This window comes from Chenopodium album, chromosome 2 (assembly GCF_948465745.1).
Source record: "Chenopodium album chromosome 2, dcCheAlbu1.1, whole genome shotgun sequence".
Lineage (NCBI taxonomy): Eukaryota > Viridiplantae > Streptophyta > Magnoliopsida > Caryophyllales > Amaranthaceae > Chenopodium > Chenopodium album.
Genome location: NC_137835.1, coordinates 37,827,825 through 37,899,913, shown reverse-complemented (window position 1 = coordinate 37,899,913; position 72,089 = coordinate 37,827,825). Strand labels below are relative to the sequence as shown.

At 39.1% G+C, this 72,089-nt stretch overlaps 1 pseudogene across 2 annotated transcripts; it reads right to left on the bottom strand.

Moving 5' to 3' along the window:
* Positions 1-33,287: 33,287 nt before the first annotated feature.
* On the bottom strand, positions 33,288-35,510 carry LOC145598237 (transcription factor AS1 pseudogene; annotated as a pseudogene). Of its 2 annotated transcripts, none has more exons than XR_014103520.1 (2): positions 35,317-35,510; positions 33,288-34,645 (listed from the first exon to the last, which is right to left on the bottom strand). The product of XR_014103520.1 is annotated as a transcription factor AS1 pseudogene, transcript variant X2 (transcript). The 2 variants fall into 2 exon arrangements; XR_014103519.1 differs by having other exon boundaries at positions 33,288-34,687; positions 35,317-35,509.
* Positions 35,511-72,089: the final 36,579 nt, after the last annotated feature.

Here is a 72,089-nt window from a genome sequence, read left to right as displayed (position 1 = left end):
CTCTTATTTCTATTATTTTTCTAAAGATTTTATATTGTTTGAATTATTGTTAAATTGCTTCCAATATTAATGTTTATTCTATGATCACCATATTGCATGTTAAAAGAAATATGTAATTGAAAATCACACCTAATAAGATAATTAGGACAACCGGTTTAGGTTCCTTTTTAATCTTGTTATTAAATCAAGTGATCACAATATTATAGAATTATGTGTTGCATTAATATTCAACCAATTTAGCTAAATAATAGTTTGGAGCAAATTGAATCTCTGTTTGTATGCCTTTGAGATCGCAGGGATGTTTTTCACAATAAGAATCGAGTAGAGGCCAATACGGGCAAATGTGACTCCATTACTCACTTCGTACCATCATCCCCGATCCTCCTTTCGTGGTTACAAACCATATGGAATTAATAATCTCATGGATTATGAATAGGGTGCAACCTTCACGGGTAAATCGTTGTTGCCTATCGTTTGAAAACTTGTTGGCGGCTCCCTACTTTATTTGTCCCTAATCGTATTGTGAAAATTCCCACTTCTTATGAGTGCCAAGCATATTCACAACATGCTTTTACGTAGGCGCACTTCGAACGACGCTACAATTTGGCGACTCCACAGGGGAGGTTTTTTGGTTATTTATCGATTTGAGTAATCGGTATTTAATTAAGATGAGTGGATGAGACTTGAAAGATTTTGAAAAATATTCCTGTGATTAATTTGGCATTTTTTGCATATGCATAGACGTTTTAACGTCGCATTTAGGTTTGTCCCGTAGGAGAAATTGAATAACTTGATTGCGTACGAAGGAAAATTGGGCACCAGTCATATTTTCTCACTGCCGTGCCACGGCAGAGTCTGCCGTGTCACGGTACAGCGCACCGTCTGACGGTGTGCAGTACCGTGGCACGGGAATTTTTGTCGTGTCACGGCAGTCCTAAAATCAGTCCGGTGGCTTATTTTCTCTTCTCACAGTCAACTTCCTTCAATTTTTCTGAAAAAACGTGTGTGTTCTACATACGTCTTAGCCCCGGGGGATTTAAGCTCTATCAACCCAAAAACGCTGATGGCAATAAGGGTTTATCCGAGTTAATAAATCCACCCAAACCATGGAGTCAAGTTCGATTTCATCACGAACTCGCGGAGCCGCCTGTTGGCATACACCCTCAAGGGAGGCTGCCTTGCTAACGCGTCCAAACTCTTAACCATGGTACCCTTTTGACACCCAAAGCTTGACCAATAGTTGAACATAGATCTTGACTCTAGGTTGCGAACTTTTTTTTACATCATCGTGACTAAATGCTACATGATTGTTTGATGCTAACCTTCATGTGTTTACTCTTTTGTTTAACCCATGACCGAGGGTTTTTATTTCCACATAGTAATTAGTACGGACCTAAAATCGATTAAAATCTGGAAAAATCACAAAACAGACCTAGAACTGCGCACCGTGTCACGACATGTTCTGCCGCGCCACGGTGAACAGTGCCGTGACACGGCGCATTATACCGTTTGACGGTAGACTGCACCGTGACAGGGTGCCCAGGAAAAGTGTCCCGTTAGTCTTTTTTCGGTTTTTGTGCGAACGTATGTAGTTTATATGTCCAGTTTGGTGTCATGTCTAGCTGTACGGTCAAAACACGCGTCCATAACCTCACTTAATCACTCACATATCGTGTTCACACACTTTTTTCTTTAGTCGTGCACCACTTTTTGACCGTTTTTTAGGGTAGTCTTTTTTTTGTGTCGTTTTTTTTTTCGGAGTAAGTCGGATAGTATCCTCCCATGTTTTTATTTTTTTTAAAATAAAAAAAAAATAAATAAATAGAATTTCAAAGTTATAGATTTATAAAAATTCAATTTTATTTTATTTATTTATTTTTCCGGATGGGTTAAGGTTAAGTTCAGTCATTAAAGGTGTGTTTGTTTCGGTGTCACAGCACTTGGTCAAGAAGTAGGGGTAGATTATTACGGTTCGAGTCAATACCTCAACAACCTCTTATACCAAAGAGGCGTACAAGGAAACCACCACAATCATCTCCACAAGATCCATCTCCAGTCTACTTTCAACCAATGGCTACTAAGGAAGACATCAAGAACATCAACAAGACAATTGAAATGTTGTCTAACATGATGCAAACACTCACCACTAAGGTCAACACGGTAGAGCAAGACAATCAAAACAATGTCACTACCGCTGCAATGGACAAGATTAAGGAACAGATGAGTAAGATTTCTGAAGAATTCACTTATGTGGAACAACCTGTCACCTCTTCGTCCATAAGGGACAAGCTTCCTGAGAAGTTTTCCACTGCTGACATTCCCAAGTTCAAGCCTACTATTAATCCGCTTTTCCATTTGAAGGCTTTTTCTGCAATCATGGCTCTTAAGGGAGTAGATGTGACACTCTTCCCTATAGTGTTCCCTCTTTCCTTGGAGCATGCCTGTCAACAGTGGTTCTACTCTTTGAAATCCAAACATGTCGCGACCTGGGAGGATGTGGCTAAAAGCTTTATGAATCGTTACAAGTGTAACATCTAGGCCAAGACTTCTGAACGTGAACCTTCCATTCTCAAACAGAAAGAGAATGAAGGCTTCACCACTTACTTAAGCAGGTGGAGGGAAACAGCTGCGCTCTTGGTGAATCCCCCCAAGGAAAAAGAGATGGTTCACTTGTTCATTGCCAATCTGACTCATAAGTACAAGCAACACTTGAAGTTTCTGCCTCTGAGTACCTTTGAAGCTTTATACGATATTGGAATCAATATCGAGGACGAACTAATGAAGACTAGCAACAATAATAACAGCACTTGGAAACACAAGAAGAACAACACTCCTTCTTCTTCGTCTTCCAAGCCCAACAATGCTACCAACAATATCAATATCAATGATGTGCTGGCCCTTAATGCTCCTCCTCAAAGATTCCAAAGGCAAAGGAGGGTTTACACGCCTTTGGGAATGACTTATGATGCTGCTTTTGACCGTTTGCATGGTCAAGGACTGATTATGCCAATTGGACCATTTCCAGAACCTCGACCAGAAAATAGGACCGCTAGCTATGACCCCAATGCTTATTTCAAGTTTCATCAAGGCAAGGGTCATAATACTGAGAAGTGTTGGAGGTTTAAGGATGCAATCCAAGACCTAATTGATGCTAATCAACTTCCTGTCCCTCCAGGGGGAAAGAAGCCTAACATTCAAACAGGTCCTCTTTCCGATGCTTTGGCTATCATGGGAGATGAAGTCTCCTTTGATCTGTCAATACTCATTCAACCTGTGAATGAACCTCTGCCGGAATTTGTATTTGTCTCGAGTTCTGAAGAAGTGAATGGAATTTGGAATAGTGATGATGAAGACGTCTATCTCAAGGATATAGCCTGTTCATCTCTTGGCACAAGTGAAGATGTTTGGGGAGATCTTGAGGTCAAGGTTCTTACCAGAATTGGACGGTTACAACAACCTAGTCCACCTCCACCTACACCACAATCACATCCGATAGTTGATCCCATCGACCCTGTGAACAACGATGTGGTCAAACAATTGCAAAAGACCAAGGTGGAGATGAATGTATGGAAGCTTTTGGCCACCTCTCACGAGCATCGAAAGGCTGTGATGAATGCTCTGGTGAAAATAGGAATTGATGATGATATGACTCCTCAAGGACTGGTCAACTTTCTCACTACTGAATTGCCAAGTACTAAGCAATCTAATTTCGTTTTGAGACAAGGATCTGCCCCCGGAAGGGGATCAACATAATAAGGCCTTACACCTCACTGTGGTGTGTAGGAAGATGAATGTTCCCATGAGCCTGGTTGATAATCGCTCTGCAATCAATGTACGCCCACTCCGCACTGCAAAGAAGTTAGGCATAAAGAATGAAGAACTGACTCCCTCTACTCAAGGGATTCGAGCTTATGATAATACTCGCCGTTAAGCCGTGGGTACTATCATACTCAACATAGCTATTGGGGCCATTGAACATCGCACCAAATTTTAGGTGGTGGACATTAAGGCCTCTTTCAATTTGTTGTTAGGACGCCCTTGGCTTCATGAGCTAAAGGCGATTCTATCATCGTTGCACCAGAAGGTGAAAGCCATAGTCGGTGGGGTTCTAATTACCATTGACGCCTCTCCTATGCGCATTCAAGTTATCGACACTCCTATCGTCCATGTCGAACATGACGAAGAAGACGAAGATCTTTGGGGGTTTTCACTCGATGATGTTCTCGTGATCGAAGAAGAGAAAAAGTGTCATCTCGACTTCGATCCCTATTCAAACACCAATATTAATGCCATTTTGAAGAAGCAAGGGCATTTCCCTGGAATGACCCTCGGACTCAAAAAGAAAATGGCTGAACTTTGGGGCCATCCTGGTGCACTCAAGAAGGTTACTTTTGGCTTGGGATTCAAGCCGACAAAAGAAGATGTGAGACAAGCCCTCTTGAAGATGAAGGCTCGCAATAACGCTCGAATCACAAAGACAAAAATGGCCATGGATCCATATCCATTCACCCTCAATGGCCAGTACATCAAAGAAGGGGAAGACTTCCCATGCTACAAATTCCCTGAGCCATTCGTCCACGATGGGAAATGTGAACAAGGATATGAGATGTTCCTCGATTGTGACTTTGTTGATGAAGACGAAGAGCTCTTCACAGCTGAGAAACCAGCTAGCCCAAGCTCTGATGATCTAGGCATCAACCTTCTTTTTGGAATGGAGAAGAATGAATCTAAGCCCGTCTGTAATGATAATTCCAAGCTCGTTCAAGCTGTTATAGCAAACAAGGATTTTGACCCCTCCAAGTTAATCGTCTAAGCTGATAATATTTCAAAGGGATGGCGCAAGACATTAAGGATCACTACGCCAAGCGGAGAGAAGTTGGAAATAACCGCTGGCGAAGGTCCTATGTTTGATGAGTCTGAGTCGTCTCGGTCCAAGTCCGAGTCCGAGTCTGAGTCTAAGTCTGTAGACGAGTCCTTAGAGTCTGAGGCCAACCCTCTTTCTGCTATAGAGTCCAATCCTGAGTCTCTTGTTGAATCTTCTCTTTCCGGTGAGGTCGCAGCTGACCTTGCCCCTCTTGATGTATTAGCCGATGAATTCAATAAAATGAGTACCTTTGCTTACGATGCGTGTCGTTCCCCTAGCCCTGATCAATATTGCTTTGCTAATGATAAAAATGACAAAGAAATAATAAAAGCAATGGAAGAACATGAAAATAAAATGGCAGTTATCGAACATAGAGAAACAGTTAATATTTTCAATGATACGACTGTTAAAGAAGTAAAAATTGGATTAACACTAAGTCAAGATGAACGCAAAGAGCTAATTAACTTGCTTAGTGAATTTATTGATGTATTTGCTTGGTCATACCAAGATATGCTAGGAATTGACAGGGATATAGCTCAGCATACGATACCACTGATTCCAGGTATGAAGCCTGTCAAACAAAAGCTGCGTCGTATGAAACCAGATGTGGCTCTCAAAATCAAAGAAGAAATCAGAAAGCAGTTGGCCGCAGGTTTCATCAAAGTATCCAAGTATCCAGAATTGATAGCAAATGTGGTTCCAGTTCCAAAGAAGGATGGAAGGGTCAGAATGTGTGTTGATTACAGGGACCTCAATAAAGCAAGCCCGAAAGATGGGTTTTCCACTACCTCACATTGACATTCTGGTCGATAACACAGCAAACCATGCACTCCTATCATTCATGGACGGCTACGCCGGATATAATCAAGTATTGATGGCTGAAGAAGATATGGAGAAAACCACATTCATCACACAATGGGGTACATATTGCTATACAGTAATGCCATTCGGGTTGAAAAACGCGGGTGCCACCTACCAAAGAGCAGCTACAGCATTGTTACATGATATGATGCACAAAGAGGTGGAGGTGTATGTCGATGATATGATCGTTAAGTCTAAAGATCGCCCAGGACATATCATTGCACTTCGTAAGTTCTTTGAAAGACTCCGCAAGTACAACATGAGATTAAATCCAGCAAAGTGTGCATTCGGAGTCACGTCAGGCAAATTACTTGGATATGTGATCAGCTCTCGAGGGATTGAAATAGATCCCACAAAAGTAAAAGCGATCATGGCCATGCCACCGCCCAAGAATGAGAAGGAGATTCGAGGTTTCATTGGAAGGATGCAGTATATAAGTAGGTTCATATCAAAACTCACAGCAATATGTGAACCTATATTCTAGAAGCTTAAGAAAAATGTCCCAATCACATGGGATGACGATTTCCAAAAAGATTTCGACAAAATCAAAGAGTACCTAGCAAATCCACCCGTGCTAGCGCCAGCAATACCTGACTTTCCTCTTCGACTCTACTTTACGGTCACAAGAGAAACGATGGGGGCAATGCTAGCACAAGAGATTCAAAGCAAGGAAAATGCAATCTACTAATTGAGTAAGAAGCTTCAAGGATATGAGACACGATACACACCACTTGAAAAGTTATATCTAGCACTTGTGTGGGCCGCACAGAAACTAAGACATTACATGCTCACTCATACAGTGCATGTCGTGTCCAAAATGGATCCTCTCAAATACTTGTTCGAAAAAGCAACACTCAATGGCAGATTATCAAGGTGAATAGTCAATCTTGCTCAGTTGGACTTGAAATTTGTAGCATAAAAAGCCATCAAAGGTTCTGCGGTTTCTGACTTCTTATCAGACTTTCCGCTAGAAGAAGTTGAGAAAGAAGAAGATGAGTACGATTTCCCTAACGAAGATTTACTCATGACCGAAGATGATAGTTGGATGCTCTATTTCGATGGAGCTTCAAACCAAAAAGTTTGTGGTGTAGGAGTCTTGCTTGTATCACCCAATGAAGAGCACATCCCAATTTCCATGAAGCTCGACTTTGATGTCACCAACAATGTTGCGGAATATAAAGCATGTATTTTGGGGTTAGAAACAGCTATCGCCTTGGGAATTAAGAAGCTCATAATCTACGGTGATTCTACACTAATCATTAACCAAATCTCCAAGAGATGGAAGGTGAGAAGTGAAAGTCTCGCTACGTATCAAGCTCATTTAGAAACTCTCACGGAGCAACAAGATGAAGTGGAATATATGTATTTGCCGAGAGAAGAAAACCAATTCGCCGACGCACTAGCTAAATTAGCATCAATGGTGCGCATTCCAAGGATTACAATCAGAATGTCGTTGACCATAAAAAGAAGATATGAACCGGCTTATGTTCACGCACTCGACGATGAACAAGAATCACAAGAAGAAGATGAAGAGCCATGGTATACATATATCCTTAATTATGTGACAAGAGGAGAATACCCTCCTAATACTGATAAAGGGCACACCGTGCTTTGAGGCTCCTGGCCTCACAGTATGTGCTCATCAGGGAAGAACTCCACAAGAGAACTGCAACGGGGAGAAATCTCTTATGCATAGCCAAGAAAGAAGCACACAGAACCATGGAAAATATTAATGCCGGTATATGTGGAACGCACATGAATGCGAAGATGTTAGTCCAAAAGATTCAACGACAAGGTTATTATTGGACTACTATGGAGAGAGATTGCCACGAATACGTCAAGAAATGTATGAAGTGTCAAGTCTACGCAAATTTACAACATGTTCAACCTTCGCTTCTCTACACATATACTTCTCCATGGCCTTTCTCCACTTGGGGCATCGACATCATTGGAAAAATAACGCCACCAGAACAAGGGGGGCATGAATTCATCCTCGTAGCGATCGACTATTTCACCAAATGGGTCAAAGCTACCTCATATGCTAAGCTGACGGCGAAACACGTAGCTCAATTCATTAAGAAAAATATCATATGCCGCTATGGGGTACCTCATGAGATGATCAGCGATAATGGAACACATTTATAAGCCGAATGCACGAAATTATTACAAAAATATCATATCAAGCATCACAGATCATCACCTTACCGACCATAAACAAATGGTGCGGTCGAATCGGCCAACAAAAATGTGAAAACTATCATCGAAAAGATGACAGAAAATTACAAGGATTGGCCAAGTAAGCTACATTTCGCCCTTTGGGGTAATCGAACCTCTGTTCGTACATCAACGGGGGCTACCCCTTTTTCTTAGGTCTATGGAGTTGAAGCTGTACAACCAATAGAACTCGAAATCCCTTCTCTTCGAATCGCGTTGGAAAGCCAACTAGATGAAGTCGACTGGATTAGAGCAAGATATGATGAACTACTCTTACTTGATGAAAAACGCTTGGCTGCTTTGCATCATGTCCAAACCTACCAACAGCGTATGGCGCGACATTTTAATAAAAGGTCAAGACTAGGAACATCAAAGAAGGTGACCTGGTGCTTAAGGCACTCCGCAAAAATGTGTTGGATCCAAGAGGAAAATTCATACCAAATTGGTAAGGTCCGTACATTGTTAAAGCCATCTTGTCTGGCGGAGCAGCACAGTTGGTCGACTTGGAAGGTAATGGTTTCCACAATTTAACCAACTTGGATCAACTCAAGAAATTCTATGCCTAGTTGCATGGGTTCATGACCCAATAGAGCTACGTTTGGCCTGATTCCTTTTTAAGGATACGTAGGCAACCCCTCAAGGGGGTCCGGCCACTTTAAAAAATTAAATCCTCCCTCCGTCGATCAAGTATACGCGTCAGTTCAGCATTGCGTCACGACAAAAAAAAAAAAAAAAAAAAAAAAAAAAAAAAAAAAAAAGGAGTTTATGCCGCGACACGGGACTTTCCACCGTGTCACGGCACAGTCCACCGTGGCACGGTGGACCTGAGCAAAAAAAAAATAAAAATAAAAAAGGGGGAGATTTACCGCGACACGGGATTTTCCACCGTGTCACGGCACAGTCTTTACGAATTCATTATCTGTTCGATGTTTTTTATTTTTATTTTCATTGCGTCCGACACCTTGACTCGGATATTAAAAAAAAATCATTGTAATTTTTTATTTAAGGCAAAAATAAATATGCTATTATTATTGAAATAAATGTGACTACAATTATTGGCATCATATGCCTTATTTTAAAAAATTATAAATCATAAAAGCAAAGCAATACTGATCTAATCCCTTTTCACTTTAGGAACCTCATTCTCTTTTTCAACTAGGTCAGCCTTCACCATTAATGTGTCTTTTGTAGCCCGAACCATCACACCCCTAGTCGAACTTTCACCCCTTTCACCTTTCTTAAAATTCTTCGGTTGTTTTTCTCTATAGAGCATCTTCTCTTTACCCTTCCCTTTCACATAATTCTTCCTTTTCGGCATTATAATAGTCTTAAACTCAATCCCTTGTGTTCTTGGACCTAGACGATCTTTAGGAGGTGCTTTCTTATTTCCAAGACGGCTCTTCACATCATATTTGTGTGATCCAACTCGTTCCCTCCTACTTCTAGGATTCAACCATGCCTTGTATGCACTAAATAAGGGAGGAGGAGCTTGGTTACTTGCAGAAACGGTCCACAAAGGTCTTCCAATCCAATAAGTCTCGTATTTATGAACGTTACTTTCATGCAACGGTTCTTCACGAGGACTATCGTTATAGTGTGGAACTACTTGTTCAAGTCCATACTGTCGCATCAGTCGAGAGGGACAATAAAAAATCAGTCTTGAGATACTAGGAACACGGCAATACGGAGTATCATTCGTACCAACCATCCTAGTAAGCCTCCACCAAGGCACCACCCAACGAATGGAAAATTCTCTCTTTGCAAAGAAATTTTTCCAGTCTTCATACAACATGTTCACAGGGTAATTCTTCTTCCTGCGGACTAGATCGTTAGGGCCATATTTTTCAATATCGTCGGGGGCTTTAAATAGTTCTAAACGCTCCATCAACCAAATCTGCGAAAAAAAAAAATCAGTCGAAAAAAAAATGCAGTTTCCACCGTGACACGGCAGAGAGCCACCGTGACACGGTGCTTGTTTTGTGTCACGGGGGTTACTCGGAGCGCATTTTTACCTGCAACAGTACTAGAGAGCCCTTCCTGGTGGCTTTCCGGTCAGCTTTTGTTTCGTCAAGGCCACGAAATGTTTCTCCAAGGCACGTAGGCATAGGAGACCTCCGAGATTCAACATGTTCAAGCACAGACGCAAGACAAGCATGTCCTACCCTACCGTTTGCAAATAAAAGCTTGCTAAACATGCAAAAAATATATGCCCTTCTACGGTATAAATGACAAGACTCAGAGATAGGGCAATTGAAATATAAATTTGCAAGTTTTTCTAAGTCTACCTCATTACCACACACAATTCTATTTAAATCATGATCTGTTAGATTCAGATGGAATTCAAAGTCTTGGTAATAATACTCCCGTAGGGTAGGCATGGCAATAAGATTTCTGGCAGGAAATCCAAAGATGACACCGAATTCCTCCGGCAGGGGACATATTTCATCGTAATCAAATTTGAAACAATGTGTTTCTGGACTGCAATAGTCTAATGCTGCCCTAAGAAAATCATGTTCAATCGCTACATGCCTCAGGGCTAGTAAACCCCTGACATGAAACAATTCTAACTCTCTTTTGTCAGCATTGGTCAAAGAATAAGACCAGTCGCGCAATGTATTATCAAAATTTTGAGACATTATTATTGAAATATGAAATTCTAATTATTTTGTGTTTCGTAATTATGCATATCACGAATATACTGGTCCTATTTTATAGCAAAAGCGCTCGAAACTACTCAGAAATTATCTTTCCATACGCGTAAACCACACCGTTGTAGAATACGCGCACCGTGACACGAGGAGTCCCACCGTGTCACGGGAATTTGTGCCGCGACACGGCAGATTTTGCTGTGACACGGTGTACAGTGCCGTGTCGCGGCACCCACGCGTTTTCTTTTTTTATCTTTTCCTATATCTATTCGGATTTTTTTTAGTATTTTATCTTCACCGTTTATTTTTCTGTTTTTCGAGAGTTTCATTTCTAATAAAATTCTCAACTTTTTTTTTTAATTCTTTTTTTTTTTTTCATTTTATTTTTATTATTTTATTTTTATTTATTTAATTTTATTTTATTCATTTTATTCCTATTTTTTCTTTATTATTTATATTTATTTATTCTATTTATTATTTTTTTTTTCTTGTCTTTTTATTTCTTTTTCTTTTGGGGAAGGTCGGTACCCTCCACTTACTCAACTTATGTTTTTTGTCGTGTCATTAATAAATACACAATCACACACAATGAGTCTCAAGCACACACTAATAAATACATAAATTGTGAATAATGTACAAAATGAGTCATAATAAATAAGCAGCGTCAAGTGTCATCACAGTATGTACAAATAAAGACCCTCGGTCAAAAATCTGCAAAACTAGAAGAGTTAGGATCAGTATCATCTCCAGCCTGTGAATATGGGAACAGTGACCCAAAGAGTCCTGCCATCATCCGAGTACGAGGAGTAGTATCCCTACTAGTCCCTCACACTCCAGCAGCAGTCAAACTCAAAGCAGGACCCGTCCAACTGGCAAACGGTGTAGACTGACTCAAAGACATGGGAATCGTCGAGGGAGGCATCGTCCCATACACTGAAACTGAAAACAAGCCCAACAGCGGTGGAGGAATCCCAGGCGATGGAGCTGAAAATAAGCCAGGATCCACAGGAGTCAAAACTGGCCTAAAATCAGGCTGTGAAGGCTGTGAAAACGACTGTCGCTCCCTCTGACCCTGACCCTGAAAGCGCTGGGAAGACTGAGGCTGCTGCCACTGAACCTCCTGAAACGGCTGAGGATCCCGCGGAGACTGAAAATGCCGATGAACCTCAAGAGATCGTCTACCACGACTAGGCTCCCCCTCGTCCGAGCCTCAATGCCTCGAGCGCGAGCGGGACCTCCGTTTCTCCTGAAAGATACAAAATCAAAAGGCGTCAACAATGCAAAATAAAACAAATGGTAGAAATGGGAAAAACTGAACATACCTCAAGAACATTGCCAGAACTGCTCCGACAACTCGCACCACGCCGAAGCTTGATGATGTAGTACTTCAGAGCGTCAACAAGCTTCATACATCCCATCATCTCCGGGCAGTTAGGCTGAGAACAAAACAAAGAAAAATCAGTAACAAGCGGTGTTAAAAGGGATGAATAATGCAGAAAAATCTTACCGGCTCAAAAACCTCAGGCAGAGACTCTTGCGCCTGTCTAAAACCATCTGGAACGTCAGCAATATGGTCCTCAGTAATACCAAGCGGCCCTGGGTAGCGGACAGATTGAGGCAGAATCTCAATCCTCCCCACGGGGCGAACAGTCGTCTGAAAATACGATCGAATAATCAAGTTATTCGACTGTTTAAACAGAGACTAGCGACAAAACCCCTCAAAAGAAATCATACCTTAGGAAGGCGGGGTGGAGGAGCCAGAGAGGGAAGCAAGTCCTGCGCATAATCACCCTCCATGCGCACAAGCTCTTGCCAAGGAAAAGTGTAGCGCTCTCCCCTGTTTATCAACTCTCTAAGCAAGCGCGAGTCCAGCATCGACTCCGGTGGAGATAAGGGCACCACAAAGCGATCACCACTGTGCTGACAAACGACACGCTCCCCAAGATACCAGACAAAGCGTCCGGTACCAACAAAAACAGTGCGGTACGCTGAAAGGTGCAAGGCCTCGGGAAGATTAGTCATCTCAGCCGAAGGACGATGCTGGTCATCAATAGCAACCTGAAAACCATAAAAAGTTGCAATGAAGCACCGAAAATAACGTCAAGAGAGAAAATAACAGGCTACAAAAGTAATTCTTACGCCAACAGAAGAACTGCCTCGGCGTAGCAGCTCGCGCAGCGCAGAGACAGACTCTACCCGTGACTCTCCTCGGTCACGCCAGCTGGCCCCGACTGGGAAGTCGTGAATCGCTCCACGACGCCGTCGAGGAGCCAATCCCGGGAAGTACTCGTAGAACCATAGCTGCAATGAAAAGTAATCTTTGAGCACATGAGTCGAACAAATTAAAATAAAACAAGAAGAGGAAAGGATCGTCACCTCTACGACTCTCCATAGACCGTAAACAGTGACAGGAGACTCGTCGTTCAGCTGCCTACAGCCATGACGTAACGACAAGAGAAGGTCGGCACATCTGAGGCTGGCCCAGCTAAAGGATCCTATCTCACTGATCCTGACTAAAGAAGGGAGGTAGCAAAGTAGTGCACGTGAACTCCTATCAGGAGAAAGAGTAATGGAAATGAGAATCAGAATGAAGATTCGCACTTGCTGCTCAGGTGATGTCTCCTCCATGTCGAAACCACTGACTAAAACCGAAGCCACTCTGATCGCTGACGAGTGGAAAACTAGGTCGTTATCTAATCTTCCCTCTGTCAAACTAAATTTATAAACACTTAACAAACCTAAATATGAGTATAGAGGCAAGTCAAGGGTCGAACCCAAAGGAACGGTAATGTTCAAGCACTTTCAATTATGCGCCTAAGCTAGGTCGAAGACGAAGGTAAGAGAGAATACTAACAACTAACAAAACAAGTAACCAAGGAAATAAAACACTAGGAATGGGGATCAACAAGTAATCATGTCAATTGCAACAACTTGGGAAGAGCATGCCAATCAAAGGTTGTGAGGACTAAATGATAAGAGCAATCAATAGGAATCAAAGAGCTATATCCTAATTGTTAAGCTAGGGTTCACTATGAATAACAAACTAAGAGAATCACAATCAAAACCAATTGATAATTGCAATTCCTAAATCAATTGTTCATGTCATTAGCAATTACAATGCAATCTAGCATAATTCTCAAGGCCTAATTGAATTACACACATGCAAACCTTCATTAATCACTTTAATCTCAACAACTAATCAACACAATTCCAAAATTAATCACAATTAATCAATCATACAAGTTTCACCCAATTCCTAGCCAACAACTACTCAAACAACATCATCATATCAACTATAGAGAACAAGAATCAACAACATATCAAGAACAATTACTCTAATCAAACATCAAATATCAAAATCAAACCAAACAAACATCAAATTAAACAAAGCAATTGAATGAGATAGATTTTAGAAATGCTCATTGATAATCAAGAAGATCTCCAACGCAATTGTCACACTTGCATCTTCAATCTCTCAATCACCATTGAAATTCCTCACTTTCTCTCTCTAAAACTACTCCTAATCTAGCCTAATCTAGAGAGAGAAGCTCTCAACCTAAGAGAGAGAAAACTATTCTAAAACTAAAGAATTACTTGAATGAAGAATAAAGGAAACCAAAAACTATATAAACAAAAGGAGAAAAGAAGCTTAAAATCGTAAAAGACCCAGAAACCCGCGCCCGCGAAGAAATCGGCCGCGCCCGCGGAGGAGAACGGACACCCCGATAGCCGCGCCCGCGGCCCAAGCCCGCGCCCTCTGGAAGCCCTCGGGACAACCGCGGGTGCTTACTGCCCAAATACGGCAGTTTTGGAGCTGCAGCAACCCCGCGCCCGCGGGTACTGTAGCCCGCGCCCGCGGCAGTTTTCCAGGGCCAACTTCAGAAGGCTGTAACTTCCGATCTAAGAATCGTATGAAGGCGTGCGACAAATCATTGGAAAGCTCTTCAAGTCAAGTTTCCAAACCAACTTGAATCACCCTAATCCGATCTGTAGAACTTGAGATATGACTAAAAAAATGCACAAAGGTCCTATTTGATACTTTGCAATCCTTCGTTTTCCTTTGTTTCAAACTCAAATTCAATTCCGAAAAGTGCATATTGATCCTAGTGGGTGATATTTTCAATTCCCGTGGATATAGACCGCGACGTACCTACAAAACAAGACAAAGAAACGGAGAAGCTAGAGAAATAGCCGAGAAATGAATAAAATGATAAGAAAGCCATTAAAAGCATGCATTTCTGTAAACAAACACAAAAACACGCGAATCGAGCATTATTCTCTAAAAACACGACATAAACGACTACAAAGGAGCATAGAAATATAAAAAAACATAGCCTAAAGGTGCCATAAATGGCACGGATCAAATTCCCCCAAGCTAAACTTTTGCTCGTCCTCGAGCAAAACAAAATCCAACCCAAGGGAAAAATGATGACATTATTCAAGCAAAGAAAGAAACGATAAAACTAGAGAAGATGGGAATATACACTAACTCACTTTCGTAGGAATCACGGTCAATTTTAGCAACTAAAGACAAGCCATTTAAACCCCTAGATCGCCCTAGAGGACGAGTGATGCTCTCGTAAGGGTATCCTAAGAATTTACCCATAACTCTCATAATAATACAAACAAGGCAAAGCATGAAAAAGAAAACAAAATACAAGAAAAGGAAACAAATGTTCATGAAAGGACTTTTGCAAATGTACAAGCACAATGAATGCAAATCTTTCTAAACAAGTAAGGGAGTGCACGCTATAAGATACCTAAGGTTGATTGAAACATAAAAATGCTAAGCATAGGAACTAGTTATCACACTCCACTTTCATCCCCAAACGGTCTTACTGCGTTCCCCCTACTAATCTCATATCTCCCCATAGTGAGCATCTCATAGATTCCGCGAAGGAACCGGAAAAGATCAAACTTTTGGGCTACTCGATATCTTGACTTCGCATCCCCTTTCCTTAGGCAATGACCCATGATTCCCTCCCCCGAATAGTGACTCAACTTTCTAGGTCGAAAGGTCTTTCCCCAAGGTTGTAACATAAGCCATAAAGGGTGAAGGTAGGCTAAAATTTAAAATTTGGAGGTTTTCCTAAAAAGTGAAGCAAAAGGGTGATCAATCCTTAACAACACGATCAAGAAATCACCAAGCAAAAGCAACACCCCCAAGCTTATTTGAAGCTATACTCACAAGAAATATATACAAAAAGCGTAAACGCTTCTCCCCCAAACTTAAATGAAGCATTGTCCTCAATGCTTAGAAGGAGAAAAGAATACATCAAAATATTTTTGAATTTTCACTTTTTTCAAATTTTTTTTTTCTTTTTTTTTTTTTTTTTTTTTTTTTTACTTAAACTTGCAATGTCCTCGCCTTTTGCTAAATTCGGACAGTTTTTTCTATAATGAAATTTATTAATCCATGCCTTTTATGACTAAGGACGGCTTTTACTCAAACACTTGCCATTATTCACAAAGAAGACTTAATCACAAACTAGCACTCATAAAAACCAAATTTCCAACTTATCCACCACAAACTCCATCATACGTGATCAATTTGCTTCACAAAAAACCAAGAATAGAAAGAAAATGAAACAAAAGGCCAAAGAACTAAAGATGTGGCTTGAAAAGAAGGTATAAGGCTCAAATGGTTGCAAGAAGGCAAATGGAAACCCAAAACCAAATATGAATCAAACTAACCTAAAAATGAAAAATACCACCCCGAAAAAGGTGCCTTTGTCCTCCCTAGATAGCTCAGTCTCGGGTTTAAGAATCATACATCAAGCTTTATAGATTAGGCTTGCAAAGTCAAGGACCCCATGCCGCTCATGCAAGAATATGATGAAAGCTTGAACAAATATAAATCTCACATGGTTGTAGCAAAAACTCACTAAGGTTGTCAAATCGAAGATAGGGAGAAACTACCAAACATGCCACAAACAAGTAGAATCCGGCTTCATGATCCCCCTAGTTCTAGACAACTACCTTAGCATGCTTTATCCTTGAATCAACAAAACGTAATCTCAAACCGTGCACACCACTACCATTTAGGAAGAAAAGCATTCAATTATACAAGTCCAAATGTTATTATGTCCAAAGCAAGAACAAAACAAAACACATTGCAAATTTGCCTTGATAGAAACAAAAATCTTTTTTGAGTTTTTCAAAATATAAGAACATGGAAAAGCATATACAAAGGTGCATAGCATATATGAATCAACATCCCATCAAACATGATAGAATACCCTCCCCCAAGCTTGAATGAGACTATACACTCAAACATAAATTAAATAATCCATGGGAGGGGAAAACAAGGAGATCAATCCAACCAACCAACATATGTCCAACATGGCATCAACCATTAGAGAAAGAGCAAGGAAGGATATTACCGGATTTTAGGTGGGTGTAAATACCCGCAAATGACCCAATTAGACCTTTCAAAGCTAAATTCTCAAGAATTGAACCTTGTTTCCATATGCTAGCAAAAATAGGTGTCAAGCTTCCTTGATTCTTGATCCAAATCAAAACACCAAAGTATATCAAGTCATGTACCTAGCAAAAGGAACACAAATATTTCCATGAGAGAAAATCTATTCTAAAAAGAAAAGAAAATGAAAGCAATAAAACACGGGTTACTTCTCAAGAAAGGCTTGCTTAAGGTCCAAGCTTGACCGCTATAGAAAATAATAATTCAACGCGCGCAAGAGCTTGTCAAATGCACTACTACACATTTCATATGATAGAAGGTAGGCAAATGACAGGATAAGAACGTGCAACAAGATCGTTGCACACAAGTGAGAAGGGAGATGCCAAAAGAAAGAAGAAGAGGGATCAAAAGGAAAAACAAGAAAATAAGAAGAAGAAGGGGGAATAAAAGAATGGAAAGAAAAAGAAAAAGGCAAATCCTCCTCACTAAAATATTTTTGGGTGGCAACATCACCCTTTTCCTCAACAATAGACGAATGAGGGACATTATGATCATCATAGACAAGGGAGTCCCCAATAGGCTTATCAACAAAGGAAAGGAGAAAAATAGGGCAATAGGGGATGTGGTCAAACCTTTGAGAAAAAGGGGTATGAGAAATAGGCAAAGGGTTCGCGACTCCCTCAACACAAGGTCTCACATCGCCAATGAGGGCATGAAAATCAATCATAGAGTCCTCAAATGAAGTCCTCTCACAATCGACATCTCCCTCAAGCTCAAAAACAACAAAGGAATCAACCTCATCCTTCTTTGCACCACAATAAACAACCTTTCCTTCCACAAACTCAAAACCCAAGTCCTCAAAACCGTGCATGAATGGATGCAAATATAGCTCAAAATCATCTCTCTCCCATGAAGCATCATCAATGAACTCACTTAGAAGGCTATGGGTTTTCATTTGACTCTCAATAAACACATTGGACATAACCTCAAACCAGTCCAAACACTCATGGATAGAAGAGTCGCATTCATACACTTGAGACTCATCATAATCAACCAAGGAAGAGGAGTTTAGATTCACACAAACATCATAATCATCATCACTCTCAACTCCTTTTCCTTCACTCCTTTGCTCAACAATAGAATCCTCACACACTCTTGGTTGTTCAAAATGATCATCATCATCATCCTCAACACACACATCAAATTGAGATTTTTCACAAACAAGCATCAAGGATGACAATTGGCTTTCTAACTCATTTTTTCTTCTCTTTCCCTCCTCAAGACGCTCCTCATTCTTTTTCATTATCTCTAATTGACCTCTCATAGATTGAAGAATCATCTCCTTACTAGTCCCAAGATCATCATTAAGCTCAATGTGCCTAATTTGAGACTCAAATATATCAACAAGAGATTCAAAATATGTAGAAGGTTGAGGCTCAACAAGAGGAGAAGAAATACAACCAAGATTGGAAGAATTAACATTAAGATCATGAGCATATTCATCCCAATGGGGAGTAGGGGCACAATCAAGGGCATGAGATTCATCATCAAGGGAACGAAGCACATCACAAGAAGGCATGGTAAATAATGAAGAATATTGAAACACACCATTAGCATCAACTTGAGCATGTACTTCATCGTCATGAACAAAAGGGGAAATGGAGTTGAAATCATGTGTTCTAGGTTCACTAATGGGATCATGTGACAAATCATGGGAAATCATGCTAACATTAGAAGAATCAAGGCATTGCACATCAATATTATGAACATGATTATCCCTATTATAAACATCCCTAGCAAACCAAACATAGAAATCCCAAGCATCATCAATTGACAATGCTCTAAATTCACCATTATGCACGCATTCAACTTCATCCCTAGTTTGCTCATTCAAACCAAAATAACAAATCTCACAAGCCTCCCAAAGACTACAACAATTATAGTCAAGAAATTCCTCTAGTCTATTAAAATATTCACAAAAAGGCTCATTGTCAAATTGAGGAAATGAGAGACATGCCATTTTTTTACAATGCAAATAAAAAGAAATAAAAGAAAAGTATACACAAAGACCTAGACTCAAGCAATCAAAAACGCTCAAACATAGACACCGTTCCCCGGCAACGGCGCCATTTTGACGAGTGGAAAACTAGGTCGTTATCTAATCTTCCCTCTATCAAACTAAATTTATAAACACTTAACAAACCTAAATACGAGTATAGAGGCAAGTCAAGGGTCGAACCCAAAGGAACGGTAATGTTCAAGCACTTTCAATTATGCGCCTAAGTTAGGTCGAAGACGAAGGTAAGAGAGAATACTAACAACTAACAAAACAAGTAACCAAGGAAATAAAACACTAGGAATGGGGATAAACAAGTAATCATGTCAATTGCAACAACTTGGGAAGAGCATGCCAATCAAAGGTTGTGAGGACTAAATGATAAGAGCAATCAATAGGAATCAAAGAGCTATCTCCTAATTGTTAAGCTAGGGTTCACTATGAATAACAAACTAAGAGAATCACAATCAAAACCAATTGATAATTGCAATTCCTAAATCAATTGTTCATGTCATTAGCAATTACAATGCAATCTAGCATAATTCTCAAGGCCTAATTGAATTACACACATGCAAACCTTCATTAATCACTTTAATCTCAACAACTAATCAACACAATTCCAAAATGAATCACAATTAATCAATCATACAAGTTTCACCCAATTCCTAGCCAACAACTACTCAAACAACATCATCATATCAACTATAGAGAACAAGAATCAACAAAATATCAAGAACAATTACTCTAATCAAACATCAAATATCAAAATCAAACCAAACAAACATCAAATTAAACAAAGCGATTGAATGAGATAGAGTTTAGAAATGCTCATTGATAATCAAGAAGATCTCCAACACAATTGTCACACTTGCATCTTCAATCTCTCAATCACCATTGAAATTCCTCACTTTCTCTCTCTAAAACTACTCCTAATCTAGCCTAATCTAGAGAGAGAAGCTCTCAACCTAAGAGAGAGAAAACTATTCTAAAACTAAAGAATTGATTGAATGAAGAATAAAGGAAACCAAAAACTATATAAACAAAAGGAGAAAAGAAGCTTAAAATCGTAAAAGACCCGAAAACCCGCGCCCGCGGAGAAATCGGCCGCGCCCGCGGCCCAAGCTCGCGCCCGCGGGGCCAAGGCCTGCGCCCTCGGGGAGCCCTCGGGACAACCGCGGGTGCTTACTGCCCAAATACGGCAGTTTTGGAGCTGCAGCAACCCCGCGCCCGCGGGTAATGTAGCCCGCGGCAGTTTTCAAGGGCCAACTTCAGAAGGCTGTAACTTCCGATCTAAGAATCGTATGAAGGCGTGCAACCTATCATTGGAAAGCTCTTCAAGTCTAGATTCCAACCCAACTTGAATCACCCTAATCCAATCTGTAGAACTTGAGATATGACTAAAAAAATGCACAAAGGTCCTATTTGATACTTTGCAATCCTTCGTTTTCCTTTGTTTCAAACTCAAATTCAATTCCGAAAAGTGCATATTGATCCTAGTGGGTGCTATTTTCAATTCCCATGGATATAGACCGCGACATACCTACAAAACAAGACAAAGAAATGGAGAAGCAAGAGAAATAGCCGAGAAATGAATAAAATGATAAGAAAGCCATTAAAAGCATGCATTTCTCTAAACAAACACAAAAACACGCGAATCGAGCATTATTCTCTAAAAACACGACATAAACGACTACAAAGGAGCATAGAAATATAAAGAAAACATAGCCTAAAGGTGCCATAAATGGCACGGATCAATCGCCCGCTCCTAGGACCCCCTCGAGACACTGGCTGGGTCCTGATATGCTAAATGATCGGACCTAACAAATCGGCTGCCTAAGCCGCTCCCCAAGAAAGATCAGACATTTGTGCTACGGCCCGGTCAGTGAAGCGTAGACCGCTAATCATGCTAAAGTCCAGAGGGGTCACTGTCATCTCCCCCCAAGCAAAGTGAAAGGTGTTGGTAGTATCCCAAAAATACTCCAACAACGCGCGAACGACTGTCGCACCACAACCCCGGGGGCTGCGAAACCCTATGACCGCCGAATAAAAGTCCACTAAACCAGATGATTCCCATAAGGCGTTCATAGCAGGATCCCTCGTGATAATCTGGTGAAGTCGAGGAATCAAATCTCCGGCTCCAAAACCGTGGTGGCGAAGCGTGCCGTCATTTATGCCGGCAAGTGGGCAATGAGAAACGCGGTTCTCACGACAGAAAACCAACTGGTCTAAAGTCCACGGAGGTGGAACCCACCTACCTCTACCCGTAGAGACCCGAGGCTCAGATTCTAAGGCTTCATCATCCATACCCTCGGGAATCGTGGGAGTGTCCTCCCTAAAATCCTGACGTCGGCCATGAGTGGAAAGATCGCAATCCCGTCGTCTAGGCATGCTATTATAAAAATTAAAATCTGAATGCTTAGCATCATTTTCTAAGACATTTAGTTATTTATATCGAGTTGCATTTTTAGTGCTTAGCATCGCTTCCTAAGTTATTTAGTTATTTATTGCATTATATGCTAAATTTTTACCTCAAGGCTAAAAATTGGCAAAATAATGGACTTATTTATAGTATTTAGTTTCTCCATGACGAACTAATACTATGTTCTCCTAATTGCATGATACTATGTTCTCCATGACAATGTAGTACATACACAATACAAAACATGTCTCAAAATTGCACAAAAGCAATAGATCGACGCATCATAGCATATTTTACAAGATCCACAACCAACATGTCATCATTTCAAGTGCAAAAGAACAACATGAACAACAAGGAACACCATTTACCACAAGTAGTAGTGATTTGCTTAATTCTTCACCAAATCATGCAATTTTTTGTCTCAAATCGCTCATAAACACACATACACACATATGCAAGTAAATTCATGGCAAGAATTTCAACATAAACCTCAAAATCAAAAAATCCCCAAATTGATTTTTAAGGGTTTTTACATGAAATTATTTGTAGCAAATTTGAGACAAAAATCAAAGGAAACTTACATAGATCCTTGTGGAGAACCAAAAATGAAGAAAGTAACAAAAATTTAGAGCCAAATTGATGAAAGTTCGAGCTCCAAAATTCGCAAAAACCCGAAAACACCAGAGCAGCCGCCGCGACACGGTCAGCTTCCACCACGACACGGTGAGCAAGTACAGTGTCACGATAATTTCTGGAGTCGCCGGAGCTCCGATAAACAGCAACAGCAGCACATCAGTGAGCAGCAACGAATAGCAGCAAGCAATAGCAAAAAAATTAAAAAAAACGGAGAAAAAAAAAACCGCAGAACCGCCGTGACACGGGAAGAAAATCCGGCTGACGGAAGAAAAAACCGAGCGCCGGTGAGCCGCCGCCGTGGCACGGGAATCCGAGCAGTTAAGGTAAAAAAATAGAGTGAAAACAGGACAAGAAAGAGAAATGGTGAGTGAGCAAAATGGGAGAAATGGCTGATATTTAAAGCCAAAAATAACCGTTGCACGACCCCGTTACTGTTCCACATTTTCCGTTATTGAGTAACGGTGTTCAGGCGCGTGGAACGAAGCGCGTGGAATTTTTTGTGCCAAAACAATTCCCATGACACGGGATTTACTCCCGTTTAACGGTAATCTAAAGCCGTGTCACGGGATTTATTCGCGTGGCATGGAGTTCAGGTTTTTGGTCCTGCACACTTTTTGAAGCTATTAGCGAATATTCCCGGCATTTTGACCAAATTTGCACGATTTTCCGCACAAATTGGACAGTTAATTTTTCGGTAAGATTACGCGGAAAATTCTAACTGACGGTCGGAGGGTACCAAAATTACTATTTTACCCCTAGAAGCATTAAAGTCAATTTTTGTCGATATTTTAAGCACCTAATATGGTTGGATAATCGACTTGAAGGTGTGAATCATCTGCGGCCCACGTTCGGGGATAATCGAACCATCATGCACTTGCAAATTTCAGCAATCATAGAAGTCGTCGGTTTTCCTCAAGCATGGAAAGCGTTATCGGTGGATTTTTCTTCAAGTATAGAAAAACGCCAAGTCGGCTTTCCTCAAGCTTGGAAAGCGTTATCGGTGGTTTTCTTCAAGTATAGAAAACCGCCAAGTCGGCTTTCCTCAAGCATGGAAAGCGTTATCGATGGATTTTTCTTCAAGTATACAAAATCGTCAAGTTGGCTTTCCTCAAGCATGGAAAGCGTTATCGGTGGATTTTTCTTCAAGCATAGAAAACCGCCAAATTCCTTTGTCGGCTTTCCTCAAGCATGGAAAGCATCATCGGTGGATTTCTTCAAGCATAGAATGACACCAAATTCATAGGTCGACTTTCCTCAGGCATGGAAAGTATCATCTGGTAGGTTTCTTTAGGCTTAGAAAACTACCAAACTCCTCAGTCGGCTTTCCTCAAGCATGGAAAGCGTTTCAACAAACGTCATCCGGTGGATTCCTTCAAGCATAGGAAGCTACCAAACTCATTTGTCACCGATACACTGGTGTCAGATACGTATTCTATCCTTTTACTCTTTTATCTGTGGAATTAACATTTTTCTGCAGGTATCGGCGTATACAGAATGATTTAGGATCGCAGAACGTCTTAAATCATTCTCCGTCCCTATCGACTACTTTGACTATTGTTTTCGAAACTGATGTTTCTACAAACTCAGTCAAAGTGGGGGCTTCTGTAGACACCTAAAAATGTCTCCCCAAAACCAAACCCGATGATGAACAACCTTTCACCGCTACTATTGGTCGGGTTCAGTATTTAATCCCGAGAGTGCTTAAAAAATCGTATATGATTAAATTCGTATTTTTGAACAGTCCATGGATTAGTCTTGATGTTTGGCAAAAGCATAGTTTTAATTTCAGCCCAAACTTATTATTTAATTTTAGCCCAAACCTTTTTTATTTTATTGTTTTATTATTTATTTTTGGCCCAGACCTTTTATTTATTTTATTTTCTTATTTTCTTATATTAGCACAAATAATAATAAATCAGAAAAAGGCCCGAAATTATCAATCGGCACTGAAAATGCTGAACGAAATTAGGGTTAAAAATGTATTTAGACGGAAAAGAGGGCTGAAAATTCTCGCGCCACGGCAGGAATCCACCGTGTCACGGGAATCATTCCCGTATGACGGTGGGATTTCCCGTGACACGGGAAACTTGTTGTGACACGGGAATTTCCGTGTCCTTTCCGCGTAAACCCTTAACGCGTTTTCTTCCCCGTTTACTAAAAATTTCCCGCGTCACTCAAAAATTACACCGTGTCACGGGAATGTTTCCCGTCTGACGGTGGGACTTCCCGTGTCACGGTACAGTTTGCCGTGTCGCGGGATACTTTTTTAGGGTTTTTATCATTTTAGGGTTCCGTGTGCTCCCTCAGCACATTTTCTCTATAAATACCCCCTCATTTCTGATGTACGGGGCATCAATGAATTCTCTAGTTTTTTTTCTCTCTTCAATGCTTCAGCCTAAAAACTAGCCTACCCTTCTTATTTCATAATTCCTTCTTCAAGTACTCCAAGGAGTCCATACTTTACTCGTGGTTCTGTCCTTAAGACAAGGCGTGAAAGGTAGAACTATTTGAGGGTTTGGCCCCAAATCAACCCTACTTTATTTAATTTAATTTAATTATTATTTTATTATTATTTCCTTGAAGTTACTAACTCGTTTATTATTTTGTAGTTGCAAACAAACAGAATCAAAGTAAGAATTATGTTCCTCTTATTTCTATTATTTTTCTAACGATTTTATATTGTTGGAATTATTGTTAAATTACTTCCAATATTAATGTTTATTCTATGATCACCATATTGCATGTTAAAGGGAATATGTAATTGAAAATCACGCCTAATAAGATAATTTGGACAACCGGTTTAGGTTCCTTTTTAATCTTGTTATTAAATCAAGTGATCACGATATTATAGAATTATGTGTTGCATTAATATTCAACCAATTTAGCCAAATAATAGTTTGGAGCAAATTGAATCTCTGTTTGTATGTCTTTGAGATCGCAGGGATGTTTTTCACTATAAGAATCGAGTAGAGGCCAATACGGGCGAATGTGACTCCATGACTCACTTCGTACCATCATCCCCGATCCTCCTTTCATGGTTCCGAACCATATGGAGTTAGTAATCTCATGGGTTATGAATGGGGTGTAACCTTCACGGGTCAATCGTTGTTGCCTGTCGTTGTCCCTTGTCGTGGTTGCCTTTTTATGATCCGTGAACGGTTTACAAGTTCCTTAAAAACTTGTTGGCGGTTCCCTACTTTATTTGTCCCTAATCGTATTGTGTACTGTCAATTCCCACTTCCTATGAGTGTCAAGCATATTCACAACATGCTTTTACATAGGCGCACTTCGAACGACGCCTACACTTACCTACTTAGCTTTAATGCTTGTGGATCAATATTTAGGGACATTTATCAACGCCCTTCTTTCTTAGTTATCACCGCCCTTAGCTTCTTCTCTAAATCCCATTATTCTATCATCTTCACCAATTTCAACAAACACACTAAGCTCGTAGGTGAAGATGTGGATAAATATCATCACATGATTTCATTGTTTATCCTCACTTAAGATGTGGATAAACAGCCACACTACGAGCACAAAATTGAAATGGTTTTCATTATTTTATCATCTTCACCAATTTCACATTCAAAAAATTTATTCCTTCATTATTATCACCGACTTCATTCTGTAACCTAATTCTGCCGCAGAGTGTCTCTTTTTCGCTCTCTTGGAATGAAGATCTGTTCAAGATCCAAAATTTTTCAAGAAAAGGTCCAGACATTTGAAAAATGGAAAGCGCAGTGTGGCTGTTGCACTCATACCAGCATGCAATAGTAGGGGTTTCAACCAATCTAAACAATTGTTGAGATTAATTGTTGAGATTAAAGTGATTAATGGAATTGTGCATGTATGTAATTCGATAGGCCTTGAGAATTATGCTAGATTGCATTGTGAGTTTACATTGATACGGACCATTGATTTGTAGCTTACAATTATCAATTAAGTTTGATTTGAGACGTTCCTAGTTAGTGTCTCTCGTAATTGGCGCTAGTTAGACCTTTAGGAGATAGCTTGTCGAGCTCTTTTAATTGCTCTTACCATTAGTCTTCGCAACCATTGATTTGCATGTTGTTCCCGAGTTGCTACAATTGTCATGATTACTTGTTGATCCTCATTCCCTAGTGCTTTATTTGTTTGGTTTTTTTGTTTGTTAGTTGTTAGTATTCCTTCTTAATCTTTGTCTTTGACCTAGCTTAGGCACATAATTGAGAGTGCTTGAACATTACCGTTCCTTTGGGTTCGACCCTTGACTTACCTCTATACTTGTATTTAGGTTGGTTAAGTGTTTATAAATTTAGTTTGACCAAGGATGATTAGTTTCAACGACCTAGTTCCACCCCTCGTCTGCAGATCCTATTTAGATTACAAAAATACGAAACGATGCGTAGATCGTATTTTAGAATCTATGGGCCTTACTAGTCTAAATATAACAATAAAAGATATCATATATTTTAGAGTGCCATATAATAAATCACTCATCATGCTTTCGTAAACTACAACATCAAATGTTCCCAATTAAGGAAACATGACTCTAAATATCTCATATTTTAATTAAATTAATGTAATTAGATAATATCATATATTATTCATTACCAATCATAAAATATCATATATTCTATCTTAGGTATGAGGTAGAATCAAACCTTATTTTAATTATGGAAGATAAATCATATTTATTTCCATTATTATCCTAACTAATTTAGGAGATTCTATCCTAATTGCCTAGTCAATCAAATAATTTTAAATCAATTATTATCCTAAAGTAATAATGGGATAATCTCATTATTTAATGAATTATTATCCATATAGAATCTTTTTCTCAATAATTATCCAAAATTAACAACATTAATTTTGATAAAGATCTTTTAAAATCAAAACTTATCCTTTTAATTTTAAAATCTAATTTTCTTAAAATAAATTATTTTTTTTTTTAAAATAGTGCGCTAGCCACCATGGTGTGGCCAGCCGAAGCTAGCCATGGTGGCCGTACACCGGCTGGTGTACGCTGCCCAGCAGCAACAACAGTGTCGCGCAACTGTTGCACGGTGCTATTGTTGTTGGCCCTGCTCTCCGACCTGAAGCCCCACCCCGCCCCTCCCTCCGGACCACCTGCAGCGCCAGCCGTCGTGGCTACGCCACCCAGCCGCGGTTGTCGCACACAAAACCTTCTTTTTTATTTAATTTAAATTAAAACAAATCTTTTGTTAAAATTAAATTAATATTAATGTAGTCCAATTATTTACAAAATTAAATCATATTCAATCTTGAAATTAAGGTTCTTCATGAAATCAATCCCTAATTCAATTAAATCTTAAATTAAATAATTTGATCATGAAAAATTCATAATTTAACATGAAATCAAATAGATTAAAATCATAAATCACATAGGATTCGAATTAAATCAAAACCAAAACACAAAATCACAATTTTGGGGTTCAGGGTTTTTGTTAAAATCGTATTAGGGTATGGGGGGTTTGAATTTTCGAATACATTAGGGCCAAAAATCGGATCTTTTTAGGCCAATTCTTCAGCAAATTAAACAACTTTTAATAATTCTATATGTTAAATTACATTTAAAATAATAATAATTGACCCATAATTAAATTATTCTCCCTCCTAATTAAATTAAAATTGTAAATTATCAAAGAATTAATATTCAATATATGTACATGCATAGGCTAACTGATACCACTGTAGGGATTTAGATACTCTAAGCGGAATTTCATGAATCATATTCATAAGCATCGATCTAATAACCAAGATCATTGCACAACACATAAAGAATAAGTTATTATACCTTTGAAGCGTGATTCTACATATGATCGAGCAAGAACAAGGGAGACAAAGAACCTTAAGTGTGATTCCTCTACTTGGTCCACGAGCACAGATTAATGCTTGTTAGTTGCAATTGAACACTTCAATTGACCTTCTACGGAGAAGAGAGAGCAACAAAGCAACCACGAACCACCACAAGCCACCACACGAACCACCACAAGGGGTGGCCATACGGACAAGGGGAGGAGAGATAGAGGGTCGTGAGTGAGAGGGAGAGAGGATTAGGGTTTTGGGACTTAGTTGCTTGAATTACAATTAACTAACTCGTCAATTATTATGTCAATCTAAGTCATGAATATTATTTATAATCACATCTCTAAATAAGAGTCCATGTTAAGCCAAAACTATAATCCTAATCAAACTACTCTAACCCAACACTCTTTATGGTTTTACATAATCTCATAAGGCTCATTAATGGGCCTCTAACTTGTTTAATCCAATACTCTTGTTGTGTTACCTCATAGGATCAATTTTAAAGGGCTTTGGACTATTTGACTAGCCCAAAGATCATGTATCATAATCTAGCAATAGACAATGCCGACCTAAAAGAACGAACTTATTATCTCCATAATTAGTGATCCTTGATATATCTAGTAATTGCACTTATCGAAGACATAATTCCTTCATAGAGGTGCTACAAGGAGGATATATTTATATAGACACTTTATTATACCATATGTAATAATTATAAAGTTCATTTAACAAGACACACATGTACATTTAGGATTGAATGGTTCACTTTCATGCTTATGATGCAATTATATGAAATAGAATAGAATTGTGTTATTATTATTGTAATTAAATTAAATTTATTTTATGTTGGAGATTATTTTATAACTACATTTTATTTAAATAAATAGAATTTTTAGATGTAGTATTTGCATACAACTTATATTACTTACACAATTACACATAGCTCTTGAAACGAATATTTGATGATATAAAAAAGAACATATGTTGTAACATATGGGGAAAAAAAATGAACGTTTGATGATTTAATACTTCTTATAATAAAAATGACTTGAGCGCAGTAATCCTTATAAATAAACTTGTTCTCAGGTTATTATTTGGGTGCCTTCCCAAAAGAGACATTACTTGTTTCTAATGTTATATACTAAGTTGCTGATTTTAATAATATTATTTTAAAAAAAAAAATTATATCTTCACATTACAACACACTAACCATAACTAGGCCTACTAAGCCACAAATGTAATATCTGACCTTAGTTGGGCCTAATAACCACAAATCAAATCAATTCATTCCATACATTTTTGGTACAAATTTTTACCTACACCCCACGACAGGGTACACTACCTGCACCCCCCACCCTCTGCGTGTGCCCCGTCCCCGCCCTTTTCCATTTAAGAATTTCCTACAAATTTGTATAACACGTTTATTTCTATGTTGGAAAATGTTCATTTATGTATCATTAGACGTTCATTTTTAATAAGGAGTATTTGTTCAAATTAATGTATTTTTTGAATTGAATTTCATGAATTTTCTATAAAAAAAATAGATCAGATTTGTTTATAAGAATTGTAGCGTTTAAATCATTTACATTATAAGTACTGCATCATCCAATGTTCATTTTTGTTTATTCGTGTTTCAACAAATGTTCTTTTTATATCATCACATGTTCATTTCTAGAGCTATGTATAAGTTTCCTAGTAAGATGGTACGTATTAGAATTCTATTCAATGTTGTTAAAAAATAATTTCCGCTATATAATGAATTTAATTTTATTACAATAATAATGCATTTCTATACAGCAATAGTATTACATGTAATTGTTTTATAAACATGAAAGTGTACCAAATGCACATATGTGTTTTGTTAATTAAATGAATATTATTTGTTATATTTGGTATAATAAAGTGTATATTTATCCTCCTTGTTGCACTTCTAATCACATACTTGTGTGTTCTCCATGAAAAATATAATTTGAGCACAATATATATATGTCGCCTTTAACTTCCTCGCTTGATTATCCTATACAATAAGAGATTTATAGAGTTTATTCAAAAGAATAATAATAACACATTCCAAATAAAAGTACGTGACATCTAAGGATTTAAAATTAAAAATTTACACTTGAATAACAATTAAGAATACAGAATTAAACACACTATAAAGATATAAAAATCTTTCAATGCGAGGATGAAAATGTATAAAATCTAAATGAACATGTATTAAATTCTAAATGAACATTTATTAATATAAAAAATAACGTATGTCAAAATCCAAATGCATATATATTAATAGTAAATGACAATTAATAATAGTTCAATATATCAAAATACAACTTTATAAGGATTGATATTACATATGGATGAATACCATAAGAATATATTATATTTTAGAATGGAATTATCAAAGGTCTATGATGAATTAATAATATATGATTTATTTTTTTAACATATTTTAGCTAGTGAATAAACAATTGAACATACATTAATATATATGTGTAAATACACAAATATACAAATGAACATCTATGTATGTATCAAATTCAAAACAACACATATCAATATTATTTTTAAAATGTATATACGTAGTATGATATTCAAATGAAGCTCATGAGCATAAATATGTATTATTATATTTTATGTTGATATCTTCAATATGATAATGAACATGTACGTATTTAAAATCAAAAACAGAACATTTGTTTAAATACCAGTAAACATTCATTAATACGTGAATGATTAGAAACAAGCTAGGGTAATTAGATCGTAGCTAATAATGTTATTGATCATGTACTAATGTCATGATAAACGTCTATCAAAATGGAAATGAACATTTACCGAAAAGTCATTTCAATATAAACTAATTTTAATCTTAGTAATTCTACAAAGATTCAAATAATCCAGAAAATTAGCACAATTATACTCTATACTCAATTTTCAATGGCCACAATTTCATAATAACTTACTCCCTCCGTCCCATAATAATTGATAATATGTTTTTTAAATTAGTAATTACAATTTGATTATTAGTCCTTCTACAAATGAGCATGAAGTTCATCAAAAATGAACATTTACGACAAATCAAATTTACTTGTTGAAAATTAACCGAATAACAAGCTAATTCACAATAAATAAGTTTCTGCAAATTGATGTTATAGTTCCTGCTATCAAATATTCAAACTTATTGCAATTAAGACTCTAGATGTTAGTTTGAATATAAAAAATAATTTTTGTACAAAAAAACACAAATTACCTGCAAATAATTAATCAATTGACTACTATAGCAACAATAACAAGATTTCTATATTAAAAAACTAAAATCAATCTTATAAACTTAATGAATCAAAATCATAAAAGCACCTAGTTGTAATAAATTGCATCAAATTCATCACAATCATCAAAGGATAATAACCAAATGCAGATAAAAAAATCCAATCGCAATATATATATATATATAAACTTTGTACTTTTTAACTTTGTACTTTTTTCTTTCAAAAAGGGAACAAATCAACTTATAATTTGATTTTACATTGTTCTTTTGGAGAAATTTCTTGTAATTGTGCGATTTCATCTCTTATATTAGAAAATTGTGCTTGATTTTTGTAGAGAATTTCAAGCTTTTTTGTGAATGTCATTTAGATTTTGGAGGTTTTGATGAGAGAGAAAATAGAGAGAGTAATATGGTTTAAGAGAGAGAAAATACTTCTAATTTTATTTTTTTGGTAGCTTAGGATGTTACTATACCCGGTTTTTTTTTTTTTTTTTTTTTTTTTTTTTAGCTTTATTGGGAAAGTGAGTAGTGGGGGTGTAGGTAGTACTACATGCACTAGGGTGTAGGTATATACAACTAAATTGTAGGTACTAAACAGCTTTTGACCAAATTTACATGTGCAAATTCTTATTGACCTTATAATATTCATATTTTCATATACTAAAGGTTTGTTCTGTTCAACTTAATTTCAGTTCAGTTCAACTCCAATCAGTTCAGTTCCTAATTTTTTTCTCTCATAAAAAATCCATTTCAATTACGTTCAGTTCATTTCAGTTTCAGTTCAGTTGTTTTTAGTAAACCGGAACAACCCTAATTTTGCTATCCAACATCAATATTACAAATTTTGAAACCATCGTGACGGTAACAGTAACTCCATTTATGTGTTCTACCATCAACTCACATCACTAATTCACCATCAATCATGTATCCACTATTTCCTTTCAAATGTTTTTAATTACTATAGTTAAAGAGACCTCATGTTCTAAAAGATTTACAACAACCAACTTATCTAAATTCACAAACTCTTTTCAAATTAAAAATCACATTTTATGCAAGCATGACTAAGAATTTCAGGAATTTTTTATTTTTTTTTACCAACAAACACCTTTTTCGTATTTATAACATTTTGTGATATTTACGTCCATACTATACCACAACTAAGAATTTGATATGAATTTTGTATATAAAACATTCTTTTTTGATACTAATATAATACAAATAATACTAAAAAAAATAATTTTTGTTACTAAAATAATACAAATGATGAATTACATAATATTTTCAAAACAATTTCAATACTACAACAATACACCTAGTTTCCGTCATGTCTTTCGCTCACTCGCTCACCCACGCCTTTTATTTCACCCTCCACTGCTTCCGATCAACGTATGGACTACATCACTCTCTGATTTCGCTGACCATCGTTTCATATTCTAAACGACATCACTCTCTGATTACGTCGACCATCAGCCCTTCCTTTCCTCTCAACCACTTTACTCACCTTAAAGCAACCGTCGTCGACCCTCGCCTTAAAGCCACCATCGTCGGCCTTCCATAGTGTCTTCTCGCAAAGCCTCCAACATCATTCACCGCCAAAAGTATAAATAAATTCAAAATTCAAAAGTTTTTGCAAATTTTTCACAGCGAAATTTTAAAACTATTCAAGTGAGCCAACTGCTTCCAGCCAATAAAAACCCTTATCTGTGTGGGTCTATGATCCCCCTCTCAGCCGCCCTATCACAGGAATGGGGAAATGAGGATCGACCCACCAACCGGGGGGACCTTCCCTCCATCTCCTATGCCCTCAAGTATTGACCTTGTACCTCTCAAACTTCAACACTTTTTGCACCTTATGATCAGAGTATACATATTTGATTAGCGAAAATTAATTTGAATTTTGACCCATCCTGAGTTAATTAAAATCAACTGAAATCAATCCAATATTAAGGTAGGCACAAAAACAACTTTAATTACTAAAATTAAAAGTCTCTCATTTCGTCTGAACTTTCTGCTATCAAATCCAATAAAAGCCCTCCAAGCAAAATACAATGAAATAGAGAGAGTATAACGACTTTTAGGCATCTATAAGCGGATATAAGAGAGACAAAACTTCTCACAATCTACTAGATCATTGTGTAATCTCTTGCAAGTACACAGGATATGGTAGTGGAAGAAACAATATTATTATTGAAAGAGATCAATGCAAACACATCATGTGCACAAATTGCAAACTAATCAGCAATGCAAAAAACAGACAATATGTAATTTAATAGTTAGTCCATTTTGCTCTGGAGAATCAACTTGGTTCAGTAACCCGAGTCCTGCAGCCCATCTGATCAAGTAACTTTGTAATCCGCGTGTGCTTAGTAACCCATTGCTCAGCAAGCTTCTGCTCCTTAGCTTCAGCGTCTCTTCGTAGCCCAGCAAGCTGCTCCCGGCACTCTGCTTCGATTCTCTCAATGCTAGCTTTCTGCTCATCCTTGAGAGCGTTTATCTTTGCCTCAATCTCCTCCATCTTTTCCCTCTTTCGATTGGCCTTCTCTGACTCTAGTTGAAGCTCCACTCTATTTAATCTCCAAGCAGCTTCCTTCTTATGAGCTGCCAGAGCATGGTGCCCCTCATCCAATTCTCTACAGCAATCCATGAGCTCTGACATGATCATCTGCTCAGGATGTGCCCCAGCACAAGATGGCAAGCAACCCAAAGTAAGAGGGTAGTTATCAATATTATGGGATCCCATTTCTTGTGGAACCCAAGTCACTGGAGTTGGGGGATGCGTAGGGACAATAGACGACGAGAGACTTAAGGTAACAGAAGGAGAAGATGGCAGCCAAACTCCATTAGAGGTAGAAAGCCATGGAGGGAGCATAGTTGTGGTAGAAGTAACCGGAGGTGGAGGGGGCACAGGGGGAGAGGGGTGATCACTATGTAAAAAAACCCCATTGGAGGTAGCCATAAGAAATGTTTGCCTTGGGGGCGTCCGTTCTTTCACTAGTTTCTCTGCAAAAGTTTCCAATATATGGTCGTACTTGCCCTCTTCAATTGGCTCCAAGCACTTGCTAGTTTCCTTTTTAGTCCTCTCCTGTTTCTCCTTGTACACTTCCCACCACTTGCCTAATCTTTTAGCAGTACGCCCAGGCACCTCTGCAGCGATTTTCTTCCATTTATTCCCGTGCTTGGCTTGGAGACGGATAACAAGGCGCTGCTCCTCCTCTGTGAGTGAACCTTTCTTAATCCCGGGTTTTAGGTAATTCTTCCACCTCTCTAAACAAGACTTGGCATCCCTATCAAGGAGTGTGTTCATTCGCTGGGAGACAAGATGCCATTCTCTTGGACCATATTGCTTAACATATGCACTTAGTAACGCGTCCTCTTCAGTGGTCCAACGCTGCCTCTCCTTCATCTCGAAGTGCAAACGTCATTGCCCATTGCCTCAAATTCCTCATCATGCGCCTATATGTAATTGCATTTCAACACATATATCCAGCAACAATTCTTACAAAAACAAAGACCAAACTAACATAAGCAAATAAAAGTCTTACTATATTAGCTAACATAGGAACTAGGAAGCAAGAAATCAAAGAATTTGATAATTACAAGATTACAAATAGCAAAGTTAAACTCCCTAACATTTTAGGTCTAACAAATTTACAAAAACTAGACTTTTCTATATTTTAAATAAGACCTAAAAAACCAATATTTCAAATACCCATTACCACATTCCAATTTATTTTATTCAATGAAAACCAGAATAATTGAGAATTTAAAGAAAAGAGTGAGTACTTTATCAACTTATCATTGTACCCCAGAATACAAAATAAAATTAAATAAATTTAAAATAAAAAAATAAGAAAAGCATTAAGCATTAAAGGGTTCTGCAACACATTAGCAACCAAATTTGGCTCAATTATTATATAAAAATCACTTAAAAATCTTCTGGCTTAAGAATATTAACAGAAATTCCAGATTGTAAAACTCTAGCAGCAAAATCGATGTATATAATCTTCATAGCTTTAATTCTAATCAATAGTTCAATCAATCTACCACAGAACAACCCTAAATTGATTATACTGATAACAAAATCGACGATAATGTGATACTTAAAAAACAAAGAAAAATGTTACCTAAGAAGCTGTTTCAAATGGAGGAGACAAAGCTGAGGAGCCGGTTCAATGAAGAACTCTGAGTACCCATTAGGGGGCTGGAAGATTAGGGGAGAATATCAAAAGGTGAAAAGATTGTAGCAAAAAAATAAATAAAATGAAAACATGAGAAATTCCTAAAGCTTGTCTCGTCACAGTTGTTGGATAAGAGTAAAAAAAAAAAAAAAAAAAAAAAAAAAAAAAAAAAAAGAAGGTGAATGTAAAATTAAAGAAAGAAAAGGAAAAGGTTGAATTGAATAAGGGAGATGAATATGAAGCTTGTATGAGAAAGATGAAAATATAAGTTTAATGAAATAATTAAGATAGTGTAATAAAATTTTTTTAAAAATATATATATAAGAAGACATGTGGCACATCTAGTGTAAAAGAAGCTAGAAAAGTGTTATAGAATGGAGACATGTGTATTTTCCGGTTAGAGTTTTTAAATACCAAGTATAGATATAGATTTCTAATGATCGGATTAGGTCTAATATGGTCGGGTCGGGTCGAGTCAATATTTAAAGTTAAGTCATATTAAATTATTATATCTACCCGAGTCCAAATCTGAATTGGATAATATTTGGATCGGGTCGGTTCGGGTGTGCTTTTGACACCTCTAGATAAGAGTAGATTTGGCAAAATAAATCCGACTATTTTGGCTAATATCGCTCTAATTTTGTACTCCCTCCATCCCTTTTTTACATTTCTATTTATAAAATTACACGGGAATTAAAAAAATTAGTATAAACAAATAACAATAAAACAAAGTGTAGGAGATTATAGGTACTAATTGCGGAAAAACATGAATCATATTCATACAACACCTAATCCCAAGATTTAATGCATAACACATAAAGAACATATAATCGTAACTTTGAAGCGTGATTCCACGTGCGATCGAGCAAGAACAAAGGGAGATAAAGAACACCAAGTGTGATTCCTCTACTTGGTCCACGAGCACAAGTTAAACCTCCACTTATGCTAGTTAGTCGTGATTGAACGCTTCAATCAACCTTCAACGGAGAAGAGAGACAAACTAACCAAGAACCACCACAATAACCACCACGAACCACCACCTATGGGCGCCGGCCGTATGAACGTGAGGGGAGAGCGAGAGCCGTGAGTGAGATGAGAGAAAAGGGAGTTTAGGGCTTTTGAAAACTGGTTGCCTTGTGTTACAATTTACTGTAAGTTAATTATGACTTACTGCAACCCTAGATATGGATCTTATTTATAGATCATATTTCTAAATAAGAGTCAATGTTAAGCCCAAACTCCTTATCCTTAACACACTACTCTAGCCCAACACTCTACATGGTATGTCATAATCTCATGAGGCCCATTAATAGGCCTCTTACTTATTTAATCCAATACCCTTGTTGTGTGACCTCATAGAATCCATTCTATTGGGCTTTGGACTATTTAACTAGCCCAAAGATCATTTGTCATATCTAGCAACAAACAATGACGACCCAAAAGAACGAACTTATTATCTCCATAATAGTAATCCTTGATATATCTAGTAGTTGCACTTATCGAAGACATAACTCCTTCAATCTCCCACTTGTCTAAGACAAGTGCGCAATATTCAAATTCCTTAAGTCAATGTGTGTCGATTTGATAATATGATTGAATCTCATGTCGTGATCATATTAGTCTACAAATCTTTTCTTGAAATACTGAGTTAGATTCACAGAACAAATGATTACTATGTAATTCATTTGAGCACGGCCATGCATTTTGGCCCAAGACACATTCCTAACTAAATAGGTAGACTCAATCCAATTTATTGCAACTAAAGCTCCCACTCAACTCATGAAGCAACCGAGAAACACCCTTTATAATCTCCAGTTACGGCTAGACGTTTGAGTGTACCACAGTTAAATCAATCATTGAATGGAATCAGTGTTCCACTCATGTCAAAGTTATCCACTAATATATTGATAAGTGACATTTATGTCACTCTTAGGAAGTATTTTTAGAGTCATTTTCGTGTTTATTTTATCTTATTTTCCCTTTCTTTCTCTAGTTTTCTGTTTAATAACAATTGTTGTTTATTTGGTAATTTTGTCGTGTTTTAGTTCTTCTCGTAGTTTTTATTAGAATTAGTTTATTTTCGTATTTTATTTGCTTTTGATTTGTTATATTTCATTCTTTATTTTTCCTTGAAAGTATTCTAATTTACTTTTATTTATTTTAATTAGTTTTGAGTCTATTTTATTTTACTTTCTTTGCTTGTATAGTTTTTGTTTAGATTTTATTAGTTTTAAGTTTTTTTTGTTTTTTATTTGATTGTATTTACTTGTATAGATTTATTTAATTTTTATTAGTTTAGTGTTATTTCTCTATTTCTATTTTACTTTATTTATTCCTAATTTATTTATTTCATTTTTATTTGTCTTGATTTCTCCTCGGTTTTGTGTTTAGGGTCCCGGGTTTCATGTCAAGTGAGTTCGGAGTTCGGGGACGAGTAAAAGTGTGTGCAATTCTTTGCTAAGCTGCTGACTGTTGCCCACCTTAACCTTCACCCCACCATCTCCTATCATCCACCACACCAGAAAACCCAATCAACACTTCCCCTGCTCCCTTCACCACACCATCAACCTATTTCCCCTGCTCCCAGCTCCTCACTCACTCCACAACAACAACCAACAGCAATGTTGCCTGGCAAACACCGCCATGCAGCCATCGTCAACCACCAACACAACCGGCAAACCCAGCTGAAATTACTCCCATTTCCACCCACCTAAAAACTCCCCTGCTCCACGCATATTTCAGCCCACATCGCAACAACAGCCTCCACATATCGCAGCCCTCACACCTATCACCAGCAGCCATCAATCACCACCTACCCAACAACCATCGCCACACACTCACCTCCAATCTACCACCAAAATCACCACAGTGCCACCACCATTTCACACCAACCCATTAGGCCCCGAATTCACCAGCACCAGCCACCTCAATACACTTCTCCGCGCACCGCACCACCGCCGCAGCCACTCAATTTTAGCCACCAAATCTTCGCATCCACCGCAATTACTCAACCCTTCAATCAAGCGCCCAAAATCAGAACAAATAGCAAATCAATCGGGTTCGAGCAAACCGCATAGGAGTTCGGTTAAAGTGCGAGTCAGAAACTTTTGAAGTTTTGTAATTTGAAGAGGTGTGGTCGAACACACCCATGGTTCGACCGAACCAACCCCATAGTTAGGCCACACCAACCCATGGTTCGACCGAACCATTTCACGAGCTTCACGTATGATGTTTAATAAGATCGAACGGTTGATATTGAAGGTTGAAGCAAGGATAGCCATTGATGGAGTTGATGAACGGTGGTGATGAAGATGCGCTTCAATGGAGTTCAAGCAGCCAAATGTGAAGGAGGAAAAAAAAGCGTTTGATTGGTTTTGGGGGGATTTGATTTTGATTTTTTTTTCTTTTTATTTTTTTTTCTTTTCCTCCCCCTTTTCTTATTTCTTTCTTTTATTTTTTGTAATTAGTTTCTCTATTTATTTTTCCTTTTCATTTTATTTTCTTTTCTATTATTTGCTTAGTTTTATTAGCTTTGTATTTTTATCCAATTTTGGGATAATTAAAGAGGGGGGGGGGACAATTATCATTTATACAATTCTCTAATCAGTTTTTACGAGAGCTTTTCTCTCTAAGTTTAGGTTAGGATTAGAGTAGTTTAGAGAGAGAAGGTGAGGGTTTCACCATTGTTGAGCTTGGATATTGAAGAGAAAGATTGATCATCTTGCTTGTAGATTTTCACATTCAATCAATGAGAATCTCTAACTCTCTCTCCTCTATTTTTATTGCTTTCTTTTGATTATTATTTAAGTTGTTTGTATTGCTTGTTAATCATGTTTATTAATGATTATTTGTTAATTAATCTTGTTATTAGCATGATTAGTGAGTAATTTCCCCATTAAGGGGATGGTTGTGGTGTAGTTGGACCTTAAGCATGTTCTAGGGTTTAGAATTGATTTATTTGTGATTAAAGTCTTTATATGCTTGATATTCTTTAATCTTCTTGCAAGTGCACATTTTTGGTTGATTAAAGGTGAATCTTTGCTAACAAGGAACGGAAGTTGACTTAGTTAAGGTTCATTATTATCGATTGTTATTTAATAGTATACCTCCTAGTATATGGTTCTAATGTGGAAGAATAGAGGCTATGTTAGGTGAAGCCAATTGACCCCGGAAGGCGGCTAGATTGGATCTTTTACTTCGATATTCGAGCATGTTTAGTTCATAATTAATTCAATTTCTATGCCTTTGTTTATGTTCAAGTAAATGCTATACCTAAACCATTTCCCTTAATGTTTTATTTCTTGTTTTAGCATCTTTAGACTTTAGTTCATTTATCTCCTATTCCGGACTAGCTTAATTGTCGATAACATTTGGTGGTGTTTATTCGTTCCCTGTGGTTTGACCCCTATGCTTGCCTTATACTCGTATTAGGTTTGTTTAGGTTGTATAAATTGTATTTGATCTAGGGATAGACAATTGACGACGCGTTTATTCACTTGTCAAATTGGCGCCGTTGCCGGGGAACGGCTTGCATTACCGTTGTGTTATCTTATTGAGACTAGTCCATTGTATATAATTTTCATTCTATTTGTTGGTTTTTATTTGTGTTGCTTTATTTGAAAAAAAAAATGGCTTATATTTCTATTCCTCATTTTGATAATGAACCGTTTTGGGTGTATTTCAATTGACTTGAGGATTTCCTAGATGGTGTTAAAGGTTTTACCAAGGGTGATTATTGTGAAATCATTAATTTGGGATTAAATGAGCATTTTAGAGGAGTAGTTGACAATATGTTAAATGGTAGATTTCAAGACATGTCTTCGGATGAAGCTTGGGATTTCTATTCATGGTTAGCTAGGGATAATTATGATTGGGAGAGGGCCAATCATGAGACTTATGTTCGGGATTCTCATGCTTTTAATGTTGATGCTAATTGTCATGATTTGTCTAATATGAATTCCCATGATGTGCTTGATGCTCCCCATAGCTCAATGTAATGAGGTACATTCTAATGATGATGAAGTGCATGTTTTTTCTCATATTGCATCCGATTTTTGCATGAATTCTAAAGGTGTTCCTCATAGTCCACTAGATGATTCCAATAAGCAAGATTTTGACTCGTCTATCCATGATGATTTGGACTCATTTGAGATTATGGCCCAAATATTTCTTGAGTTTCAAATGGTAGCCCATAACCTTATGAGTGAGTTCATTGATAAGGCTTCATTAGAAAGAGATGATGAGTTTGAGAGAAATTTACCCCCATTCACTCTTGATTTTGAGATGGTAGGCCTTGAGAAATTTAAGGGAGATGTTGCTCAAGGTTGTGAAGAGGAGGTTGAGGTTGAATCATTTGGAGTTTTTGAGCTTGAGGGAGATGTAGAACGTGAGGGATCTTCATTTGATGATTTCATAATTGATTTTCATTTCCTCATTAGTGATGTGAGATTTTGTGATGAGGGAGTAGCTACCCCCTTTTCCCTTTCTCATACACCTTTCTCCCAAAGGTTTAATCATATCTCCTACTATCCTATGTTCCTCCCTTCTTTTCTCAAAGAACCTCTTAGGGATCCTCTTCCTATCCATGCTTCCAAAGCCCCCAACTCTTTCGCTGTTGATGAGGAAAAGAGTTATAATGCGAACCAAAAAGATTTTTACGAGGAGAGTCTGCCTCCCTATTTTTCTTTTTATTCTTCTACTTTTTCGTCTTATTTTCTTGATTTTTCTTTTGATTCTTTTACTTTTTCTTTTCTCCCTTCTCTCAAGCATAAAGTCTCCTTTTACTTTATGTTTTCTTGTCATATGAGCATCGCGTATGCTCTATTTCTTGATATGTTTGCCGGTGCATATGACAAGATTTTGTGTTCTTTATCGAGTTATTTACTAGATTGGTCATGCTTGGACGTTAAGCAAGCCTTTCTCGAGAAGTAACCCGTGTTTTATTGCTTTCTTTTTCTTTCTTTTACGTTTCTCATTTTTGTTTACTCTCTTGTCTATGTGTATAGGTACTTGCTGCATATACTCATGTGCAAGGATTTTGGATTGAGATCCTTGAGAAGAAGCACACCAATGATTGCTTGCATTTAGAAAAGCAACAAAGACGAGGAATTAGATGAAAATGTGGACAATGTGCTCAATTGCTGGTTTCAACACCCACCTCACATTTGGTTTACTCTTTCCTTCTTCCCTCATCTTAAATTTGCTTTCTTAAATGCATGTGGATTGAATGAATTATGATTTGTTGTGTGGATGTGTTTTCTTTCTTCCCCTCCCACCCACCCTTTTTTGCCTTTATCTTGAGCATTGAGGACATTGCTCCATTCTAGCTTGGGGGAGTAGCTATTCGCTATCTTGGGGGGTTACCTATATCTCTTGGTGGTTTCTTAATCCATAGTCTCATGATTGCTTGATTTATTTCTCCCATACTTGCCAAAGTCTAATATTGAGATTGGTTTTCTATGTTTGGATGGCCATGAGCGCCTTATTGAGTTGACTTTTGGTATTTGTAGCTTTGATTGATCATGCTTTCATCTTGCACAATTGTATATGCATTCTTGAGTATTGTTGGTTTTGTGAATATTCGTGTGTATAGTGTCTTTCCATGGCTTTCAAGTCAAGGTTTCAAAATGTTTTGTTTCAATATTGGACATATTTGGGCTTTAACACCTAGAATACTCTCTTTCCTAGTTGTTAGAGGTTTTCGTGCACTTGGATGTCGGGGTTGGTTCACGCATATAGAGTTGCCAAGGTAGTAGAACTTAAGGGCTATGAGACTTTAGCTCACTTGGTTTGTGGTAAGATGGTTTTCGCTCTCTAGCTAGTTGAAGCTTTAAAGGTGATTTTTGCTACTCCACTACCGTCATTCTTGTGAGGATGTGTCTATATTGTTCTAGCCTTCTACATTTCTTGCATGTGTGGCGTTTGGATCCTTGGCATTGCTAGCTCATATTGTGAATTTGGCTTGATTCTACCCGAGATCGAGACCGAACCAACCTAGGGGAAGACGAAGGCAATTAGGACTTTGTTTTGTTTTATTATTTTCTATTCTTTTATTTTTCTTTTGCATTTGCTCATTTAGTAACCCAATTTAAGCCTTTTTTCCCTTCTTTGGTATAACCACATTACAAACCAATGGACCTTTGCTTTATTTTCACCTTTATTAGTTTTTTTGAAGCATTCTTGGGACTTGATTTGTATTTTTGGTTAATGAAAGTGAGAAAAAGAATGAAAAAGAAGTGAAAAACTCAAATTTTGGTACTTGTGATTAACTTTGATATGTTGAATGGTTTGAGCAAATGAGAAGAAAATAAAGGAAATGAAAGAAAAAGCCGCTCAAAGTTAAAAGAGGCGAGAGCAAAGAATAAAAAGAAATGAAAAAAAGAAAAAAAGAAAAAAAATATTGAGAAAATACAAAAATATTTGTTGTTTGGTTGAAAAAGAATAAGCTTGGGGGAGGAGTTGCTTTGTGATCTATTGCTAGAATTTTTTATTTGAAAGTTGGTAGTTTATTGAGTTTGAATTGAGGAATGATCAACCTTGCTTCACTTCTAAGTTTACCACCCATTTTCAAATTTATTTCCATACCCTTTACCCTAGCCTAAACGTTTCAACCCTTTTAAGACCTTTTGACCTTAGTGAGGTTTAGTTACTACTGGTGGAGGCTAATCAAGCCAAGCCTATTGAGCGAGCTATTAATGCCAAGATGTCGGGTAGCCTAAATTTTTTTTTATTGTTTATTTCTTCCGGTTCCTTCGAGGAATCTCGAGATATCACCTTAAAAGTGGATGCAAAACTAGTGAGGACGCGGAAGTTTGGTTGGAGATAAGGAGGAGTGTAAGTCCCTCTAAGTTCTCTACCCTTTGCATGCTTTATGTGTGTACCAACCTTAGCTATTCTTTTACTTGGCTACCTTTAATGTCTAGAAAGGATTGTATTCTTGTGCACTTATCCCGTTGTTTGTGTTTGGTTTGAAATGTAAAACTTGAGTTTTCTTGATTTCACCTTTTCCTTGAATGTTATGTGTTGCCAAGAGTTGTGGGTTAAACCTCTTAGGAAACCCTCACGAGAGCTTACTCGTCCTCTTTGGCGACATGGTGGTTTAAAGGGCTTGATGCATACGCTAAATGCATCCGTGATTCCTACGGCAGTGAGTTAGTGTACATTCTTTCTCTTTATTTCTATTTTGTTTCTTTTGCTTTCAATAATTCCATCTTGTTCTCTTTTTCTCTATCTTTGCTCGAGGACGAGCAAAGGTTTAGCTTGGGGGAATTTGATGAGTGACATTTATTTCACTCTTAGGAAGTATTTTTAGAGTCATTTTCGTGTTTATTTTACCTTATTTTCCCTTTCTTTCTCTTTTTTTTTTTAATCTTTAAAAACATTTCATGTTTATTTGGTAATTTTGTCGTGTTTTAGTTCTTTTCGTAGTTTTTATTAGAATTAGTTTATTTTCGTATTTAATTTGCTTTTGATTTGTTATATTTCGTTCTTTATTTTTCCTTGAAAGTATTCTAATTTACTTTTATTTATTTTAATTAGTTTTGAGTCTATTTTATTTTACTTTCTTTGCTTGTATAGTTTTTGTTTAGTTTTTATTAGTTTTAAGTTTATTTTGTTATTTATTAGATTTTATTTACTTGTATAGTTTTATTTAATTTTTATTAGTTTAGTGTTATTTCTCTATTTCTTATTTACTTTATTTATTCCTAATTTATTTATTTCATTTTTATTTGTCTTGATTTCTCCTCGGTTTTGTGTTTAGGATCCCGGGTTTCATGTCAAGTGAGTTCAGAGTTCGGGGATGAGTAAAAGTGTGTGCAATTCTTTGCTAAGCTGCTGACTGTTGCCCACCTTAACCTTCACCCCACCATCTCCTATCCTCCACCACACCAGCAAAACCAATCAACACTTCCCCTGCTCCCTTCACCACACCATCAACCTATTACCCCTGCTCCCAGCTCCTCACTCACTCCACAACAACAACCAGGAGCAATGCTGCCTGGAAAACACCACCACGCAGCCATCGTCAGCCACCAACACCGCCGGCAAACCCAGCTCAAATTACTCCCATTTCCACCCACCTAACAACTCCCCTGCTCCACGCATATTGCAGCCCACACCGTAACAACAACCTCCACATATTGCAGCCCTCACACCCGCCGCACCTATCACCAGCAGCCATCAATCACCACCTACCCAACAACCATCGCCACCACACTCACCTCCAATCTACCACCAAAATCACCACAGTGCCACCACCATTTCACACCAACCCATTAGCCCTCGAATTCACCAGCACCAGCCACCTCAATACACTTCTCCGTGCACTGCACCACCGCCGCATCCACTCAATTTCAGCCACCCAATCTTCACATCCACCGCAATAACTCAACCATTCAATAAAGCGCCCTAAATCAGAGCAAATAGAAAATCAATTGGGTTCGAGCAAATCGCATAGGAGTTCAGTTGAAATGCGAGTCAGAAACTTTTTAAGTTTTGTAATTTGAAGAGGTGTGGTCGAACACACACATGGTTCGACCGAACCAACCGCGTAGTTCGGCCACACCAACACATGGTTCGACCGAACCATTTCACGAGCTTCGCACATGATGTTTAATAAGATTGAACGGTTGATATTGAAGGTCGAAGCGAGGATAGCCATTGATGGAGTTGATGAATGGTGGTGATGAAGATGCGCTTCAATGGAGTTCAAGCAGCCAAATGTGAAGGAGGAAAAAAAAGCGTCTGATTGGGTTTGGGGGGATTCGATTTTGGTTTTTTTTTCTTTTTATTTTATTTTTCTTTTCCTCCCCCTTTTCTTATTTCTTTATTTTATTTTTTATAATTAGTTTCTTTATTTATTTTTCTTTTTCATTTTATTTTCTTTTCTATTATTTGCTTAGTTTTATTAGCTTTATATTTATACCCAATTTTGGGGTAATTAAAAAGGGGGGGGGAATAATTATCATTTATACAATTCTCTAATCAGTTTTTAGGAGAGCTTCTCTCTCTAGGTTTAGGTTAGGATTAGAGTAGTTTAAAGAGAGAAGGTGAGGGTTTCACCATTATTGTTCTTGGATATTGAAGAGGAAGATTGATCATCTTGCTTGTAGATTTTCACATTCAATCAATGATAATCTCTAACTCTCTCTCCTCTATTTTTATTGCTTTCTTTTGATTATTATTTCAGTTGTTGGTATTGCTTGTTAATCATGTTTATTAATGATTATTTGTTAATTAATCTTGTTATTAGCATGATTAGTGAGTAATTTCCCCAATAAGGGGATGGTCGTGGTGTAGTTGGACCTTAAGCATGTTCTAGGGTTTAGAATTGATTTATTTGTGATTAAAGTCATTATATGCTTGATATTCTTTAATCTTCTTGCAAGTGCACATTATTGGTTGATTAAAGGTGAATCTTTGCTAACAAGGAACGGAAGTTGACTTAGTTAAGGTTCATTATTATCGATTGTTATTTAATAGTACCTCCTAGTATATGGTTCTAATGTGGAAGCATAGAGGCTATGTTAGGAGAAGCCAATTGACCCCGGAAGGCGGCTAGATTGGATCTTTTACTTCGATATTCGAGCATGTTTAGTTCATAAGTAATTCAATTTCTATGCCTTTGTTTATGTTCAAGTGAATGCTATACCTAAACCATTTCCCTTATTGTTTTATTTCTTGTTTTAGCATCTTTAGACTTTAGTTCATTTATCTCCTATTCCGCACTAGATTAATTGTCGATAACATTTGGTGGTGTTTATTCGTTCCATGTGGTTCGACCCCTATGCTTGCCTTATACTCGTATTAGGTTTGTTTAGGTTGTATAAATTGTATTTGACCAAGGGATAGACAATTGACAACGCGTTTATTCCCTTGTCATATATCCGGAAGTTCTATACTTGAACTTCAAAGTAGGTCTATAGTTCGATCATGCATCATTCATGCATACCCATGTGATTGACCGAGCTTCACTACGCTCCTATAGCCTATGAAACTGCGCTATCCAATCAATCTTAACTTGCTAGTCCATTTATTGAATTCATTTATATCCATTTTTATGATTTCGAACTAGGAACTTAAATAATATATGGATTTTGTTCACCTGTGGGGTTTCATTCACCAGGTCATCAACCTGATGAGCCCATCAATCCACAATTATTTTGGACATTTTATTTAATATTAAAAAACCATAATTAAATAAGATTAAAACTTTGTTTCAATTGATAAACATAATTCTACAAGTTAATGTATTACTTATGTGACATGTTTTCTCAAAACATACACAACTCAAATTACATAACTTGCTACAATCCAAGAATCTTAGTATGACCCTCATACCTTGGTCATGGAAGGGGTTTAGTTAGTAGAGTTCATGAGGCATTCTCATAAACATGAATTTTTGCAATTTCTAAATTATAATAATATTCACCTCCATACATTAAGAATTTTCCTTCGCCCTTTCGCAAGGAACTTAGTAATTTCTAATTTGTATTCCAACATCACATTGGATTTCGATTGAAATCTATCATCACTTGTTCTTATAACACATGAATCAAATAGACGAGTATAGTCCATGACATGCATGATACATCCTTTGCATACTGCATAAGGATCATCACTCAAAACCTTAATTTCATCAACCTTTCTCAAAGCATTGAATCATTGATCAATGTGTCGTGTTACATGGGATTGAAACTCCTTTCAATATAATGTTGAACCTTATAAGAATCTTATCAATATAAGTTTTTTAACCAAGGTCAAACATACTTCAAAACCTATCTCTATAGATTTTGAATCCCAACTGCACTCATCTTCCTCTTCTAGGTTTTCATATAAAATGCATTAACCATCACTTGACTGTTAAAGAAATGAATTATCACTCTTTATACTAGACCAAGAAGACTGTATAGCTCCCACTAAACATCTTGTACATACACGACCTTTTCTTCATTTTACGAGAACATCAAACGATTTAATTAACTCAAAAAATTAAGAACACTAACTCCATGACGCTATGCATCCCTAGGATTATTGGATCTTCAAACTTTTGATTGTATCATATACAAATCTTCTTTCATGAACAATTTCAAGAAAGTGTTTTGAAATCCATCTACCAAATCTTGTAAGGTAGAAATCACTAAAATATCTTTAATAGATATTTGCAACATGACTAATGTAATGGTTTCATCGTAATCATAGTCATACTATGAATTAGTTGAATCCTTTAACAAGTCTTTGCTTTAGTTAGAATTTTTTTTTCTTTCTTGTCTGTTTTGCTTGTAATGGGTCTCACCCAATTAGGAAAATTATTCAAGTGTCATACACTTGCTTACAGACTTAGAATCTATTTCAGAATTCCTGGTTTTAAACCACTTGGAGTTATAACTTGTCAAATCATCTTTATTACTTGCATAATCATCATGTTCCAAAATAAATATTTTAGAACTCTTAGTCGATATATAATCATATTTCTTTGGCTAAGTCTTATGTATGCTAGTCATCATTGTGGGTTTTTATGCAACAATTGAAACTCATACAACAACTTTGTTTAGTTTTCAATGAGAAACGACAATGGAGGATGTGCAATTGGAATGTACTACCTTCGACACATGGTTATTATTCCCATTACACTTAATGAGACCACGCGGTGTCATTTGTAACATGAGGTGAATCATGCTCATATTGTTTCTTTTATTCAAATACTTCTCGAATTTCTTCAAGATTTTCGAATTAGCTTTTCTTGAACTCTTTCAAGGCTCTCGAACCTTTCGAGATTCTTATACTCCCACTTGCCTTTTGAGGAGGCATATTCAAAATTGGATGAACCAACCGTGGTTTGAACCATGTTTGTCTGTTACTTTTCTCGAACTCTTTTGAGATTTACACTACTCTCACTTGACCTTTTGGAACAATTTTCCATAAGGGCACCTACTTGAGCAACAAACATTTTGTATTAAGTATGGTTTGTGTGGTAGTTCCCCGTGCTCTATATAGGAATCGAACGTGCGTCAAATCATTTAATACAACTTTTATTCCTTGCTTTGTAGAAAGACTTTATAAGAAATTTTCTTATCCATATCACATATGAAGCCTTTGCTACATTTTAATTTGACGTATGTAGTTTTTTGTTTAGTTTTGTAGCTTATATTTAAAGTATATCTCTTGAACAATGGTTGGATGATAGGTAATTTACATCCATTACCAAAATGTATCTCATATAGATTGATATCTCCTTTCATAAACACTTCACAAGGTTTTCTTTCGGAGTTTGTTGTAAAACGATTCCACAACTCTTGGATGTTCATCAAGGTATTGACTTAAATTCTCATTATTACGATCATATCGCAATACTTTGAATGTGTTTTCAAGTATATGTCTTGACTTAAATTTTCACAATTACAATCATATTGTAATGTAATCATTATCTTGTCAAGTTGATACTAAACTTCATACTGAACATTTTGAACTTTTCAAAATTTTCACTTCCATGCTTCAACTAAGCATAAATAGTAATCATATCACAAATGAAGTTTCATTGTCCCTCTCTAGCCTTTGAACCTTTGGTTTTCTTATATCGATATGTATTCGACCTTGAGTTCACATCATCATTTCTTTAAATGGTGACTTTTCAAAATTTCAAATTCGAATGATAATTACATATATCAATGGATTCATAATCTAATGATATTGCAAGTCCATCCCTTTGGATCTTTTGCATGAAATGTTCATTTTTGTTCGAATTATTTGACATTTTAGAGACAATTCATATATAAAAATGGTTTAATTATTTCTATCATATAGAACTTTGAACCTATTTAGCAATCTCAAAATAGATTATGAATCAATGAAGCATAGAATAACATTTATTCCACGTTTTTGAATCTTCGATGCTTAGTCATTACTAATATTGAATGGTGTTTTGATAATGGCAAGAATGAATAACATTTGTTTAATTCTAGCCAATAACAAGGTAAGGTGAAATATAGGTTCTACTTGTAAAGTTGCAACTTTTGCTTCCAGACTCGTAGATTCTACTTGTGAAGTAGCACCATTTGCTTCTAAACTTGTAGATTTATTTCTCCTTTAGCCATACTTCTTCATTTAGTTCAACTTCATTCTCAATGAGAGAGAGCTAAATAAGACATCATATGTCCAAGAAGTAGCAATGTGCTAAATCAATTTCTATAATATACTTCTTAAATTGGAACATTTCCGTTCTTTTACCTTCCAACTATATGAGGTAGTTTCTAATCAATTGGAATTGGTCCATTTAATTTGAAACATTTGTTGTTCATATCAACTCATAGCATGTAAGTAGTCTAGGTTTGAGAAGTAGCAACTTGTTTGCATTTCTTGGGCTATAACTTCTTAATGTAATCCTCAAATATTCCTAAACCTTTCCATTTAAGCCACTTAGAACATTTCTCTTAGGTTCAAAATTATGTTTTGCTTAACTTCTTAAAGCACTTTTCATGATTTTGCTAAGTCTATTCATTCATTATTCATATTTGAGTTAATCAACTATTTAACTCTTATATAAAGTGGATGAAGAATAGTACCATGTAATCAACTTTTGATCATAGATATTTCCAATCACTTTCTTATATTCAATCATATTGAAGATAAGAGATTTTATTGGACTTATATACTTACCTTTTAGAGGGTTTGTACCTCCCACCTCATTATATCACTTGAAACACTTTTCAAAATGAAGATGTGTTGGCATTTTACTCAAACATTTTGAATAAAACTAACCTTAAATATGTGACATGGATTTCTAAAACTTGCCTTTTAGAACCATCTTAGCAAAATTGGAATATAGGTTTATGGATTATCTTTTAACCTTTTGAGAACGTTTCGCAACTTTATTTTCAATCGTGGAGATTATATATAAAAAAAAATTAGAACGACATGTTACTTATAAGTAAATGTAAAATTCAATTATGTTTAAAAAAAAATTTAAAGTACCATAAACGATATAAGATTGGTAACTTTAAAGCATTTATTCAATATTATTTGATCCCAATTGAATAAATGATTCCAAGATCCTTTATTTGTGCAATAATTGATCGGACTGAGGCCCTACCATCAAGTATTACATTTTCAAGGTGAGTAAACTCTTAACTGATTACAACTCTTTGTAATTCTTGGTTGAATAATTAATCATCACATGTTTAATTATTACCCTTAGCTTAAAGGTTCTAAACCCTTTAGGTAACCTTGTTGAGTATAACCAATCAAAAGCGTAGAACGTGATCTACCCTCACTCCCCAAAGATATAATATGACACCCAGCTGAGGCATGACCCATCATAAATATCAAAGGTTTCATCGGGTTTTTAATTGGAAAAGCGACCTCAATATTATCGGGACCTAGATTTATTATGTTGTGATTGTTTAGTGAACTCTAGCGCATAATCACAAAAAATCAATAAAATCTAACATGCATAATAAACTGAATGCATAAACAAGACTTATCATGACCCATAATCCTAAGAAAACTAATAAAGTAAATGCTCCCATTTGAATCATCATGGATCTCATCCACCTTGCTCCTTTGGGCCTTCTCTTCATGGGCCTTCACTTCATGGGCTTCTTGGATTAACTGCAACCTGTAATTTTACTCTATTCTATCTACTTCTTAAATAAAATGAAATAAATTTACAAAAATACTTTATCGGTACGTAGACCGTACTAAGATTACAAAAATACATCACGATGCGCAGATCGTATTTAGTAATCTACTGGGCCATACTAGTCATTATATAGCAATAAATAACATCATATATTATAAAATTGCCACATAATAAATCACTCATCATGCTTTCCTAAACTACAACATCGAATGTTCACAATTAAGGAAATATGGCACCAAAATATCTCATATTTTAATTAATGCAATTAGATAACATCATATATTATTCATGACCATCAATAAAATATCGTATATTTTAAATTAGTCATGAGATAGAATCAAATCTTATTTTAATCTTAAAAGTTAAATCATATTTATCCTCAAAGATTATCCTAACAATGTTAGGAAATTCTATCCTAATTACTAGCCAATAAAAAATTTTAAATCAATTATATCCATAATAACTATGGGATAATCACATTATTTAAATCAATCTTTATCTTATTGGAATATGCTCAAAATATTCTAAAAAATCCTATCCAAAATTAACAACTTTAATTAAGGATAATTATCAAAATTAACTTTTGAAATTTAATAATATCCCCAAAATAAAATCAGATTTTATTTTGAAAATATCTTTAAAACAAATGAATTTTAATAAAAAACATTTTTTATTTAAAATTCTGCTGCCACATCAATCAGGGGAGAACCCCAACCAACGCGGCAACAGGAACCAGCAACCGCACCTAGGAATAACCCAGCCATGGCTCCAGCAACCTGACCGAAAAGAACGCTTGAGATCGACAGCCCGAGAAAACCACCTGAACAGAATCGGTTCCCTCTACTCAACCGACCTTTTGGAAATCGCCCCTGACGGTTGTCTGCGTCGCTGCTAGGCGGAGCCCAGGCACTTGCGTTGGAAGGAGCCTAGTGGCGCAACAGTTGCGCCCCTATTTCGCCGCCGTTAGTGCCCTCCCCACCCTTCTCTTCGACCATATGGGTAGCCGTCGTGGCCACCTGACAGTGGTTCGTCCACCCAGCCATGGCTGCCCCCTCCCAAAAAATATATCTTTTTTTTTATTGAGAGTTTAATTTTATTGAACAACTTTTGCAAAATTAAATTAATTAGGTCTTTTGAATTAAAACACAACATTTATGCTTAATTCAATCTTGGAATCAAATTCATAATTTTTATTTCAATTTTATGGTTCTTCACAAAATTAATTTAACTTTAAATCAAATGATTGATTATACAAAAAAAAAAAAAAATCATATTTTATGTATAAAATCAATTCAATTAAATTTATGAAGCATAAAATATTCGAAAATCATCAAAATTAAGCACAAAAATCAAAATTTTTGGGCTTTATTTCAATCAAAATTTTCGAAAATTAGGGCTTAATTCGGATTTTTCTTGAACAAATTGAGCAATTAAATCATATTTAATCATATCTCAAAAATTAAATCTTCATTTAATATAAAGATTGAACCATAATTAATTATTCTCCCTTCTAATTGAATTAAAATTATGGACTATCAAAGAATTATAATCAATATGCGTAAATGCAATAGGCTAACTGATACCACTGTAGGCGATTATAGGTACTAATTGCGGAAAAACATGAATCATATTCATACAATACCTAATCCCAAGATTTAATGCATAACACATAAAGAACATATAATCTTACCTTTAAAGCGTGATTCCACGTGCGATCGAGCAAGAACAAAGGGAGATAAAGAACCCCAAGTGTGATTCCTCTACTTGGTCCACGGGCATAAGTTAAACCTCCACTAATTCTAGTTAGTCGTGATTGAACGCTTCAATTAACCTTCAACGGAGAAGAGAGACAAACTAACCAAGAACCACCACCTATGGGCACCGGCCGTACGGACGTGAGGGGAGAGGGAGAGCCGTGAGTGAGATGAGAGAAAAGGGAGTTTAGGGCTTTTGAAAACTGGTCGCCTTGTGTCACAATTTACTGTAAGTTAATTATGACTTACTGCAACCCTAGGCATGGATCTTATTTATAGATCATATCTCTAGATAAGAGTCCATGTTAAGCCCAAACTCCTTATCCTTAACACACTACTCTAGCCCAACACTCTACATGGTATGTGTTTCGGGGGTTTTTGTCCCTTGGGAGAGTTACAACACTGAGACTGGATTCAACGAAGGACGCCTGTACCTGCAAAGCAAACGGACCGCCGGATGGTCGGTGGTCTGCCTCCTAAGATTAAGTTAGTAAGCGTTCGGTAATAAAACGTGCGGAAATAAAGTTATCTGCTCGGATTCCAAGCTCAGGTAAAGTGCTGTATGTTCCTTGAAAACGACAGCTCTGTAATAAGTGACGTGTTGTCTCGTATTGCGTGTATATTCTCTGTCTTGTCATAAATGTAAGAATGTCCCTATTTATAGGGTCCTTTTGGAAAGTGTTCCCTCCCTAGGATCTGGTGACCTAGGGATTAGGGCACGCCGTTTTTTAAGGGCCCCCTTGGGATTTGGGCCTTGAAAGCCGCCATTCCCAGGGGAAAATATCTGCTCGACACGTGTCACCATCTGGAAGGTCCAAGTAGGTGCCCCTTCCAGTGACACGTGTCATGCTCTGATTGGGCCACTTGGCAGGGTATAAAATACCCAAATCATTTGCCCCTCACAGGGGTCACGTGTATTGCACGTGGCACCTGTGACAGGTGTCTTTTTCTGACTGGCTGAACTTTCAAATTGCATTTTGGGGGGAAAATTAGGGTTTCCCCTTTCTATAAATAGGAAGGTTTGACTTCATTTTTGTTTTCACACCTTTGCGAATCTTGGAGAATCTCTGGACTTTTGACTCTCAAAGACTTTTAATGGCCCTGACTTTTGTCAAGCATCCGACACTCGACCTTTCCTACCGACTGCTCAGCCAACCAGGCGTCTTAAATACCTGCTTCTAAGGTAACCGCATGCTCTTTTATTTTATTTTTTCTTGTGTTTTTCGTTTATTCAAATGGTTTCCCAAATGTACACGGCACGGCCTAGATTAGCGATTAGCCGGTCACCAGGGACGGCTGAATCTAGAACTAGGAGTGCCGAATGCTCGTTCGAGAACTTTCCTTTAAGTACATCACCAAATCCGACAGTGTCTGTGGATCTGCAGGACACGATGGCTCGAACAAAGCAGACAACAAGGATATATAGGCCGGATGGTACCTTTTACCATTCGGACGGCGATACTCCAAATTCAGACGGCTCCATTAGGGTGCCAGCTAGTGAGATTTCAGAGCACCCCCCAAATCCCTCTTCTGACCTTCCCCCAACTCCAACTTATTATTCTCCCTCTTCTTCAAGCGGCACCCCCAGTGATACTATACTGAGGGAAGCCGACAGTCAGTACCATGCCGAGTCTTCAGGACAGGCGCCTGAGGAGAGTCTAGGGGAGGACCCTGCTGGCCCTAGCCGGCAGTCCCTTAGCTCTAGGGAAAGCTCTGATGACGATTCGGCCTCGTCATCTTCTGACAGCGCCTCTGTTGAGTCAGAGGAGGTCCGAGCAAAAATAGATACTGCAAGGGAGTCCTTGTCAGTAGAAAAGGGGGAAGGCTGGGCGGAGTTGAGTGCTTCAAGGCGCTTGGAGCGCGACCCCTATTTTCACCATGTCCCGCAGAGTAAGCGGGCCTCCATGACATCCGGCCTTGCCAATTACAGGCGCAAGGTTGTAATGGGGCATGGCTTCTCTTTGGCCGTCCCCAACAAGGAGGATACTATAATCTGGCCCTCCCTGGCCAGCTATAAGGACAAAGCCTTCGGCTGTTACGAGGCGGTCCTTCAGGCTGGCTTACGCTTCCCTCTCCATCCGGCCGTGGAGAGGATACTGGATGGATACCAACTGGGTATCTGGCAACTCGTCCCGAATTCATGGATAAATATAATCGGGTACGTTGCCGCATGTGAAATGCTGGAGGTGGATCCCAGCTTTGAGGCATTCGCCCACATGCACTATCTCAGCCGAGCGCCTGCCAAGGGCGGCGAAGGCTGGTACACCTTGACCACCTGCAAGGGGTACATGATGGCAGTCGGCAAAGAGAACAAATGGAAGGACTGGAGAACTAAGTTCTACATTGTCCATTCACCTGAAGGCCGACTGAACCAGAAATACAATCGGTGGAACAAGGATCCGCCCCTCCTGGCTGGCAAGAGTGCCTTGCCCCCTCTCCTTAGGCGGGCCCAGGAGGAAATTTTTGACCAGGGGCTGTTTACAGTGTCCGTTCGAACAAACGAGCATGGGGAGAAAATAGTCGTCCCCCAGAGCTACATTCCCCTTTACAAGTGGCTAGAAGATGGGGTGTTCTTGGCCGCTTGTGGTCTAAGTTATGAGATGCCGAGAGGTAGTCGGCTGTCTGTTTTTATGTAAACTTAAAATTGTTTTCAGTGTATGCTTATAAAGCCTAACTTCCTCTTTTTGGTGCAGACAAAGCAATGAAAAAGCTCTCGGCAACGAAGATACCGGCTGCTGTCTCTGCAGCTAAGTACCGCATCAACGTCCTCAACAGGGCGAGTGACGAGCAAAAGGCAGCCAGTACCCCCAAGGTAGTAATTTTTATGATACTTGGTATATTTTTTCAATAGAGGTTACATTTTGCCCGCTTGCTTTTTTGACGCTTTTCCTTTAACTCATGCAAAGCGTTTCTACCAAGCCTTCTCCCTCCAAACAACCCCAACCCAAAATCCAAAAAACAGGGGCGGGTGATGTGAGTGCATCTGGCAAAATCCGGAAACACATCGCTCACAAGCCCAAAAGAGGGGACGACTCTAATCTCAAAGCTAACAAGGAGGTCAGCAAACCGGATGCCACTCAGGCATCAAAGGGTGGCTTTAAGCAACCTAGCACTGCTGTCGGCTCAGCAGGAGAGAAGAGACGTCAGGGGAAGGAGAAGGAGGAGGAGGCCCAGCCGGACGGTATGGGCCGCATCTTTATTAAACTTCAATGCTTTATTTTGCTTCTTGGGACTTGACTTACTCATAATTTTGCAGCCCCCCCCCCTCACAAAGGCCGACCGTCATCCAGATGGCCAAGGAGATGTTGCGGTCGCTTGATCCTGAGGACAAGGCGTCCGTCAGGGGAGTCGGCACCCTCAACTTGGATGCCATCTAAGGGAACCTCTGCGAGGTAAAAGAGTTAGATAATTTTTCCTTCACTTTTAATACATATCCGACTGGTTTTGACCATTCGGTCCTTTCTTTTTTCCAGGCCATGCTGCGCGTCCAAGGGCTCAGACGGCCAATCCAGGAGAAATCCAAAGAGGTAACAGCCGCTAAAGCTCGAGTCGAGTCCGCCTTAGACCGAGCTCAATTTGAAATTGCTTAGAATGAGCTTCTGACCCTTGATATGATGTATTCCCAGCCGGACGCAAACCTGCAGGTGAAGAAGGACCTGGATTCGGCCCGCTCCAGAATCAATGACCTTAAGGCCGAGGTTAAAAGCCTTAAGGAAAAACTTGAGCCTCTTCAAGAGGCCAAGGAAGAGGCCAAGAGGGCCAAGGAGCGGGTTAGCCGCCTGGAGGGGCGTCTGGCGAACCAGCAGGAGCAGCTAAAGGCTAAGTTCCAGTCTCGGGCTGAGGAGGAGAAGCAGGCCCTTGTCAAACAAATGATGGAAGACTATGAATCCATCACGCGGGCGACATGGGAGGCGGTACAGCCGGGTGCTGATTTTGGCATCTGGAAATCCAAGTTTGATAAGGCAAACGAGGATTACAATGCTGAACTCCTTCGCCAGGCTGAAGAGGAGGATGCGGATGATGAAGAGGCCGACTCCTCTTCAGGCTCCTCTGGGGACGAAGACGGGGAAGAGGATGGTGATCACAAGGAAGAGCAGCCGGCAACTGATGATGCGGCTGCCAATGCTGAGAATCCCTCAGCCCCTTAAAGCTTTTAGTAGTTATTTCTGCGGCCGAATGGCCATTCATTTCATCTTCCGGCCTACGTGCCGTGTATCTTTGTATTTTTACCGACCGAGGGGTCGGGTAAACTAACAATTTCTCTGGCTTTGCCAGCAAACAGTCTTACCCAGTCGTCTGGTGGCGATTGGGCTTTTAATTTAAAATCACTCGGCCATTTGGCTGAAGTTATTCATATTGTTGTTCTTAGAATTTTTTTATTGCATGTTTTTTGGCCAAGTATTATAACCTGTATAGCATGCGAATGTTCTTGCCCCTGGACGGATGTCGAGTAGTTTCGGTTGAGTGGATTGATTGACTTATAAATTATTGATACTTAGAAGATTATACATGGTTTCTAAGTCAATCAATCACTATGGTGATTGCCCCAAACCACGTGACAGGCGGCCATCAGGAGCGAATGAATAATTATTTTCATTCAGCCATTGGCTCAAGCGAGATACAACATTTTGACTTAGCAAATTTTGCTAAAAAGAAATCCCTCGCCTGTTTTGTTCCAAGAACTAAAAGCAGGCGCATTCGGCCTTAGGCTTTTACGAGAAAAGGTGCTAAGTTTTAACTTAGTCTTAATTTTACTTTAGAAGAATCCGCATGTCTTGTCCCAAGAGCAAAGAACAGGTGCATTCGACCCACAAGTCTCTTTAATCTGCTAAGTATTTTAGCTTGTTTTCTTGATAAGTAATAGTCCGCCTGTCCTGCGTTTGGGCAAAAACAGGCGTATCTGGCCAAGGGCCTCATTAGTTTTGTAAATCAGTAAAAATTTTCTGCCAGTCTTGCATTAGAACAAAAACAGGCGCATCCGACCTAATGCCTCAATAGCCTCTACATATGAAACAGTGACCCTTTTCGGACTGTGCTAGAACAGTTAGAAAATTTTTGGCCTTTTAGATTTCACTTTCGATTAAACCAAACGACTGCGAATGCTGCCTTAGCATTCGGTAGGGCCGCTTAGTGTATTTGTAGAGCAATGTGCCACCCAAATGGGAGATGCTTCTCCTCGACGAATTCGCCCGAATGGACGTCGTCGGTTATCTGACTCATGTTGGAGCAGACGATCATACTCATGTTGGAGCAGACTGTGACCATTCGGCCTCTATTGTGACTATGTTTTTCCTAATATCCGGCCATTGGCCTCAAAATGATCTTATCTGGCCTTAGGCCTTCTAAAGAGTTAAGCAAATATTAGTTAAGTGTTGGCGTAAATTTAAAGAATTTCGTAGAAACGACTGTTTTAAAGCAGTCGACTTCTTCAGAGGGATTGGGACGTATGCTGTTGGGACAGACGCCATCCAAATGCATTGGTCGTCTGTATTTTGTACAGACGCCACTAATAATAAGAAAAGACAAGCTGGAAACGAAGGCATATTCTCATTAAACAAATTTTTAAATGACAAAATTTGAGGTATTTACATTCGTACTTAGAAGTAGTAATTTTTCAAGTTATCTACATTCCAAGTCCTAGGCAGCTTCCTGCCGTCTGGTTCTTCCAGGCGGTAGGTGCCGTCTCTTACTTCCTCATATATTCGGTAAGGGCCTTCCCAATTTGGGGTTAACTTTCCCTGCTCATTCGCCCTACCGACTGCCTCCATTTTCCGTAGCACAAAGTCCCCCACTTTGAGAGGACGCTTGTGTACTCTCTTGTTGTAAGCTCGTGTCATTCTCAGACGGTAAATCTCATAGCGCAAGGCAGCATTGCCCCTGCGTTCTGGAAGTGAGTCCAATGCCAGCCGCATGGCCTCCCAGTTAGCTTCCTCGTCATATAACATGACTCGAAGATTCGGCTCATAGTGTTCAATGGGCAGGACAACTTTTGCACCATACACCATGAGAAACGGGGTTTCTCCAGTTGCCCCTTTAGCAGTCGTTCTAATGGACCAGAGGACGTGTGGTAATTCGTCCGCCGAAAGACCACCAGCCCGTTCAATTTTCTTTTTAATCCCGTATGAGATTAACTTGTTGAAGGCTTCAACCTGGCCGTTTGCTTGGGGTCGGCCGACTGATGCAAAGAGGCTTGAGACCCCTTGCTCTCCTAGCCAAGTCTTGAGTTGAGGCGTTTCAAATTGAGGGCCATTGTCAAAAACCATAGACATGGGCACCCCAAAGCGAGTGATAATGTTCCTCCAGATGAAGGAAATAACGTCTTTAGTCTTGATGTTTTTGACCGCCTCCGCCTCTACCCACTTGGTAAAATAATCCACGGCTACCAATATGTAGCGCTTGCCATCTGGGGCCGCGGTGTAAGGCCCAAGTATGTCCATGCCCCATTTGGCAAAGGGAATTGGGCTGTGGATGGCCGTCAGGTCTGTGGCCGGACGATGGATGAGCTTGCCAAACTTTTGACACTTGTCTCATTTTTTGACCATTTCCATAGCGTCCGACTCCAGAGTTGGCCAGAAATAGAGTCGCCTGGCCTTGGCAGCTAAAGACCTGCCGCCTATATGGGAGGCGCAGAAACCCGCATGCAAATCTTCGAGGACTTCTCTACCCTTTTCTGGGGTAACACACTTCAATAGGGGTTTCAAGAAACCAGCTTTGAAGAGTTCTCCTTGTCTCAGCTCGAAGTTTGCCGCTTTCTTTTTTAGAGCAGCTGCCTCCTGGTGTGAATCAGGTAGCGTGCCGTCTGCAAGATAAGCCCGGATGCTGTCCATCCAGGTTGAGCTTCGGTCGAGAATTCCAATGGGGTCTTCATTAGATATACTTCTTTTTTCCATGACCTCCCAGAAGACCGACCGAGGCGTTTCACAAGAGGCGGATGATGCTAGTTTTGACAGAGCATCCGCTTGATTATTTGAAGACCTGGGCACTTGAGTTAGATGGAATTCTTCAAGTGTCCCAACTTCACTCTTGACCGCCTGCAAATATTTTATCATGGCCGGATGAGTGGCCTCGTACGTTCCATTAACCTGGAGTACGACCAGTTGAGAATCAGAGCAGCCGGTTATCTTCTTTGCCCCTGCCGCCTTGCAGTACCAAATGCCGGCCAGCAGGGCCTCATACTCGGCCTCATTGTTAGAGACCTGGAACTTGAACCGTAGTGCGTATTCGTACTTATCTCCCTCAAGAGACTGACAGATAATCCCTGCACCACAGCCGTTCACAGTGGAGCTCCCATCCACATACACTTTCCAAACATGGTCTGTATTGTCCGGTACAATCGGCCTTGTCATTTCGACAATAAAGTCAGCGAATGCTTGCCCCTTTATTGCCTTCCTTGGTTCGTAAGTGATTTCTAATCCTTGCATTTCAATAGCCCATTTAAGCATTCGTCCAGAAGACTCCAGGGTTGTGAGTGGCCGTTTGATCGGTTGGTCAGTATAGACTTCTACCGCATGCGCCAAGAAGTAGGGTTTTAGCTTCTTGATGGCCATGTAAAGGGCAAGGTCGAATTTCTCAACCATGGGGTACCGAAGCTCCGCGTTTCTCAGAACATGGCTAATGAAATACACCGGGAGCTGGATGCCGTCTCTTTCAGCTAAGAGAACGGCACTGAGGGCATGATCAGAGACGGCTAAGTACATGAAGAGCTTCTCTTTGGGCAAAGGGATGACAAGCCTCGACAAAGAGCTTTTGAAAGGCCGCCTCTGCATCATCCCCCCATTCAAAGTTGGTCTTCTTTTTTATTGCCTGGAAAAAGTAGAGGCACTTGTCGCCTGACCGACTGAGGAATCTCCCCAGGGCCGCCAGACAACCTGTTAGTTTTTGCACTTCCTTCACAGTACGGGGCGACTGCATGTCGATTACCGCCTGTATTTTCTCAGGGTTGGCCTCTATTCCCCTTTGATCAATCAAAAATCCGATAAGCTTCCCAGACTCAACGCCAAAGACACACTTTTTTGGGTTTAGCATGACCTTGTGTTGCGTGAGTGTGGCGAATGTTTCTCGGAGATCAGCAAGATGATCCGCCTGTTTTTTGGATTTGAGTATCATGTCTTCAATGTAAGCCTCCACATTCCTTCCGATTTGATTAATGAAGACCGTATTAATCATTCGTTGGAAAGTAGCAGGCGCATTTTTCAAACCAAACGGCATCACCGTATAACAGAACAACCCCTGATCAGTGACGAATGCCGTCTTTTCTTGATCTTTTTTCCACAGGGGGATCTGATGGAAGCCTGAATAGGCGTCCATAAAACTCATCAGGGCATGTCCGGCTGTTGAGTCGACCAGACTGTTGATCTTAGGCAATGGATAACTATCCTTTGGACATGCCTTGTTGAGGTCTGTGTAGTCAACACACATCCGCCAAGTTCCATTCGGCTTTTTTACTAACACAACGTTAGCTACCCACTCAGGGAAATTGCACGGCCGAATGAACTTGGCGTCCAGCATCTTTTTAACTTCGGCGGCTGCCGCTTGACTTCTTTCTTCACCCTGGTTTCTTTTCTTTTGCCGGATGGGCTTCTTTTTAGGATCCACGGCGAGTTTGTGGACAGCGAGATCCGGGTTGATGCCTGGCATCTCCTCCACTTCAAAGGCAAAGATGTCTTTGAATTCTCTCAGCACCTGGTGAAGGCTTTCACCCAGCTTTGCAAATGCAACCGTCCCCACCTTAACAGTCCGCTCTGGACGGCTATCGTCCAGAAGGATATCAATGTGTTCACCAGCAGGCTGGGGACAGAGATCATCCGACCGTTCCCCGGTCAGTGATTACTATTGTTTTTCTTTTTTGTCCACCACCAGCTGATCAGTCTTTCTTTTCTTTCCGGCTGGTGGGGCCGACTGTTCTTCCTCGACATCGTCGAGGTCGATTGTTTGCTTGCCCTGACCGGATGCTACGGCCGCGGGCTTGACGTCCGAGAGGTAACACTCTCGAGCCGTCTTTTGGTCCCCATTAAGGGAACCGACTGTTCCATCATCCTTCTCATACTTAAGTAGCATGAGTGCAGGGATGATGACGACCTTATACTCATTAAGAGTGGGACGGCCAAAGATGAGGTTGTAAGCTGTGAGCTCTTCAACCACTAGGAAACGGATGGTCATGTGCCGACCGTCTCCCCTGCTTCCCAGGCGGACAGGTAAGTTAATTCGTCCGACTGGGTGCACAAGTCCTCCCCCAAACCCAAGAAGGGTGTGGGAGACCTCCATCATGCTATCCGGTTTGTACTTGAGATTGGATAAGCATTTGAGGCTGATGAGGTCAGAGGAGCTTCATGCGTCAATCAGAATTCGGCCAACCAGCTGGTTGGCGACCTTGCATTCAATGACAACAGGGTCATCATGCGGCCGACGGACTTTGCCTCTATCCTGCTCGGTGATGACAACTTTAGGGAAGGTGGATGTGCCTGCCGCATCCCCTTCCTCCACAGAGTTGACCATCTTTCTCAGATGGTCCTTGGTGCCCCGAATGGTTAGGCCACCATCGGCAAATCCGCCTGCTATGGTGTATACCGGATCTTCATCAGTTTCGACACTCACAGCAGGCTGGGGAGTCTTTTTCTTGGACTGCCCCGGATTTGCCTTTGAAGTCACTTTGGACTTCACATAGGACTTCAGCTGTCCTTTGTCGGCCAGACGGTCGAGCTCCCGCTTGAGACTAAAGCAGTCGTTCGTGTCACGGCCAACATCCTTATGGAAATGGCAATGCTTGTTCTTGTTCCGATTTTCAACGGAACCTTTCATAGGAGTCGGCTTTTCAAGAGTCAGCCGATCCTTAATTTCCAAGAGGATGGAGCAGCAGTCCTTGTGAAATTCGTACCTTGGGACGTACGATTTCCACTCTTTTTTCTTCTTCTAGGCCGGTTGATCAGAGTTATCAATGGCCCAGACTTGTTTTTTCTTTTTGCTCTCTTCTGGCTTAGGAGCCGGCTGAGCAGGCCGACTCTCTTTCTGCCGCTCAAACTTCTTATGGTCCGACTGCTTATTTGAGGAGCAGAGTTCGGTCGCCTGTATATAGGCTTCCGCCTCTCGCAAGGCTCCTTGCAGAGTAAAGATTTGTTTGCGGACGAGTTCGTACTTAAAAGTAGACCCGTCCTTCAAACCCTTAAAGAAGTATGTGAAAGCGACCTCATTAGACAACCCATGAATCTGGATTCGGACCAGATTGAACCGCCTGACGTAGGAACGCAAGCCTTCTCTATCTCCCTGATGTACATTGCCCAAGTCAAGACTTGTCTTTTTGGCAGGGATGTTCATAGAGAAGTTTGAAGCAAACAAGAACGCAAGCGTCTTGAAGCTATTTATGCAACCAGCCGACAGATTGCCAAACCACTGCTGGGCTATGCCCTTCAGGGTGGCTGGGAAGCACCGACACCATGCGGCATCATCCAACCCCTGTAGATACATGAGGTGGGTGTATGCTAGCAGGTGGTCTTCTGGGTTGGAGGTCCCGTCATAAGCTCCAACCAGAACGTTTTTAACTTTAGCCGGCTGTACGGCTGCAGTTATTTCCCTGGAGAAAGCAGAGGGTTGATCTCCAAGGTGTTGCAGCCTAAGCTGGCAGTCCATCGGCTGATAGCCGTATGCCGCCTGTCCTCCAAAGAGGGCAGGTTGCATGTAAGGTAAAACTGATGCCTGGTACAATGGTTGTGCCATGTACTGGGCCGACTGAATCATATGAGGACCAGACTGAACCCGTGGGCTGCTTGCTGGAGTCTCATGTACAGACTGGGAACACTTCACAGAGGTATTCCGAAAGCTATCATGATAAGTCGACGTTGAAGCCGACTCTGATAGCTGGGTTCTCTTCTCCTCAATGTATTGTCGAGCGTCAGAGAATGTTTTCTTGCTACCATCCGGCTGTATGTGCCGGATAGGTTTTCTTGTGCCCGTTTATGGGAAACGGAGCCGAGTAAGGTCAAATTGGGGCCGGGCCTTCTCCTTAGGGGCAGGATGAGGAGTTGGCTGACGGTCCCTGACCGACTTCTGTTTGCCAGCTTGGGCTTGCTTCTTGGCTGACTGCTCCTTTCTAGGAGCAGGCGACTTCTTTGAGGCGACTTGTTTGATTTCACCCCTGAGGCTGCTCAGGAGTGTCATTAGTTCATCTCGAGTGACGGGAGTTGATCCTGCCGCCTGGGAAGGATCAACCGGCCGCCCCGAGGGCTTCTTTGGCTGACCAGCAGTTTTGCTTGGCCCTGCCTGGTCATGGTGATGCTCCCGCCTCTCCTTACTGCGGATGCGTTTAGAGATGAGGGATCCATTTGGATCCATATAGGTTTCGACGTCAGCGTCGTCTCCTAAGTCATGATCCGTTTGGACCACTACGTCTTCTGGAGGCCGATTAGCCTCTGGGTTCGGTACAGGTACTTGTGAAGCCATTTCAGAGGTACTCTCCCCACAGACGGCGCCAAATGTTTCGGGGGTTTTGGTCCCTTGGGAGAGTTACAACACTGAGTCTGGATTCAACGAAGGACGCCTGTACCTGCAAAGCAAACGGACCGCCGGATGGTCGGTGGTCCGCCTCCGAAGATTAAGTTAGTAAGCGTTCGGTAATAAAACGTGCGGAAATAAAGTTATCTGCTCGGATTCCAAGCTCGGGTAAAGTGCTGTATGTTCCTTGAAAACGACAACTCTGTAATAAGTGACGTGTTCTCTCGTATTGCGTGTATATTCTCTGTCTTGTCATAAATGTAAGAATGTCCCTATTTATAGGGTCCTTTTGGAAAGTGTGCCCTCCCTAGGATCTGGTGACCTAGGGATTAGGGCACACCGTTTTTTAAGGGCCCCCTTGGGATTTGGGCCTTGAAAGCCGCCATTCCCAGGGGAAAATATCTGCTCGACACGTGTCACCATCTGGAAGGTCCAAGTAGGTGCCCCTTCCAGTGACACGTGTCATGCTCTGATTGGGTAATTGCACTTATCGAAGACATAACTCCTTCACAAAGTACATTGAAAATTCAAGATATTAATTGATGTCTTTGAGTAAAACAAAGATAAAATAATATTTAATGCTGCAAAATGCACATGTTATCAATCCTTTGAAAAGAAAAAGTACCAATAACATGATTCATCTAGATTGATTCACATGGATTTTGAAAATTAGACTGAGAAAATAGAGAAACATTAATTACAAAACAGAAAATATAGGGATAATTTGGGATATTTGGTAAAAATTTACTTATTAAAAAAGGAAAGTAGGAATGTATTTTTGAAATACCCAAAAAGGAAAGCAGGAATATAAAAAAGGGACAGAGGGAGTAAACAATTAATTAAAGGTAATGATATATGTAGTCCTTATTATGCTTTCTAAAATGAAATGAAGGTTAAAATTCATAACAAAATTACGCGCAGATCGTTGTAATTGATGTTACTTTTTTCTCAATTGTTAACACCTAAAAATGTCTCCCAAAAACCAAACCCGATGATAACAACATTTTTACCGCCATTATTATTCGGGTTGAGTATTTAATCTCGGGAGTGCTTAAAACTTATATTCGATTAAACTCAGCTCATAAAATCAGTCTTAATGTTTTGTCAAAGCATAGTCAAATTTATATTTTGGCCCAAACCTTTTTATTCATATCATATTATTTAGCCCAAATAATAAATAATAAACCTAAATAGCCCGAAATTATGAAACGCCACTCAAAAATGTTGTGCGTAATTAGGGTTAAAATGTATTTGGACGTAAAAATTGAAGTAGGGTCCACCGCGTCCCGGGAAACTGTGCCGCGCCACAGGAAAGGTTGTTGCGCCACGGCATATTTTCCCGTGCCACGGTGCATATGCCGTGACACATGATTGTTCCGTGTTTTCTCCAAGTAATCCCTAAATGTGTTTTATCCTCTGTAGTCTGTTTTCTGTCCCGCGTCACACTAAATTTCTCCGTGTCACGGGATTCCTTGCCGTGTTGCGGCATTGTTTTTAGGGTTCCGTGTGTTCCCTCTGCTCATTTTCCCTATAAATATCCCCTAATTTCTATTGTTTGGGGGATCAATTAACACTCTCTTCTCTCTTCTATGCTCTAGCCTAAACATTAGCCTACCTTATTCTCTTAAAATACATTCCTTAAGCACTCCAAGGAGTCCGTACTTTACCCGAGGTTCTGTCCTTAAACGAAGACGTGAAAGGTAGAACTGTTTGAGGGTTTGGCTCCAAATCAACTCTACTTAATTTAATTTTAATTATTATTTTATATACTTCCTTGAAGTTACTAACTCGTTTATTGTTTTATAGTTGCAAGCAAGCAAAATGAAAATAAGGAATCATGTTCCTTTTATTTCTATTATTTTTCTAAAGATTTTATATTGTGGATTTATTGCTAAATTGCTTCCAATAATAATGTTTATTCTATTATATTTATTGATCAACATATTGCATGTTTAAAGGGAATATGTAATTGAAAATCACACCTAATAAGATAGGGACGATCGATTTAGGTTCCTTTTTTAATCTTATTATTAATTAAAGTGATCACAATATTTTAGAATTATATGTTACATTAATATTCAATTAATTTATTATAATAATAGTTTGGAGCAAATTGAATCTTTATTTGCATGCCTTTGAGATAGCAGGAAATACTTTTCACAAAAAGAATCGAGTAGAGGCCAATACGGGCAAATGTGACTCCATGACTCACTTTGTACTTTCATCCCCGATCCTCCTTTTGTGGTTCCGAACAATATGGAGTTAGTAATCTCATGGATTATGAATGAGGTGTAACCTTTACGGGGCAATTGTCGTTGCCTTTCATTGTCCCTTTATCGTGGTTTCCTTTTATGATTAGTGAACGGTTTACAAGTTCCTTATAAACTTGTTGGCGGCTCCTTACTTTCCTTGTCCCTAATTGTTGTCCTTAATCGTATATGTTAATTCCCACTTCCTACGAGTGTCAAACATTTTCATACATGCTCAACGTAGGCGCACTTCAAATTATGCCTACAATTTGGCGACTCCACTAGGGAGGGTTCTTGGTTATTTATCGATTTGAGTGATCGGTATTTAATTAAGATGAGTGGATGAGACTTTAAAGATTCTTGAAAAGATTAATTTGACATTGTTTGCATATGCATAGACATTTTGACGTCACATTTAGGTTTGTCCCGTAGGAAAAATTGAATAACTTGATTACGGACGAAGGAAAAAAGGAACTAGTCAGATTTCCTAACTGTCGCGCCACGGCAAATCCTGCCGTGTCACGGTGTTGGGCACAGTTACGCGGTGTTCAGCACCGTGACACGGCACATTCTGCCGTGTCATAGAAATCCTGAAATCTTTACATTTACTTTATTTCTCTTCTTACAGTCATCTTCCTTTGGTTTTTCTGAAAAAAAACGTGTGTGTTCTACATACATCTTATCCCCGAGGATTTAAGCTCTATCAACCCAAATACTCTCATGGAAATAAGGGTTCATCCAAGTTATTAAATCCACCCAAACCATGGAGTCGAGTTTGATTTCATCACGAACTCGCGGAGCCGCCCGTTGGCATACACCCTCAAGGGAGGCTGCCTTGCTAATGCGTCCAAAATCTTAACCATGATACCATTTGACACCCAAAGGCTTGACCATATTTGAACATAGATCTTCACCTTAAGTTGAGAACTTTTTTTGTATCATCGTGACTAAGTGCTACATGGTTATTTGGTGTTAACCCTACATATGTTTGTTCGTTTTATTTTTTGGACTAACCTATGACCGAGGGTTTTTATTTCCACATAGTAATTAGTGCAGATTTAAAACTAAATAAAATCTGGAAAAATCACACAACAGGACCTGGAACTGTGCACCGTGTCATGGTAGCTCTTCCGCGCCATGGTATGCAGTGCCGTGACACGGCGTTTTGTAATTTCTGACTGTATAAAATGTCTTGCCATGACAGTCAGCACCGTGACACGGTGCCCAGGAAAAGTGTTCGGTCGTTTTATTTTTGTTTTGGTGCATACTTATGTGGTTCGTATGTCAGGTTTGATGTCATGTCTAGCTGTACAGTTATAACATGCGTCCACAACCTCATTTAATCACTCACAAGTCATGTCGAGTTCACACACTTTTCCTTGAGCCGTGCACCATTTTGTTTATCACCATAATTTAGGATGGTCTTGTGTCGTTTTTTCATTTTTTTAGGAGTAAGTCAGATGGTATCCTCCCATATATACTTTTATTTTTCTAAAACAAAATTTTCAATAAAAATTTCTATCTGGATAGGTTAAGGTTAAGTCTAGTCATTTAAGGTGTGTTTGTTTCAATGTCATAGCACTTGGTTAAGAAGCAGGGGTAGATTGTTATGGTTCGAGTCACTACTTCAACAACCTCTTATACCTAAGAGGCGTTCAAGAAAACCACCACAATCATCTCCGCAAAATCCGTCTCCAGTTTACTTTCAACCAATGGCTTCTAAGGAGGATATTGAAAACATTAACAAGTCCATCGAGACACTGTCTACTATGATGCAAGCACTCACTACCAAAGTCACTACAATAGAGTAAAAAAATGTCACTATGGCTGCAATGGATAAGATCAAAGAGCAAATGAGTAAGATCTCTAAAGAATTCACCAATGTGGAGCAACCTACCACCTCTTTGTCCGTAAGGGACAGGATTCCTAAGAAGTTTTCCACTGCTGACATTCCCAAGTTTAAGCCTACTGATAACCCTATGTTCCACTTAAAGGCCTTTTCTGCAACCATGACTCTTAAGGGATTAGATGTAGCACTCTTCCCTACTGTGTTCCCTCTTTCCTTGGAGCATGCCTGCCAATAGTGGTTCTACTCTTTAGAATCCAAGCATATATGTTGCGACTTGAAGGATGTTACTGAAATCTTCATGAACCGTTATAAATGTAACATTCGGGCTAAGACTTCTGAACGTGAACTCTCCATTCTCAAACAGAAGGAGAATGAAGGCTTCACTACCTATTTGAGAAGGTGGAGAGAAACAATTGCACTCTTGGTGGATCCTCCCAAAGAGAAGGAGATGGTTTGCCTCTTTGTTCAAATCTGACTCATAAGTTCATGCAATATTTGAAGTTTATGCCTTTGAACACCTTTGATGCTGTATATGATATTGGGATCAATATTGAGGATGAATTGATGAAGATTGCTGGTAGCAACAATAACAACAACAACACTTCGAAAAACAAGAAGAATGACAGTCCTTCTTTGTCTTCAAGCCCAACAATGCTACCAACAACGTTAACCTCAATGATGTGTTGACTCTTAGTGCTCCTACTTAAATATTCCAAAGGCAAAAGAGGGTTTACACGCCTTTGGGAATGAGCTATGACGATGCTTTTGATTGTCTTCACAGTCAAGGACTGGTTATGCCTATTGGACCCTTTCCAAAACCTCGACCAGAGAATAGGATTGCTAGCTATGAACCCAATGCTCATTGCAAGTTTCATCAAGGAAAAGGTCATACTACTGAGAAATGTAAGAGGCTGAAGGATGCGATCCAAGACTTGGTTGATGCTAATCAGCTTCCTGACCCTCCAAGGGGCAAGAAGCCCAATATTCAAACAGGAGATGAAATCTCCTTTGACCCGTCACTAATTATCTAGTCTCTGGATGAACCTCCACCAAAGTTGTTTTTGTTTTCCAGTTATGAAGAAGTGAATGGAATTTGGTATAGTGATGATGAAGAAGTCTATCTCAAAGATATAGCCTGTTTGTTTCTTGGCACTATTGAAGATGTTTGAGGGGACCTCGAGGTTAAGTTTGCCACCAGGAATGGGAGGTTGCAACAACCTAGTCCACCTCCACCTCCACCGTAAGCACAACCAATAGTTAATCCCATCGACCCTGTGAGCAACAATGTGATCAAGCAACTACAAAAGACTAAGGTGGAAATGAATATTTGGAAGCTTTTGGCTACCTCCCACGATCATCGAAAGGATGTGATGAATGCTCTAGTGAAGATAGGAGTTGATAATGACATGACTCCTCAAGGGCTAGTCAGCTTTCTCACTACTGAATTACCAAGTACCAATAATCTGATTTCCTTTTCTAATAAGGATCTGCCCTCTAAAAGGGAACAGCATAACAAGGCCTTACACCTTAATATGGTGTGTAGGCAGATGAATGTTCCCATGAGCCTAGTTGATAATGGCTCAACAATCAATGTATGCCCACTATGCACTGCAAAGAAGCTGGGCATAAAAAATGAACAATTGATCCCCTCCACTCAAGGGATTTGTGCTTATGATAATACTCGCTGTCTAGCCGTGGGTACTATCATGTTAAACATAACTACTGGAGCCATTAAACGTCGCACCAAGTTGTAGGTGGTGGACATTAAGGCTTCTTTTAATCTGTTGTTAGGTCGTCCTTGGCTTCATGAGCTAAAGGAAATCCCGTCATCGCTGCACCAAAAAGTAAAAGCCATAGTTTAAGGGATTCCAATCACCATTGATGCCTCTCCCATGCGTATTCAAGTTATCGACATTCCCATTGTCCATGTCAAACATGATGAGGAAGATGAGGTTCTCTGGGGGTTTTCGCTAGACAATGTTCTTATGATTAAAGAAGAGGAGAAGTGTCACCTCGATTTTAATCCCTATTCAAATACCAACATCAACGCAATCATGAAGAAGTAAGGGCATTTTGCTGGAATGACCCTTGGACTTAAGAAAAAGATGGCTGAACTCTAGGGTCACCCTGGTGCACCCAAGAAAGATACCTTTTGCTTAGCTTGGGGTTCAAACCAATAAAGGAAGATATGAAACAAGATCACTCAAAGATGAAAGCTCACAACAATGCTCGAACCAGGAAGACGGAAATGGCCATAGATTCTTATCCCTTCACTCTCAATGGCCTGTACGTTAAAGAGTGGGAAAAACTCCCATGCTATGAATTCCCCAAGCCTTTCGTCCATAATGGGAAGCGTGAGCCAGGTTTCGAGATGTTCCTGGATTGTGATTTCATCGACGAAGGCGATGAGTTCTCAACAGTTGATAAATATGTTAGTCCAAGCTCTGATGATATGAATATTAATCTTCTTTTTGGGCTGGAAAAGAATGAACCCAAGCCTACCAACAATGACAATTCTGAGCTCATTCAAGCTGTCATATTAAGCAAAGATTTCGACCCCTCTGAATTAACTGTCCTAGCTGATGGTGTTCTAAAGGGATGGCGCAAGATGGTGAAGATTACTAAGCCGAGTGGATAAAAGCTAAAAGTGACCACTGGCGAAGGTCCCATGTTTGATGAATCTAAATCGTCTAGGTCCGAGTCCGAGTTTGAGTATGTTGACAAGTCTTTAGGATCTGAGGCCGACCCCTTTCTGCTATTGAGTCTTCTTCTCTAGTTCCTCCTAGTGTTGATCCTCTTGTCGAGTTTCCTCCCTCTATCTAAAATAATTGTGGCGAGGGCGCAGCTGACCTTGCCCTCTTTGATGTAATGACCGATGAATTCAATGAAATGAGTACCTTTTCTTACGATGCGTGTCATCCCCTAACCCTAATCAATTTTACTTTGCTAATGATAAAAGGAAAAAGAAATAATAAAGGCAATGGAAGAACATGAAAATAAAACTACAATTATTGAAGATACAGAAACAGTCAATATTTCCAATGATACGACTCTTAAAGAAGTTAAAATTGGATTAACACTAAGTCAAGACGAACGCAAAGAGCTAATTAACTTGCTTAGTGACTTTGTTAATGTATATGCTTGGTCGTACCAAGATATGCCAGGGATTGACAAGGATATAACTCAGCATACAATACCACGTATTCCAGGTATGAAGCCTGTCAAACAAAATCTAGGCCGTATGAAACCGGATGTGGCTCTTAAAATAAAGGAGGAAATCAGAAAGCAACTGGTTACAGGTTTCATCAAAGTGTCCAAGTATCCAAAGTGGATAGCTAGTGTGGTTCTAGTTCCAAAGAAAGATGGAAGGGTAAGAATGTGTGTGGATTACAGGGATCTCAACAAGGCAAGCCCAAAGGATGGGTTCCCTCTACCTCACATTGACATTCTAGTCGACGACACAGCAAACCATGCACACCTATCATTCATGGACGGCTACGCTGGATATAATCAAGTACTGATGGCTAAGGAAGACATGAAGAAAACCACATTTATCATAGAATGGGATACATATTATTATACGATAATGTCATTTGGGTTGAAAAACGCGGGTGCCACCTACCAAAGAACAGCCACATCATTATTACATGATATGATGCATAAAGAGGTGGAGGTTTATGTTGATGATATGATCGTCAAGTCGAAAGACCAGCAAGGCCACATCATTGCACTTCGCAAATTCTTTG